General features: G+C 44.6%; 6 protein-coding genes across 7 annotated transcripts; 2 read left to right on the top strand and 4 right to left on the bottom strand.

Annotated features, from left to right (window-relative positions):
• The first annotated feature begins 22,154 nt into the window (after positions 1-22,154).
• On the top strand, positions 22,155-24,058 carry LOC117854760 (UDP-glycosyltransferase 75C1). Its single transcript, XM_034737001.2, has one exon. The coding sequence runs from the start codon at positions 22,303-22,305 to the stop codon at positions 23,770-23,772; it is 1,470 nt and encodes a 489-aa protein (XP_034592892.1). The 5' UTR covers positions 22,155-22,302; the 3' UTR covers positions 23,773-24,058.
• Positions 24,059-26,313: 2,255 nt separating this feature from the next.
• On the bottom strand, positions 26,314-34,364 carry LOC117854618 (uncharacterized). The gene is made up of 5 exons (XM_034736846.2): positions 33,964-34,364; positions 31,543-33,869; positions 28,454-30,145; positions 27,370-27,616; positions 26,314-27,291 (listed from the first exon to the last, which is right to left on the bottom strand). The coding sequence occupies exons 2-5, from the start codon at positions 33,700-33,702 to the stop codon at positions 26,738-26,740; spliced, it is 4,653 nt and encodes a 1,550-aa protein (XP_034592737.1). The 5' UTR covers positions 33,703-33,869; positions 33,964-34,364; the 3' UTR covers positions 26,314-26,737.
• Positions 34,365-37,601: 3,237 nt separating this feature from the next.
• LOC117854855 (protein SUBSTANDARD STARCH GRAIN 4, chloroplastic) lies at positions 37,602-51,307 on the bottom strand. Of its 2 annotated transcripts, none has more exons than XM_034737110.2 (23): positions 49,400-51,307; positions 48,716-48,914; positions 48,541-48,600; positions 48,220-48,324; positions 47,970-48,110; positions 47,741-47,875; positions 46,805-47,032; positions 46,631-46,714; positions 45,892-46,049; positions 45,278-45,803; positions 44,389-44,559; positions 44,209-44,268; positions 43,754-43,876; positions 42,989-43,264; positions 42,811-42,876; positions 42,552-42,683; positions 41,474-42,295; positions 40,945-41,225; positions 39,517-39,749; positions 39,081-39,319; positions 38,782-38,973; positions 38,252-38,524; positions 37,602-38,136 (listed from the first exon to the last, which is right to left on the bottom strand). In XM_034737110.2, the coding sequence occupies exons 1-23, from the start codon at positions 51,220-51,222 to the stop codon at positions 37,990-37,992; spliced, it is 6,474 nt and encodes a 2,157-aa protein (XP_034593001.1). In that variant the 5' UTR covers positions 51,223-51,307; the 3' UTR covers positions 37,602-37,989. The 2 variants fall into 2 exon arrangements, with proteins under 2 accessions (XP_034593001.1, XP_034593002.1); XM_034737111.2 differs by having other exon boundaries at positions 47,813-47,875; positions 49,400-51,304.
• Positions 51,308-52,528: 1,221 nt separating this feature from the next.
• Positions 52,529-55,260, bottom strand: LOC117856144 (uncharacterized). The gene is made up of 3 exons (XM_034738579.2): positions 54,569-55,260; positions 53,290-53,539; positions 52,529-53,114 (listed from the first exon to the last, which is right to left on the bottom strand). The coding sequence occupies exons 1-3, from the start codon at positions 54,941-54,943 to the stop codon at positions 52,753-52,755; spliced, it is 987 nt and encodes a 328-aa protein (XP_034594470.1). The 5' UTR covers positions 54,944-55,260; the 3' UTR covers positions 52,529-52,752.
• Positions 55,261-55,743: 483 nt separating this feature from the next.
• Positions 55,744-59,735, bottom strand: LOC117856143 (syntaxin-32). Its single transcript, XM_034738578.2, has 5 exons — positions 59,376-59,735; positions 57,976-58,226; positions 57,718-57,887; positions 56,676-56,873; positions 55,744-56,203 (listed from the first exon to the last, which is right to left on the bottom strand). The coding sequence occupies exons 1-5, from the start codon at positions 59,647-59,649 to the stop codon at positions 56,044-56,046; spliced, it is 1,053 nt and encodes a 350-aa protein (XP_034594469.1). The 5' UTR covers positions 59,650-59,735; the 3' UTR covers positions 55,744-56,043.
• A 7,043-nt stretch (positions 59,736-66,778) lies between these two features.
• On the top strand, positions 66,779-68,246 carry LOC117854703 (uncharacterized). The gene is made up of 5 exons (XM_034736928.2): positions 66,779-66,980; positions 67,053-67,152; positions 67,255-67,325; positions 67,436-67,556; positions 67,860-68,246. Exons 2-5 carry the CDS (start codon positions 67,122-67,124, stop codon positions 68,063-68,065), a joined length of 429 nt encoding a protein of 142 aa, XP_034592819.1. The 5' UTR covers positions 66,779-66,980; positions 67,053-67,121; the 3' UTR covers positions 68,066-68,246.
• Positions 68,247-70,266: the final 2,020 nt, after the last annotated feature.

The raw sequence follows: 70,266 nt of genomic DNA, 5'->3' as shown, positions 1-70,266 counted from the left end.
TACCTATTTCTGCCTAATTACAACTTGCCAAAGCAAGTTCACAGAGTTATTCAGCTCTCCGAGTCCTATCGCCCAACTCGTAGCTTGTAATCACAAGTCTGTACAAGGCTATTCAGCCTCTGGGACAAAATTGCCCACTTACGACTTGTAAAAAGAAGTTGGCAAAAGTATTTTGTGAGTTATTCAGCTCATTGAACAAGTCTGTTCTCTCAACGTCTTTCAGAAAAGAAGCCGTCAGCAAGTTTGGACTTATTTAGACTACCCAAGCTTTTCTTATCTAGACAAGTCTGTCTAGTTGTAGCTTGTAATAACAAGTCTGTAGTTGCAGGCTTTCATGAGCACAGCATCTGAACAACCCAGAGAGGTTGCAAAGATAGGTTCCAGTCAAAGAAATCATGAAGAGTCTACTTATCTAAGAAGTACCACTACCCAGATGCCCTGAGTACTTGCACTCCACAGAAAGGAGTCGCATGCTAAAGGTACCCTACACCGTCTATCTGAGGAGGCTCATAAGAGTAGCCTTGTGTGTAGACACTCACAACTACCGTACGAGCAGTTATCAGGGTAGTTCATGAGATGCACTAAAAAACAAGTCAACAGCAATAAAAAATTGCAACAAGACTTCAAATAATTTACATTTCATTCATATCACGTTTATATTACAATGAACTGATCCTTCCTTTTTACATAAGACTACTCAAGGTTTAATTGACTAGCTACCTCCTTTGCGATAGGAGCCACCTCTTGCAGGTACTGCTCAAACTGCTCATCAGAGCAGTCTTCTGTGATCCTTTCTGCAATGGGACCTAGGTCCGCCTGCGGGTAAAAGGATTTCACAAAAGCCAGCAACTACTTGGAGACTGACTTGACTATCTTCTAGGCGTAGCCGATAATCTTGGCAGGCACCTCCTTGAGTACCTTCGACAAAGGGCGGGGCTCCATGCCTTCGACTGTGGGCTCCAACATGTCTGCAATGGGTTGAGCTGCTTCAGTTAGCTCCTTTAGAGCAAGCTTTGTGGCCGTCAGCTCAGCCTCACTCTCCTGGAGGGTCTTTATGGCATTCACCAAGTCGATTTCTCCGTCTGTGTGCATCTTCCTCTCCTTCTCCAAGTGATGCTCCAAGTTCTCGTATAGAGTAGACAATTTGTCGTGCTGTTCCGTCACCCTGTAGTAGAAGTTTTGCCAATCAGTGGCTCAGCCTTGGAGAACTTCCTTTAACTTCTCTAGCACTACAAAGAACAACACGAAGGGAATTTAGCATTATCAAGCGGAATCAGTACTCAAAAACTAACGGGAGAAGACCAATTACCTTTGAGTTGATGCTTCAAAGCTTTGTTGCGCTTCTGGAGGCGATCCTTCCCCTCCTCTAACTGCTGGACAGTGTTGTGGTACTCGACGGCTTGGCCATCGTACTTCATTGGCAGTTGAGAAGAGTACTCCCGCTCCTTGGCGAGTTCTTGGGCAAGTGCCTAAGCTCGCATTATTGTGTCGCCAAAGCCCTGGAGCATCTCAGACTTCCATCAGGAGCATTTGATTATATCATGCAAAATAGAGCAAGTACTCGTGTCAAGATATGAGTACTAAATTCAAGTTGTGGACGAAGCAGGAGAATGCTTACTGCTGGATATTGGCCTACGCGGCGGTACAACTCCATCATCATGACTTCCCTCTCTATGGTGAGCAGCGAGTCAGCGATCAGTTGGATGTCTTCAAGGTTCACCCCCTCAACTATCCATGGCTCCTCTTGCGCTTTAGCGTTCACTGCACCAAGTAGGACCAACGCACGGCTGGTCGATGAACCCGCCTTGGAAGGCGGGATGGAGGCCAATACTTCCAGCACTCCAGCAGCTTCTACCTCTGGCTTGGGGGCTACAAGGGTAGCCACGACACCAGAGGTAGTTGCCACCATGGCTTCGGTCTCCACCTCTAGCTCAGGGGCTACAAGAGTAGCCACGACACCAGAGGTAGTCGCTGCCATCGCCTCGGCTACCGGGAGCTCAGGGGCTGGCAATAAAGCATCATTTAGCAAAGTAATTACATCATGCATTAGTGTAGCAACGAGTGATACGGCACCTGGATTTACTGCCGATGTAGGCTGATCTTCCGGCATCACGTCCTCGGTAGTGAGAGGCTTCTTCACCGCACGCTTCACAGCGACCGTGTGCTTCTTCTTCAACCATGCACTTTGAAGAACAAGATCTTCTAGTGGCATCCTAGATGGGTCATCCGGGCCCGAGTAGTCATAGCCCAATGTGCACCGGAGTTGTAGGGGTTGAATTCGCTTCTTCATGAAACTAAAGGCCACCCCAACTCCTATCAACCCTTGTTATTTGAGCTTGGCGATTCTTTCCAAGAGCTCGGGTAGCTGTAAATAGTCCCCATTTGAAGGCTCATCCAACCACCTATTATTCCAAGTTGGTCGGTGGCCTGTTAGCTTTGGGAGCTTGGGCTCATGGTTGCCGATGTAGCACCACTTTCCTTCAATCCAAAGTGGGAGTCAATCAACTCATAGTCCAAATACAGGCCCTTGACCTTCTCCCTCATTTGAATCCCAACCCCACCGACTACTTCTGTATGCTCCCACTTGGGCTGGGGCTTGACGTAGAAAAACTTGCGCAACAATTGGAAATGCAGCTGGATCCCTAGGAAGGCTTCGCACAGATGAACAAATATAGCAGCGTGCAAGATGCTGTTGGGGTTGAGGTGTACCAGCTCTATCTTATAGTAGTCGAGGAGGCCGCGGAAGAAATCAGATGTTGGCAAAGCTAATCCTCGCTCAATAAAGTGGGAGAAGATTACCATCTCATTGACGTACATCTCCAACGGCCAAGGCTTGTCGAATGCACTCCTTCAGTTGATCACATCCTTCTCCTAGAGGAGGTTGGCTACTACCAGTGCCTTGATGTCCTCTTCTTTTAGCATAGACTTCTTCCAGGCACACGCGAGCAATAACGGGGCCGTCTTGTCAATCTTGTCATATTTGGGAGTCGGCAGCTGTATCTCCTTCTTCTCTGCCTTCTTCTTCCCGCCTTCTGCTGCCTTTCTCGAGGACACCTTCTTCCCCATCCATATTGCCACGAGGGTCTTCTTTCGCATGCTCTCGGGGGCTAAGTCGTGGGAGACGGTGACGCTCGAGCTCAAGGATCGGGCAATGGTGGCGCTAGGGCTACAATGCGGAAGTTGAAATAGTAGATGGCACACGTGAAATGGAAAGGGATGTTTTCCTCCGTTATTTATAACCGCAGCGCAGTTAAACAGTAGTAAGATTAACAGGAATATTCCATTTTTAAAAGCTTGAAGATTTTGCAACTGGTTGACAGTTTTCAGTATTTTGGAAGAGATAAGGTTACTGTTGGTGAATGGTCACATTGACCAGTGGTTGACCCTTATACCAAAACTAGTCATGTAATGGCTCGGGGGCTGTGTGCCATGTGCCCATCGGCAAAACACTTTTTTATTTGGGTTTTAAGGAAAAAGATATGCAAATTACAGATTGACCCTCAGCCTAATTCATCGATTCAATCTAAGGCTCGAGGGCTACTCCATATGGAGTGCGACTTTCGTCGCACTTCCATATAAAATTCAAGATTGAAGATTCAAGACCAAGTTAAATGAGGATTGAGCACATTCTAGCCGCATGGCAGTACTCGAGTACGTTTGAAGACTCGACCTGATGGAGTACTCGAAGAACACCAAAACTAATCAGAGAGGTCTACAAAGTACTTGAAACTGCTGCATTTGACTAAAAAGTACTTGGGGGCTTGTCGTACATACATCTATGGGCCCACCAGAAGGTTTGGACAGTCCTAGATACAAGTGTGGCACAACCACCCAAATTAACCCAGCTAAAGTGTGCTAAACATTACCTCAAATGCGAATAAACACTTTAATCAGATCAAAATGGTAGTCTGTCAGGTTTCACCCGATACAACCACGTATTTCCGATCAAAACAAGCATACAACACTCGTACGAAGATGAGCCCAGAGATTACAACAATCCAGATGAATATTACAGAGGTCCCGAATTAATTTATTACAAACTGAGTTTCAAAACATAAAGTAGTTCAGAGTTCAAATGCAGTGGAAAATAAATGATAGTTCTAGCATCAATACATGATACCATGGTGAAGCCATCCATGATATCACTCACCATGGTCCTCGCGCAGCAAGGATGGGTCCCACTCAACCATCTATCCTGGAGGGATCTAGTACGGCCAAGTCACACTAGCAATCATGCCATCCACATCAACATTACCTGAAAATATAGCCACAAGTAAGACTGAGTATACTAATACTCCGCAAGACTTACCCGTCAGGTGGTATCTAAACCACTAACTCCTAAACATGCAAGGCTTTTTAGCTGAGGGGTTTCTTTTTGCCAAAAGCATCTAAAGTGGATCCTTACTTTCAAGTTTTAGCATCAAGTTCTAGTTGATTAACCATTCTAGGTAAGCACCTATTCTAAACAAGCATGGTAGAACAATAAATTTAATCAGGCATCAATATTAAGCATCATCTTTGTTCACCTTCTTACTCAATGCAGGAGAAGCGGTCAAGCAGTCCCAAACTGTGAGAAGCAGACAATTCGAATCGAATTTCTTAACCTTGCATGGTGGACCTAAATACACGACATATGCGTACCATGACGGGTTCACATATATCAGCGAATCTCGTCAATTCGGGGCGCTTGTCCAAAGCCCACTTCCCTTGGATACAATGCCCCAATGGTCCCGGAACGACGCCGTACTGTGGCTGCACTTGTACCCACATGAGGCCGCATGGGAACCCAATTCCAGAGAGAGTGGGGTAAAGGTCCACGCTGGTTCAATCAGGTACTAGGCTTACTGATTCCTCATTCTATCAGCATGTGTTTAGTACATTCAAACACTTGATCAAGACTCCCACACATTTCAACCTTAGTAGTTTTCCTCTATACAAACGGGGCATCAATAATTTCAAAACTTAGCACCAAGCCCCGCCCGACAGCCTTATGATTCCAACGTAAGTAAACAGGCAACTCCTATAGCTCGTGAGTGACAGGAAATCACTCGACTTTTACCGTGTCCCTATTTAGCATAGCAACTACTCGACTTATCATGTTAGTATCCAACACATGGGTACTAGGACATTCAACTAAGGTTTCAAGCAACTCCTATGAACTTAATGCACAAACATAAGTAACAAAAGTATTGCATAATTTTAGAAACTAAGGTTATGCTTTGGAGCTTGCCTTCTTGTACTACGCTAGCCTATGGCTCTTTCGAAGCTTGGCTCGGGTCTTGAGTGGTCTCGATCAGGTTCAACACAGCAGTAGAGTGTTCCTCTTCAGCTTCTAGAACCAACTCGTACGTGCTGTCAGCGAGGTTAGCTTCTACACGAGATGCATATGCATAAGATTTCATTTATAACCGTTCATGATGTAGGTTGCATTTCGTAAGCATTGTAAAAGCATAGGGTTCATTTTAGGTCACATTCACCTAGACAAGTTTGTACACCTTTCTTTCTTCTTGGCCACATTCACCTAAATAAGTTTGTAACAATTCTTTTCTTCGCAAAACAGGGTTGGTTGGAAAGAAACATAGCTTTTATTTTGATGGTGATGGTGTACACATATAAGATTCTTAGAAACGTAGTATTCATAAAACAAAAGGTGGTGTCATGTGGTACTGTTTAGCAACTCTTTAGGAAGGATCATGTTACTGATGAAAAGCATAAATAACCATTTGCTAGTCTACCATTCCTAGTAGCAATTGTTATTAATAATCAAACTAGCTCTTAAACATGAATAAATATTTCTGGAAGCATCTGTTAAGATATCAACATGAAATTTTTACAGAAGCTTTTCCTCTACACAAGTGATCTACTGTAAAAATTTGAGATACATTTGACATCTACAAAATCTACTAAAAAAATCAAACAGTGTTAAGTTGCAGATCATGAAGAATGATTTTTAACCTGAGCTCTAGCATCAGTTTGGTTCCACAAATTTTACAGAAGGGTTACCAACACTAACATATACTACTGTGAATTTTTTGGGGTTTTATGAGCTTGAAAACTATTTATTACATAATAAGGAGACTAAACAACATGTATTTTCTTAAGCAATGCAAAACACATACTTTATCGAAACAAGTATTTTTAATAGTTAGACAGGTACATCAGGAATCTAACAAAATTTATCTTGCATTTTCATCTATTTCCACTATTTATCATGCAAATAACAATATAAAGAGAGCAATTAAGCGTTTGGATTTAAAAACATATGAGCATCATGGATTCCATTAACACAAATTACAGATCCAGAACATGCATGTTAAAAGGAACTTAACAAAACTGGTTTCACAATTTTTAGAGCACTATATAATTTATAAAGTATTTTAATGGCTTTTACCCAAAATAAATTCTACTACTAGATACAGGATAGTAACATGCTCATGAATATTTTTAAATTAAACTAGACATCATTAGGAACCTAACAAAACAAATTTCATATTTTTCTACATTTTCCTAGATATTTTCCAAGTTTTAGCCGTTTAAATAGATTTTAAATCAAATCTAAGTTTCGTGTTTTATAGAACAACCCTTGAAGTTTTTAAACATTCGTAATGAGGCCCTTGCATCTTACACCAAAGACCCTAGGAATATATTTGGCTTTGCAATGTCATCCTTGAGGGCTTGGCCGGCGGCGAAATCTGGCGAGCTCCGACGAGGTGGGTGCGGGGTGAGGGCAGGGGACTGATGAGCGGCTCACCAGTGGTCGTCGGGCTGTGGGGGTCGAGGGTGGAGGAGGTCCGGCGGCGGTGCTCCGCGAGGCAGTGGCGGCACGGTCGCGGGAGCTTCGTCTCCGATGAACGTGATAGCGGAGGAGGCCGGGGGAGTGCTCGGGAAGGTGCTGCAAGGTGTGGGTGGTGCATTGGCGGGCTTAGACAGCTCTAGTGGGGCTCGGGAGGGTGAGCTAGATGGCGAGGTGGCAATGGCACTCGCGGCGGAGGGAAGAAGTGGAGGGAGTGGTGCGGGCAGCCAGGCTTGGCCCTTTTATAGCGGCAGGACGGCGTGGGCGAGAGCAGGATGCCAGGGAAAGCTCAGCGTGCGGTTGGGCAAGCGGGCGGCAGCTAGGCAGAGGCGGTAGGCGCAGGCGCGCTGGGACTGGCTGACGGTAGCGTGCGAAGCTCGCGCGCGCGTGGCCCGCGCCCCGGGGTTGGCCAGCGGGGATTCTGTGTGAGGGGGGAGATTGCGCGGGCGAGGAGTGGGTAGCGGCCATGCTCGACTTCTCTTTTCACTGGTGGTGGTTGGCCAACAGCGCTGCACCAGTTGGGCGGCGCGACGTGGTGCCGGCGCACACACCGTGCGTGATCACCATGATCCGGACGCACATGGGCTCGCACGTGGCGCGCGTAGGCAGTGCCTTTCAGGTGAATTTTCTATGAAATTTTAAACCAAACTTTGAAAAGTTCAAATATAGAAGTTGGAGGTTGAATTATAGACTACAACTTTTACAAAAGCTGACAATGAAAATCGTGCTAGATTTGGAGATAAACTTGGTTGAAAATTGGTAGAACACCGGGCAAAGTTGGTTTGAATTTGACTTGAAATTAACCAAACTTTGACGTAGTTTTTGAATGCCTTCCATTCAAAATTAGAGAAAATGCAAATTATTAAAGTTGTTTAGTTTGAATAGTTCTACAAATTTTATATTGGCCAAAAGTTGAGTTCCTATATAAAAATCTGTTTGTAAATCCTACCCAAATGAGTGCCTTTTAGGGGTGTTTTCAACACTTAGAAGGATTTGAAGTGTTTTTGAATTTGACACTTGGCAAATTTGGTTTGTTCCTAATCTCCTCCTTAATTTCTCTTGTTTTGTTCTTTTAAATACTAGGGATGTCACAATAGGGCTGGATACCAAGACATGTCAAGCATGGAGACTACGATGCAAGACGGCGTGATCTATGTGGAGGATAAGAACTAGTCGAGGATTAGGAAACTACTCGTAGTAATTAGAGTAGGATTCACTAGTCGAATCCGACTAGTATTCTTGTAAACAACTGACTTGTAACCCTACCCCCGGCAATACAAGGTGAGGCAGGCACCCCCTCCAAAGCAATTCAATACAACCAACACACAGGACGTAGGGTATTACGCAATCTATCAGCCCGAACCTATCTAAATCATGTGTTCGAGTTTACCTTTGAGTTCCTGATCTCGGCAAGCCCCACGCATTAAACACTACCTCGGGCATCCTCCTTGGTAGGTTGCCGGGTCTAAATACTGACAGCCGCGTGGTGCCGGCATAGCGCTCTGGCATCGGTGCAGAGGAGCAAGGGAGAGGCTCCGGGTGTGAATTGAGGGCACGTGTCGACGTGGCTGGATGAGGTGGGTACAGGGCGCTCCTTAGGGTGATGGGAGGTAGACGGGGTGAGGAGATCAAGGCGACGGCCGCCGGGGCAAGGCCGGGGCATCGCTTGTGCGGGTGCGGGCGGCCGGGGTCATGAGGAAGGGGGAGTGAATACTAATAGAGGAGTGGGCGAGGTGTGGCCGTGGCAGTATAGCGCGCTCGTCGTGGAACACGGAGGCGGATCCGAGCGGCGTCGCGCCGGCATGCAAGGGGGAGGAACGAGCGGGTGTGAGAGAGAGAGGAGGGGAAGGAGGAAGACGACACATGTCGTCGTGGGCTGGGCTGGCAGCGGGGCAAGCGGCCTGCTTAGGCCTTGCGGAGGAGGTGAGCAGGCCGAGCTGATTGGGTTGGAGAAGGAGAAAGGGAGGTTGGTAGTCCTCCGAAAGTTTTGGAAGGTTTGACATTTAATTGAGAAGCTTTTTAGTTTAAGTTGAATTCAAATTTGAACCTCAAATTTGAGAATTGTTCATGAGCTTTGGATTACTTCTAAATTCTAGAGCACTCAAATGCACAAACAAGTTATGTTTAACCTTAGATGGACACACTCTAAGTGATTTAATCATGAGGGGAGGAAAAGAGGATTAAAGTTAAGTGTGTTTTAGAAAATTTTAAAAAGTCCTTATTTTTATGGATTTGAATTTGGGGATGTTACAGTGCAAATCAAGATTCATTGTGAAAAAAAATCTATAGTCTAAAAATACAACCTTTAGATTTGTCGTGGATTTTCTTTTTGTTTTTTCTTCGCCACGTGCTCGGCCCACCTTCCCTCTTCTGCGATGTCTCCGTTAGCAGTCGCAGCTCTCCAGCTACCGTACGTGTTTGCCAGCTTCGGCTTGGTCTTCTTACGCATGTCGAAAACAAAGATCGATCCATGCATCCGTCTTCTAGATCAAATCAGAAAAGACAAAGTTGGGTTCACCTGAAACTGAAAGACATACTATGATGAGAGTATAGGCTATGTACCCGCTGGCTTTTCCAAGCTTCCATTATGGTTGGGACATTTGAAGGGATATGGTAGATGTTACTTCCTCCGTTCAGAGAAGAATGCAACTCTAATATTCTTCACACAAACTAATAAATAAGTAAAATGAAGCATGTACCCTTACTCCAACATTATTTTAAATGAAAGATAATTTTAAACACCAACTTCCTTCAAAAAGTTACTAGATATTTTTATACAACTCCCAACTTCAATTGCTATGTGCACCCACGCTGCTACTCCATGCTAGAGTTGCAATTTTTTTAACAATTTTTTAATCCTAGAATTCCAATTTTTTTTCTAGGAATACCTGCAACCACTTGCCGACTGATACTCTCAGATACGTACAGTACCATACATCAGTCCGTCCATGGAGGTTCTCCGACGACTCTTCTACTAAGGGGGTGTTTGGAAACACTGTGCTAAACTTTAGCACCTGTCACATTGGATGTTTGATATTAATTAGAAATATTAAATATAGTCTAATTACAAAACTAATTGCACAGATGGAGTCTAATTCGTGAGACGAATCTATTAAGCCTGATTAGTCCATGATCTGACAATGTGGTGCTACAGTAACCATTTGCTAATGATGGATTAATTAGCCTTAATAGATTCGTCTCGCGAATTAAACTCCATCTGTGCAATTAGTTTTGTAATTAGATCATGTTTAGTCCTTTTAATTAGCATCCGAACATTCGATGTGACCCTGTCAAAGTTTAGCACCTCGTATCAAACATCCCCTTCCTCTAAGAATTTGGAAGGAACGAGAATACGAGATGATCATTGGTAGAAGCTTCCAGTTCAGCCTTCATCTCCCTTTTTCTGCTGCTCGATGTTCCAGCCTTCTAGAAGCTCAAGAAAGAAGCCGACTTCGCCTGATCATCCTTCCTCGACTACCCTCACCTCCGTACCCCCAACCAATCATGCAGAATAAGATACGTACACGTACAAGAAATAGGGAAGATCGCCAAGCCATCCCTCATCAGAAACAGCTGGGACAAGAACATAATAATTGCTCCAATATACAACATATATAATCTGTGTCAGCATTCAGCAAGATCGAACAAAAACTTGCAGCTGAGAAGCTGCACAGGGAAGGACGCCGGTCATGTGGCCTTTGCCGGCGGGCGGCCGGCGACATGAGCAGGGCGACCATCGGAGATCAGATCCGACCTGACCGAAGGGAGACCGACACTGTCAGTGCTTCCGGCGCTCACGCGGATGCTCATCGGTCATCACGCACACTGCCTGGATCCGATCGAAATCAGTCGAATCTAACCTTGCCCGAATCATCGATCAGGTCCCCAAGCTTGCCCTCCTGCACGTACTAGGCACGTAGCGTCACGGTCTCCTATTGGGATCGGTCCAACAAGGCGTCAAGTTTCAGACTGCAGGTTGGCTGGCGGTTGCCAGATCGAGTTGGATCCGCGGCGCCGGGGACGTCATCGGACGGCGGCCGACCGCCCGGTACGGCGCGTCCCGCCGCACGTTGACACCCGCGGATCAGCCCGGAGATCACGCAAAAGGGTCACGTCGCCGCCGGCGCGCCGCACGGTCGCCGCCGCGCGCGGGCGGTGAAGCTGGGTGAGCCGTGCGTGCGTGTACGTGCTCCGTCTCCCTGTCGCTCTCGATCGGTTCGGCTTCGTCATGGCGCACGTCACCGGCGACGTGCCTCTGCCGGCCCACCTGCCTGCACCAATCAAACACCTCTAGGGGCCACGTGCGGGGTCCCTGTTGTCAGCGTGCAACCGGCAGTGCCGCCGTCGCATCCACTACATCCGTCGCCATCCATCATTGGTTGTCCTTGTTAGCTTGTTCTATGCCGGGCAGCGAGAGCTTCTTGTTTTTTTGCACTCGTCTTCTAGAACCTTGCCGTACGTAGCAGGGACAGCGGGCGGCACATCTTTGGGGGACCAAATATTCGAGCCCTTGTTTACTTCCCTCCAAACTCCCAACTTTGACACTATACAAAAAGAAGATTCCCCATCACATCAAACTTGCGGTACATGCATGGAGTACTAAATGTAGACGAAATCAAAAACTAATTGCACAGTTTTGTTGTACTTTGCGAGACGAATCTTTTGAGCCTAATTAGTCAATATTTGGACAATAATTCACAAATACAAACGAAACGCTACAGTGTCGCATTTATGGCAAAATGCTAATTTGGCACCTCCCAACTTGGGAAGTAAACAAGGGCCGAATTGGATCATCGGTGTGACTGTCCACCAGTCAGTCAACTGGCTTCCAATGCAATTTCTCTTTTTATTTCTAGGATCTCCTGATTTTTTAGTTTTTTACTCAGTGATGGGCAACGTATAGTATGTGGGTATAAGCCTATAAGGGTACGTTTGGCTAAGCATCAATCACGCCCGATCAAAAAATTGGTCACTGACCGCAACCTCACCGTTTGTTTGCTTTAACGTTAATGTTTGGCATGTCCAGAACTGACACTGCTAGGTATTTGTATTTTTCTACCGTGGGTGGAACCGTGGGCGGTGAAATTCTGTGCCACTTTTGACTGGATAACTTTTGGCGTGGTGGCCCCTAAATGCCATACCATTATTGACACCTGATGGATTTTTTCCAACTTCGGCTTGATATTAAAATAGACACTATCCCTTGACAGAATGCGAAAGGAAAATCGTCGTATTTATAGCCATACGATTATTTGCATGGCAAATAGAGTCATCCGCCATTGTTTCTGGCGAAGTTATATGGTTTAGGATAGAGGTCTTAGGCTAGTCCCAATGCAAGGTTTCATTGCACTGTTTCCAAGAATGTCACATCATCCCATGAGGTGTATTCTCATGAATGAAACAGGGAGTCCCAGTGCACAATTTCATTTCACGATTTCATAGGATGCCCATGAGATTTAATTGTGAGGCATGTGATTAGATATGGTTAGATGAAATGAAACTCTATAGCTCCCAATGCAAGTTTCAATAGGTTTCATAGTCTTGGAAACAGTGTATACACAGTTTCATCCTGATGAAACTCCTTCCCTCTCTCACTTCATAACTACCATGCCATGTCATCACATATGCTGATGTGTCACCGTATTTAATGTGCATGAAACCTCTATGAAACTCCCACTCGGATTAGCCTTAGTAGCAATGGTTGTAGATCGAGGGAGGGAGAGGGCATATGCCCACTACCGGAAACAGGAACGTTGCCGAGTGTAAAATCTTTGCCGAGTGCTTTCTGTCGGGCACTCAGTAAACACACTTTTTCCCGAGTGTATACTGGTAGACACTCGACATAAATAATACACTCGGCAAACAACAGCTTTGCCGAGTGTCGCAAATAAGACACTCGGCAAACATCCACACGACACTCGGCAACGATTTGACACTCGGTAAATCTCCAGCACGTGGCTCGCACATGCGCCGTCCGTTAGGGGAGTGTGCCGGCCGTTAGTACTTTGCCGAGTGTCCGACGCGGACACTCGGCAAAGAGTAGGTTGCCGAGTGCTCCGTCCAAACACTCGGCAAACTAAGAAGTTCGCCGAGCGTTTTCCATAGACACTCGGCAAAGTTTGCCGAGTGTTTGTGTAGGCACTCGACAAAGGCAAAGCTTTTTTTCCCACCTCTGCCCTCCACACTTTTTCTACTCCCCACATACAACATTTGGTAATCCATCTTAAAAGTTGGTCTATTTTTTGGTCTGTTTGCTATTTTTAATGAATTGATAGCATTAATAGAAATTTGTTTATTTAAGTCAAATTTTAACTGCAAGTGATTGAAATAATGGATTAAAATCAGTGAAAAAATCATATTCATCTTATTGAATCCGGATTGAGGTCTCAACCAGGAAATGAAAAGAAATTTTGAACATTTTTTTAGAAAACACGAACACGAACTTGTGGTTGAATGGTTGTCAAATTCTAAAAAAAAGCAAACGAAGTCTAAAAATCACAAGATTTGTCAAGATATCATGATATTATATGTCGAGGCTGTGGTAAAAAATTGAGAAGGTTTTGGCCAATTTCTGACATATGATGCTTACAAACCGACTCATCTCCCGAAACGATTCGTAGGAGTTAGAAAGGATCCGATAAGATTTGGAGTCCAAGTGACACTTGATTTGGGGTTTGACTTCAAAGTTTTTTGTATAGGCAACATACAACATATATTGGTTCATGTCAAATTTTGGAATTTTTTTGGATCCGTTTGATATTTTTTATTGATTACATGCAATTATAGATTTTTAATAGATATAAATTCAATTTGAGCTATAATTGCATGGAATAATGGGGTAATATCAGTAGAAAAATCATATAACCATTGTTGAGTGAATTTGACATGGTTTTTCCCAAGTATATTAGAAAAAGGTTAGTAAAACACGTTATTGAAGAAGTGTACAAGAAATATAAGTGTACTTTGCGAGTGTCTAGGGAAAACACTCGATAAAGGTAATATTTTGCCGAGTGTTTTCGCTACACACTCGGCAAAGTATGTACACGGGCCCGCTGGCAGGCACGTGTTCCGATTGAAATTTTTTTAAAAAAAAAATAAAACTTCGCTTTGCCGAGTGCCCGCAATCTGGCACTCGGCAAACCTTCTGACTTTGTTGAGTGCTAGATTGCGGGCACTCGTCAAACCACCTGACTTAACTCCCGCGGCCTTCTGACTCGAACACTCAGGCACCAAAACGAATCTCATCATTTCCGCTGCCGCCGACGCCCTCTGTCGCCTCCGCCGGCCACCCCCGCCTGCCTGGCGCCCCGCCCGCCGGCACCCCCGCCTGCCACCCGCCGCCCTCTTCCTCCGGTGGCCCACCGTGCCCGCCGCCCCCGGCGCCCCGCGCACCGCCCCGGTGGCCCTGCCACCGGCGCTCCCATCCCTGGCACCCCCGGCCCGGCGCCCCTGCACCCGGTGCGCCCGCCGCCGCCAACCGTCCCCTCGCCTCTCTAGGCTGGCATCCCTCACCCCTCCCGGTAATCAATCTTTATTCTTCAAGTTACAAAATTGGAATTAGAAATTAGAAAAGGGTACAAAGGTGGTAGGATGAAATAGAAATTAGAAATTACAAAATTAATTAGTAATTAGGGAAGGATAAGATAGAGAGGTGGTAGGGCTTTTGTTTTAGAAATTAGAAAATGATGTTTGACTTGGCAATCTAAGATATAAGAACTGTATGTGAAAGTCGGCCATCGTGCCATTCCGCTGCTATAGATGTGGTTGTCGGCCATCGTGCCGTTTTATTTGATGCAAGTTATGGAAACCTCCACGTGCAGGGGAGGTGCTGTCAAAAATTTAACTTGACAGTTGTATATTCTTTTTTTGCAAGAGAGGCTACGTTACCGTCCTCGAGTCGTCACTTTGTAGGATAGCAAGGTGAGGCATCCTACACCTCTCTTTCCGGATGATGTTCGTATATCACGTAACGTAGTTAGGCGTCTCCCGTTCGAAAGAGATACGGTTGGAAATATGTAGATGTTTGCATATTTATAACCGTATCTATTTCGAATTGTCCACGTTTTTTGGACAGCCCGAGGATGTGTAGGTGGGTTTAGTTCCCATGGTCTACTTCGACTTGAGATAGAGTTTCGGTAGCACCTCCCTATTGTTCTCCGGATACACAATCTCCATTCCAGGACGTGTATTTGGAGAACAGCGGGGAGGTGCTGTCGAAATTCTATCTCGGGTCGGAGTAGACCATGGAAACTAAACCCACCTACACATCCCCGGGTGGGATTAGGACCTATCTTCACCTAATAGACAGTATAGCAACGTGTAGATGCAACGTGATTTTTTATATTACTCGCTGATATGCTAGAGGATGGAGGATCGTCAGTGGATGTACACGGGCTGCTCTAGTGAGAATTCATTGACCGATGAATGGATTAACAAGACCGATGCTTTCTTGGAACGGGCATTTGCAAGGATCAAAGGAGCAAGAGATACTTGGTGTCCATGTAGCAAATGTGGAAACATGCATCGGCAAACCTTGCTAGACATGGGTAAACATCTTGTTAGGCACGGATTTACGTTAGACTATACCAGGTGGATCTAGCATGGTGAAGTCGATCGTGGGAGAGACGAGGTCGTCAGACAATGCATCGAGGAATATGATGATGATGCCAGGGTGGGAGACATGTTAGATGACTATCATGAAGCACGTAGGGAGGAGGAGCCAGAGGCTACTGCAAAGGCATATTACGACATGTTGTCTGCGGCACAGCAACCCCTTCACGGGCATACCAAGGTTTCTCAACTGGATGCCATTGCACATCTAATGGCCGTGAAGTCCCAGTTAGCTTGAGTCAAGACACCTTCGATATTATGTTGACAGTTTTTGGGAGCCTGCTCCCGGAGGGTCACATCTTGCCAAACACCATGTATGAGGCACAAAAACTCCTTCTGCACTTAAGATGCCATACGAGTAGATACATGCTTGCTCGAAGAGATGCATATTATTTAGGAAAGAGTATGCAGAAGCAAAGTACTGTGTGAAGTGCGAATCGTCTAGGTTCCTTGAGGTAGACTCTGATGACGGTCAGAGGAAGCAGCTTGCAATCCCTGTGAAGATCCTACAGTACCTTCCCTTCATACTGAGGATCCAACGGCTTTACATGAGTGAAGAATCCGCGAAACAGATGACATGGCACAAAAACGGACGTCGATACAATACTGAGAAGCTGGTACACCCATCCGATGGTGAAGCCTGGACAAAGTTTGATACGATTTATCATGAGAAAGCTCTAGAGGCTCGTAATGTACGTGTTGCGCTGGCAACAGATGGATTCAATCCTTATGGAATGGCGGCTGTCCCGTACACATGTTGGCCTATGTTCGTTATCCCCCTCAATCTCCCCCTTGGTGTCCTCTTTCAACGATAGACCATATTTTTATCGTTGATAATTCCAAAACACCCAGGGAATAATATGAGTGTGTACATGGAGCCTCTGATTGATGATTTGGTCTGTGCATGGGAGAAAGGGGTATGGACATACGACCGAGCTACAAGGACAAACTTCAAGATGCATGTTTGGTACCAGTACTTCCTGCATGACTTGCCGGCATATGGTATTTTCTGTGGCTGGTGTGTTCACGGGAAGTTCCTATGCCTAGTATGAGAGGCTTCTTTGAAGTTCATTTGGTTGACGAAGGGTGACAAGTATTCTTTGTTCGACAAACATCAACAATTACTCCCTCCTGACCATCCTTTCAGATGAGACATTAAAAACTTTACAAAAGATGTCATAATTAACAACCCTGCACCACAGATGATGACCTTAGCTGCAGTTCGTGCTCAGTTAGACGCTCTTGAGATCAATAATCATGAAGGTGGTTTTGTGGGATATGGCGAGCAACATGCTTGGACTCAGAAGTCGTGCTTGTGGAACCTCCCTATTTTGATGACCTTCTTCTCCCACATAACATTGATGTTACGCACACTGAAAAAGAATATCGCCAAGACAATTTTTGGTACAATCATGGACATTCCTGACAAGAGAAAAGATAACGTTAAGGCTAGAGTGGATCAAGCAAGGTTATGCAACAGACCAAAGCTAGACATGGCGCCTCCCAGAGCTGGCAAGTCGTGGAGAAAGCCTAAGGTTGATTTCATCCTGACGAGGGCCCAAAGGAGGGAGGTATTAGAATGGTTCCAAACGTTAATGTTCCCTGATGGGTATGCAGCGAATCTGAAGAGGGGAGTGAACTTAGCTACTATGCAAATCAACGGGCTCAAAAGTCATGATTACCCTCAGCATGTCTGGCAGGTGCTAGCGGAGTTGAGCAATTTCTTCTGCCAGCTTTGTGCCAAGGAGTTATCTCGGACCGTGGTTGCAGAAATGGAAAGAATGGCACATGTGTTGCTCTGTAAGTTGGAGAAGTTCTTTCCTCCTGGCTTTTTCAATACGATGCAGCATATAATTCTGCACCTCCCATATGAAGCACGAATGGTGGGGCCTGTGTAGGGCCGTTGGTGCTATTCAATTGAGAGATGTCAAAAGGTTCTTCGAACGAAATGTAAAAATAAATGCAAAATTGAAGCATCCATTGCAGAGGCATACATTCTGGAGGAGGTGTCAAACTTCACAACAAAATACTATGCTGACAACCTTCCTAGCGTGCATAATCCACCCCCTCATTACAATGACAGCGAAGCTGAATCGAGCCTTAGCCTTTCCCGAGGACAACTCGGAAGTGCAAGTGGTGCGGCACAAAAGAACTTGAAACATGAAGACTGGCGCACTATCATGCTGTATGTATTGACCAACCTATCTGAGGTGGAGCCGTACATACTGTAAGTTCTCAACAAACTTGTTTGTTCTCAATTAGTCACTATTCTACTTCCAACTCGCATGTTTCTCATTGGTACAGGGAATTCCATCGTCACTTCTGGCGTAATTCAAGGGAACCTACCCCGCACGAAGCAGAGACTCTTCTCAGAGAGGGTGCGGAAAATGGAATGCCCGATTTCATTTCTTGGTTCAAACATAACGTGCAGTCCAATTTAGCTCGTAGTTAGTTTGATATTACAAGTTGCTCGTACATGCGAATAATATAACGAACCACCCTACTTCAACTTGCAGGGCCAAACCGATGCGTCTATGAATGTCGAGTTGCAGGGCCAAACCCAAGATCTTACTAGTAAACGATCTTACAAGGAGACGATGTCTATATTGTGGCTCAACAGGCCACGCAAGTTTATTATTTGTCATACCCATACCAAACCGACGACCGTCTTAAGGGTTGGGATGTTGTGTACAAGGTATCGCCACACGGTAAACTACCTGTACCAAACATTGAAGATTACAACATTGACCCCAACACATATGATGGAGATTTTTTTCAAGAAGATGGGCTCGAAGGGATTTTTGAGATTGAATTAACTGAAGCTTTCGGAATGGAAGTAGACAATGAAAGGGTTGTTGATGATGACGCTGGAGATGAGGTTCATAATATGAAGGAGTTAGAATTACTTCAGCGATTACAGTTAGGGTAGGACATTGATGACGACATTCCTCCTTCAGAGCATGGGAATGATTTTATTGACACGCGTGACAGTGATGATGAGACTTATGATCCAGCTAATCCCGATCATGACGATTATTTCTAATACATGTATGGACCGTACTAATTTATTTATTATTTGTCATACCATGTTATTTTTTAAGTATGTTTAGTTTATTTTGCATATCTTCCTAAGTATGTTTTGTTTATCTGTGCTGATTGGTTTACTCTTTGTAATTGCAGGTGATTGAACAATGGTGGGTGGTACGAGGAAGATCGCAACGCTTTACGAAAAATTCAAAGCTGTAGCTTTAGGGTCAGGTACAAGGTTAGACGCATCGAGGGGTCGAGGGAAGTGTCGAGGCAGGGGTGTCGCACTAGTTGAGGAAATGGAGGAGGCACAGGTCCTGGGTAGAGGCTGGGGTCGAGGCAGGGGTCGAGGAAAGGGTAAAGGGGTGAGACCCCCGTCGCCTGTACCTTCGCCCCGGTCATCTGAGGAGGAGGAGATACCTTCCGCGCACGCCTCTAGTGATGAGGCGGAGGTACAGGAGGAGCATGAGCAGGAGTAGGAGCAGGAGTAGGAGAAGGAGCAGGAGAGGGAGGAAGGGGAGGAGGCAGGGGATTCGCAGTCCAAGATCTGGTTGCGAGGTCCCTTGTCCCTCCCAAGGCGACCGATCCCTCTTCATAGACACCCACTGATTCAACCCACTGGGGCAAAGTAAGTTCCTTTACATATTCTCAGTACTTTTGATATGTTGAAAATTACAATAGAAACTAATAATTTATATTAATCACTTGTGCAGGAGTTGGATTAAGCTCAATGGGGGTAGCCACAACCGCAAGGTCAACGGCATCCTTGGTCTTTTGTGTAGGCTAGACTTCCCTGGTCTAGTGGTCTTTGCCAGACAGGAGGAGCCGGCCTACACGTGGGACCACTACGTCGTCGCCGCCAACGTCGGTGATCGTGACCACAGGACATTCGCGAACAAGGCGGAGCGGGTGAAGGCCGAGCTGTGGGTAAGTATTCGCAGCACTACATTGGTTAATACATCAACTTCGCTGGACATTCTTGAAATAATAATTGTATGCAACGTGTCTATACGCAGAACTTTTATAGATGCCAGGAGGGATTCGAGGCTAGAGCGGCCTCCGTCGCTGAACAAGCCACCAAGAAGCTCGTAAGGGCATGCACTACGAGGCACGGGTTCAGGCCATCATTGACTTCTATGCTGAATTCAGAAGGATGAAGGTTAAAAAAGAAGAGGCAAGGACAATGAACCTGACCAAGGAAGAATTCATGGCGGTACGTACAGAAAGTTAATATTTACTATTTCTGAGATTAATTACGCTTAATTTCTTTTGTTATATGTCACACACTTGATGATGTAGGTGCCTCCGTGGTGGTGCCGAGCCTATACCCGGTGCTGCGAACAAATGGTGGAGGTGTGGTTGCAGCCCGGGTGGTTGGAGAACCACCTTGCTTGCCAAGAGCGGCGTCTGCAGATGCCATATGCATCACACTATCAAGGCAACCTGAGCCTTGATGAATACAAGGAAAAATAGGTACGCGAATTCATTTCTTTATTCTCACATTCAATATTGCATACTTTCTAATCCTTTTGCATTTTTGCCGCAAACGTCATCACATGATGGCCAGGAGTGCTCCCGGTTCAAGGCATGGGTTATGTCCAAAAAGGGCAAGGCGACCACCGACATTGACTTCAACCCGGAGGACCTGCCCGAGGCGTACAGCCATCCAAGCATCCACAGTCACATCACCGAGTACACATCAATGGCAAGGGAGGTTCATGGGCCAGAGTTTGATCCGAGCTCTCAGGATATTGATGCAGAAATTGTGATGAGGGTGGAAGGAGGCAAGAAGCATGGCTGGTATTGGATTGTAGATAGCATGATCGACACTGCCAGTACTCCCAATCTCTCCCAGATCCGAGCAAGGAGCACGGACTCTAGCCCCGCGATACGGGCACGGCCGACCACTGCACAGTTACAGATGCAGGCTTTGCAGGTTATTTCTGTTTGTTTCATCTTTCGTTGATTTTTACGTACCTTTTGCTTTGCAATAAGACATTGGGATGAAATATTGTAGGCCCAGGTGGAAGTAGAACGGAAGCAACGGGAGGACATAGAGGCGAGGATCGAGGCGGATCGGCAGATAGAAAGGTAGAGGACGGAGTCGATGTTGACATGCAGAGTGTTTTTCAGAGTTTAGGTCAAACTCCACCACCTATGCCACCGAACCTATTCCCGCTACCTCCACCTCCTGCAGCTACTCCTGTGAGTCGCTCTCAACCTCACAATCAATCTAGAATTAAACTAGAAACTACAGGCACTAGAAACTGACACTAGAAAAGTGACTAATGCAATCTCTTTAACTTTTGTGCAGAATCAATCAGCGGCATCCAATGCAGAATCATCTTGGGGGCAGTGGCTACCTACACATCCTCCTCAGTGACTTGTTTGAACGGCTATTGTGTTAAGCAAATTTGTGAATTACTTGTTTAGACTAGAACATATATATGTACTTCTGAATGTTATTTGTGTGCTTGTGATGCTTGTGATGCAATCTATATGCCTGTGATGCTTCTGTGGTTGTTTTTTGAGAGGGGTCCTTTATATGTAACGAATCTGTTTAACAGGAGGCGGGAGGACACTTTGCCGAGTGTTAAGGCCAGTTTCTGTTAATCTGTGACTACTTTGCTGAGTGTATCGACACAACACTCGGCAAAGGCGCCATAAAAAGCTGGCGGAAGCATCTTCTTTGCCAAGTGCAACGAAGTCGACACTCGGTAAACACTAAAAGTTCGCCGACTGTCATGGGCACGACACTCGGCAACATTTTGAATTTTCATGGAGTGTTTGTGAAACAGCACTCGGCAACATTTAGACTCTTCGCCGAGTGTCGGGACGGAGGCACTCGGCAAAACGTCAACCTTTGCCGAGTGTTCTTCCGTCTGGCACTCGGCAAAAGCATCGTTACCGTGACAGTCCGTCAACGCATTTTTGCCGAGTGTTTTGTTTTGCCGAGTGTTTTTTGACACTCGGCAAAGCGTTTGCCGAGTGCCCGATGTTTGACACTCGACAAATCCACTGTTTGCCGAGGGAAAGTTCGCTGAGTCCAGTTCGTCGAGTGTTACACTCGGCAAACTCTTTCCCGAGTGTTTTTGGCCTTCACCGAGTGCCTGGGGCACTCAGCAAACTTCCTGTTTCCGGTAGTGGCGTCTCCAAAAGTAACCTTTGTAATGGCAAATATGCTAAATTTGGACATACGTATCAGTAATGGTACTCGTATCCTCCATTCATCTACGAAAGAATTTGATGTGTTTAATACAACACAAGAACAGTTAGAGTCTCAGAACCCTCAGCTGCATGCATGCATCTAAGACAAAACAGAAAGGCAAAGGCCAACACAAACACTTTCCCCCGGTGCCCCGTAACCAGCTCTCTCTCAGGGCCAGGACGTTACGCTACTGCAGGTCTGCAGGCTTCATCGCCACAGGGCTATCGTCTATCGACAGCTCAGCCCTCCCGAGACGGCGCGTACTTTGCAGGTGGTCCGTGGCCGGCTCCGGGATCCAACCCAACCGTTTGCGCTTGGTCTGGCGCTGTAGCAACGGATGTCTCGGCATCTTGCGCCAGGCAGGCGGGCGCCACACATGCCACTATGCCAGCAAGGCTGTGCCGACGACGGCCGGCCGCGTTTACTGCTGACCACACGGCCCTGCGGTGGGTCCGGCGCTGCTCCCCTCACCGCTTGCGTCACCGGCGTCCCCTCCCCACGTATAAATGGACCACTTCTCTCCACGAACACAACACTCATAGGCCATAGCTCTCGTTCACTCTCGTTTGCCACAGCCAGCAGCCTATCAGCATCGCTCGCTAGCTTCCAGCTCCAGCAACAGCTTGTCGTGTGCGTTCCTTGACTCGCATCTGCGCTGCGAACAATGCCGGCCATGGTGGAGGAGCTCCGGGCTGCGGCGGAGGCGGAGCCGCACTTCCTGGTGGTGACCTACCCGGCGCAGGGTCACATCAACCCGGTGCGCCACCTCGCGCGCCGCCTGCTGCGCGCCACGGGGGCGCGGGTCACCGTTTCCACGGCCGTGTCCGCGTTCCGCAAGATGTTCCCGGGCGAGGACGACGACGCGGCGGCGGAGGGCCACCGCGACGCCGCGGGGGTGTGGCACGTGCCCTACTCCGACGGCTACGACGCCGGCTTCGACCGCGCCGTGCACGACCACACGCACTACCTGTCCCAGGTCAAGCTCGTGGGCTCCCGCACGCTCTCCGCCGTCATCGCCCGCCTCCGCGATGCGGGCCGCCCCGTCACGCTCGTCGTCTACACGCTCCTCCTGTCGTGGGTCGCCAACGTCGCGCGCGGCCACGGCGTCCCCGCCGCGCTCTACTGGATCCAGCCGGCCACCGTGCTCGCCGCCTACCTCCACTTCTTCCGCGGCACCGACGGCGTCGACAAGGCCATCGCCGCCGCGGGCGGCGACCCCTCGGCCGCCGTCAGCCTCCCGGGCCTCCCGCCGCTCCGCATCCGCGACCTGCCGTCGTTCATCACCGCCACCTCCGAGAACGACCCGTACGCGTTCGTCGCCGACATGTTCCGCGAGCTCGTCGACATGCTCGGCCGCGAGGACAGCCCCAGCGTGCTCGCCAACACGTTCGACGCCATGGAGCCCGAGGCGGTGGCGTCGCTGCGGGAGCACGGCGTCGACATCGTCCCCGTCGGCCCCGTGCTCTGCTTCCTCGACGGCGCGACGGCGGCGGCCGGTGCCAAGAGCGGCGGCGGCAACGACCTGTTCAAGCAGGACGAGGGCTACCTCGAGTGGCTGGACGCGCAGGCTCCAGGCTCGGTGGTGTACATCTCCTTCGGGAGCCTGTCGATGATGAGCACGCGGCAGATCGAGGAGGTGGCGCGCGGCATGTGGGAGAGCGGCCGGCCGTTCCTGTGGGTGCTGCGGGCGGACAACCGCGGCGGCGCCGCCGATGTGGACGCCGCGTCGCTCGGCGGCGAGCGCGGCATGGTGGTGGAGTGGTGCGACCAGGTGCGGGTGCTCTTGCACCCGGCGGTGGGGTGCTTCGTCACGCACTGCGGCTGGAACTCGACGCTGGAGAGCGTGGCGTGCGGAGTGCCCGCCGTCGGGGTGCCCCAGTGGACGGACCAGGGCACCAACGCGTGGCTGCTGGAGAGGCTGGGCACCGGGGTCAGGGCCGCCGTCAGCGACAAGGACGGCGTGCTGGAGGCCGGCGAGCTGCGGAGGTGCCTCGACTTCGCGGCGTCCGAGATGGTGCAAGCCAAGGCCGTCTTGTGGAGGGAGAAGGCGCGCGCCGCGGCGGCGGAGGGCGGCTCGTCGGAGAGGAACCTCAGGGAGTTCGTCGGGAAGCAACTCACCGCCGGCGGCAACTAGGCTGATGTCTCGCTCTCGATCGCGTCGATGCATTGCTCTATGTCGATACTAGGATGAACTCAACAAGAACATAGTACACGGCACTTAATACTTGCATTATTGTTGTTTGGATCTGGTTCCGATTAAAGTAAGCTAGGCTTGTTACTGCTACTTGGGAAACATCAAAATCGGCACGGTGTGCTCTTCATGGATTTTACGGACACACGTAAAATGACATTTGAAGTTGGTGTCATATTTCCTCCCCCAAGCATTGCAATTTTGCACTAAATAAATCAAATTTTGACTAGATTTTGAAATTTTTAATACTATTGGCTCCCCTAAGAAGTCAAACCGCCATTGTATATGTTCGTTGAAGTAAGTGATTGACTGATGTTTCACTGGTCAGCCATGTACCCTATATATGCATGCCGGTGACATTATGCAGTTGATGTCACACAGCAAAGAGCATCCCACAACTTTGGGCTGAAATGTGGTATACCAACAAGTCATGTGGCACTCGCAGAGTAAACCATTAAGATCCCATTTGGTACGCAGAGATCTTATCTCACCTTACTATGGAAATTGGTTCTCATCCTTTGAAATTTTCTACAAAATTTCCGTAGAAGTTTTCTGCAAAGTCTACTAACGTTGCAGGAAGGTTTAGCTGTCGCAGCAAAGAACACGCCAGCACCAGAGTGGCCAGTTCAATTGTATCGCACTCACCTCAGTAGCCCCTAGGTCAAGTCCTACAAACAAACTACACATCTTATAGGTTTGTTGTGTACTACAGACATCTGTCTCAAAAATACTAATTGACAACTTTGATTTTTTTTTATTTGTCAGGTTTTGACTAGCAATATTTGTCCAAATATTTAGTTAAGTAAAGCAAAGAAAAGTGTTACTAGTAGATCTATAATTGAAAGTACTTGTTGAAGCATGTAATATGTTTCAAGATATTTATATATATATATATAACAATTTGCATAAAATATGAATGGTCAAACATTGAATAAAGAACTCAAAGTTTGCCAACTATTCTAAAACGGAAGTTAGTATATCTTGTCTCAGCTACTCATTCTTAAAAATGAATGAATAATCAGCTGCACGGTTTTATTTATTTATTTATTTTTTAAAAAAGGATATCAGAACTTAGAAGAAAATGACCTGAGTGATGTTCCGCCCAAGATTCGGTATCCGCAATATTCGCTTTTTCAAGGTGAATTGTCTGCTTATCTGAATAATGGAGCACTATAGTAGTCTAAGTCTCACTTGATAAGAACATTTTTGTTTGAGATAAACCAGCTGCTGTAACTGTAATAGACTAGTAGACTGTACTCAGGTCACTCGAGAGTCAAGACTATTGCCTATTATGCTGTCATTTTCTTGGCTCGTTCTAGGCGAGGCTAGAGACCAAACGAATGAGACACATTTTTGCGGATTGCTCTGGCCCAGAGAGATCTACCAAGCTTGAATTTGACACTCGGCTTATCGCTAAACCGGAACTATTCTATGCTCTAGTAATCAGCAATTCACTACTTTTTCTTCGGTAGAGACTAGAGAGATATAACTATCTGGTCTGTGTTGCTCGACACACTTCCGTTTCGGAAAAAAAAGGTCTTATATGGCAAGTAACGGATAAGAAACTATCGTAAGTTCTTATCGTACTTCAAAAGCATGTCCTAATGCAAGCTTGCACGGTAGGTCCTGTCAAAAAAAAAATTTGCACGGTAGGGTTATGAAAACCGACAGGCAACTGGACGAACTCAAGCTCGCGAAGTTGTGATAATAAGTTCATGGTAATGGGGGAAAAAGGAGGGTGAATGTGGGAATAATTTCTTGTTTTGGTTGAGGGGTTGTTGAATTAGCAAGTATTGAGCTCCTTTTGTTTATCAAATGAATGAAAATTACTTAGCTAAACCTTTTTTTTTCACGAAACGCCGTACATGCATTCCTATGAATTGATGCATGCAAAACCTATCTCTACGAAGTACCACGAACTTTTTGAACCCTAACCTCACCTTTTCCCTCCATGCCCTCACATTTTTCACCACATGCCATCATTAAAGCTTACAATATGTGTATTATCTATTAGTTTTAAAATATAACATTTAGAACATGCTAATTATTTCAAGATGAACTATTTTATCTCAAATATCATATATTTAAAGACGGAAAACCGACTGTCCCTCCCCCTTCCCCAACAAACAACGTCCTCGTTCCTCTTAGGTTAAGGATCACAAGTAGACCCGAGCCCATGGCCTTTGTGTGGCGTGCAGTATCACTTCTTCACAAGCCACGCACTCACGGACATAGTAGACAAGGTTAGAATCCGTTTTGAAGCCACACATGGACGTGGCTTTTCCTTAAATTCATTGGTGCCGTACGTAGATTGGGCACAGTATTACCTTATTCTGTATTGAGATAGCAAAAAGGCAACATGTGGTATGATTTTCGTGTTCGTGTCCTCGTTCACATCACTATTAAGTGAATTCTAGCTTGGAGCATCCATGAAAGAAAGAAACAGAAAGGCAGAACATGTACACACGCCAGATGGACCACATGTCAGTTTCAGAGGCACTACACCCTGTACTGTGCCTTTCATTCATCTTTCCATTGTTTTTGTATGATAGCGGCTAGAAGCCCCAAAATACCCAAACAGTCACATTCTACGGAGTGACTCAACCATGAGACAACATAGCCACTATGCGGACAACATGCCAGATTGTACCAACAGATAGCTGACCTACCATTCTGGCCCATTCTTCACCGGGCAACATGTTAACCGGAAGGTCTAAATAAGGAGGAGAAAAGGAACAATAAAAACTTATGTACAGGAGATGCAATGGAGGAAAAAGAGAGGAGGGGGATGCTATCTACTGACTAGATCGACTGGAGCAAACAAGCTCCTTTCGTCAGCGAAAGATCCAGCGAGCTCAAGTTGCATGTATGCACCAGGGGCTCGTGGCAAAAAGGAGAAGAAAAGATGTCAGCGTTCCTCATCCCTCAAATCCCTTCTACCATCCCGGAAGGTATCCCTGCTGGAGGATTTAATCGCATCAGCAATCATGAGTGCCACCGTGGCCTTATGGAGGGCAAGATCAGCCTTGCGCATCAGGCAATGAGCCTTTTCCCTCTTGAGCTTCGCCATGGCAGCTGCATGCTGCGCTGCACCCGCGGCATCACGCAGCTTGAGCTCCTCAATATCAACACGGGATGAGCCTGGGAAGAGGTGCTTCGAGTTCTGCCATTCATGAATGACAGTGTTCCAGTGGTCAGCCACACCTCGCTTTACTTTCTGATGGCGGAAGGAAGGTGATGGCTGGTGATCATCAGAGAATGCAAAGCTTGCACTCCTTTTCACACTATTAGTCCTGAAAAATCTTGGTGTAGAGCTTCTTTCCGAGGCATCGAACGCCCGAGGGGAATCTGTTCTTGTAGAGAACCTGGGAGAATACCCTGTTGGGGAATAAAGAGAACCACTGTCGTATGGTTCACATATCCTCCCATCCCCAATGTATTCATTGTATTTCCTGCCTGATACTGGACAAAAGGAATACACATTAGCAAACAGGAAAATGCAAAACAATCATTAGATTGGTAGCCATTAAGGAAGAGTACCTTGTCGGTAAAAGCCCTCGTGCTCTCTCGAAAAGCTATGGCAGCCTGTGGACATAAGCTTCTTATGAGAACGCTGCTTCGGCCCCTTGTATGGTACATGGAGTCCGCGAGGCTTCAAACAGAAGGCAAACAATGCTGGTTTGGGAGGCAATTTCTTTTCTTGGTACCCATTTGATGAACCCTGCATTCTGTATACAGTCGATTCCCATTCATGTAGCTGCTGCTCGTAGATCTTCCACATAGCAGACTGAAAAATGAAAATGATGTAAAAGTTAGAATAAGTATGTACCCATTTCTCAGCCATTATTTTGGTGGACCATAGTGATCTGTTTGGTATGAAAGATGTCGTGACCATAGATAAATAAGAAGAAAACTAACAATTACCAAACAATTTGCTTTAATGCCACTATTTACAACTGCATTCGAAAAGAAGGATTTCATATCTAGCTATACAACGAATAAGCAACTAAAAGATCCCAGGAGGATCCAGTTCTAAAACTGATCAGAACAATACTCAGGAGCACAATGGATTTGCAACCAAATGTAAATAGCTTCAAAACCGTTTCCACTCACAGTATGGTGCTTTACTTCACTTGATTGAAAGTATCAAAGCTGAGAACAAAGAAAGTAAAAAATTGTTTGCAAAATAATGTCAATTCTACCGGCTCAAAAGATCTCAAAGCTGCTACCAACTCTTTGCCAGTGGACGCGGGTCAATGCTTGCTGTAAAAGTGACCGAGATGCAAGGGAAAAACTTTTGCACACTTCAGTACAACATTACATGAAACATAATAAAGGAGCTAGATAACCATTACCCAATGTTCACCTGCTTTCTAGTATATAAATAAATATGTCCAGACCGCTTGTAAGTGTAATGCAGCTACCTATATCTAGTTGAAGCTAGGACCATGAAGAAGCCCAGACCGTTTACTAAACATTACATGAGACATAATAACAGAGCAAGGTAACAAATATCTAATGTTCACCTGGTTTCTGTATTACACAAATCAAAGAATCACTAAAAACAACAACAATCTCAAGACAACATGCCAAAAATAAATAAAAAGCTAAAATATATGCTCACCTGAAAATGTCGAATAAGCGGCATTCCTTTTTTCTGCCTCTTATCTTGCCAATATGCATGTATCACTTCAATAATGTCCAGTGGTACATTATCAATATCCATTTCCTTCATCTGATCAGTGCTGAGCTCATTGCAGTTGTGGCTATATGCAAACTTCTCTAATTTGTCCATAACCCTCTCAAACAAATCTTCTGCCAATTCATGTGCAGTGATGTCATCTCCAACTAAGAATTTCCTCCAACTTGATATCCACTCTTCATCATCACTGTCCATGTCATACACCACACGGGATTCATCAAGAGCAATTTCAACATCTGTTCCAATGTGGCCAAGATAATCTTCAGATCGCACAAAGGATACAACATCATTATCATCAGGGACTTCAACCAAGCAGACACCAGGGATTGGAATGTTTCTCACAGACGCAGCTCTGATGTTATGGCTATAACATTCGTCATGCATTTGCTTGAAAACCAACCACTGGCTTCTGTCAGGAAATTCTAGGCACCATTCAGCCCCACCTTTCCACATCATAGCATGTGTATAACGGTTTGTGGCCCCAGGCTGCAAAACTTGACAGACCTTGTGAGCATACTTCTTTCCTTCTGCAAGCTTCACACATATCCTCCGTTCACTCTGACCATCGGAGTCCATTGTGATCTGGGTATCATACTCCCTCCAACCCCTATCACCCACTGTAACCAGAACATTTGCAACGCAAGTCAATGACTCCGGACTGCTATGCCCACTTCTAGAACTATCAGGAAGTTTCTTTGCATCATTTATCTTAGCACTGCTATGAGACTGTATCTTGCGAAAATGGCCTTTGTTTTTTATGCCAAATTCCTCACTTCTAGGAGAAATTGAGTATGAAACCTGACTTCGTGGCTTCTTAGAACCACCAGCAAAGCCAGTCACCATGAGGTCTTCTGGCAGTAATTTTGAACCATCTCCAAAAGTGCGTGATATAGATGTAAACCGGTTCCGATGATAGGTAGTCCTGGGGGCAGTTGGTGTAGCACGACCAATTGGATGTTCATTCAATTCCTGGACCAAGTTAGATACTGGTTGCTTGTCTTTTTCATCTTTGTTAAGAGGTTTGTCATTCGGTGCATCAATCACCTTATCTTGAGGAATATTGATGGAAAGATGCCTCTCTGAAGACTTCTGTGGAGAGCAAATAACATTAAGATTGTAGGAACATGGTTTATCAGCATCAAGATAAGGCCCATTTTGATCTAGAAACTTTCTGCGCATTATGTTTGCATCACCAGTATTGCCACCATTACATTCTGGGCTTACAGTGCTTTCAGCAGTCTTGAATTCCCTACTAGTTGAGCGAGTTTGGTCTGTACAACTAGCAGAAGCCATATCCAATGGACTATCAGGTGATGAACTGAGATTAAGTGAACAAACTCTAGGAGGCACAGGACGAACTGTACCAGATGAACGTTCCGTTACCAAAAGCTGCTGATTCTCATCCAAAGCAAATGAAATGGATTGTTGCGAACCATTAATCGAATTGATTTCAGTTAACGATTTCAAGTGGTGGCAAAGCAGTAGTGAAGGTGCAGTTGTCACGTCCAGAACATTGCGAGCAAATTTACACTGCTCGTCAAGACAATAAATGACAGGTTCAGTATCTGAATAATTTGATTCTGGAAGAAAGTCAGCCTCCTGAACATCAAAATCCTGTTTAACAGAAAAGATTGAACAATGCTCAGTTGATTTTCTACAAATATAGAACTTTAGCACAATGTTTTTAGCAATGAATTAGATAATGTTAAAAACTAGGTGTAGAAGATCAATGACAAAATAATGGATTGCTCAGAAAGGAGTAGATCACTAAATAAACAGCAGTTAAATGTGTATTTCCATTGAGTAACAGCAATTCACATTCATATATGAATCACAGGAGGCGTAGGCACCAGCACAACATAAGGTGTTGAAGAATTACTGAGGCATGAATAACTTCACAAGAAATAACAAGATGGAGGCTATAATTAGGGGGTGTTTGGTTCCAAGGACTAAAGTTTAGTCCCTGTCACATCGAATGTTTAGATACTAATTAGGAGTATTAAATATAGGTTAATTACAAAACCAATTGCATAAATGAAGGCTAATTCGCGAGAGGAATCTATTAAGCCTAATTAGTCCATGATTTGACCATGTGATGCTACAGTAAATATGTACTAATCATGGATTAATAGGCTTATCGTCTGGCGAATTAGCCTTCATTTATGCAATTGGTTTTATAATTAACCTATATTTAATACTCCTAATTAGTATATAAACATTCGATGTGACAGGGACTAAACTTTAGTCCCTGAAACCAAACACCCCTTTAATACAGAAGGATAATATTAGAGGGTAAATCTTATCTCTTGGGCTAACCCTAGTGGGTAGCTATATAGCAGTCATACATGGGCCTTATTGGGCCATAATACACACATACTCCAACAGATAATATAGAGGGACCCACATAACAAACTAACAACAATACTAAATCAATAAATCATTGACATGAGTAGGAAACAAAAAACACACATGTTTCAATTATGGTGACTAAACAGAACCAATGCACATTATGCAATTCCAGTGCCCTGGAGTATTAATGTAAATTACATGGGCAATTATACAGATTCAATTGAATCGTAACATAACAGATCGACAAAGCTACATTTTTGCAGAATCTAAACAATGTTAGCAGCCTAGCTATTCAAGGAAAAAGAGTTGAACAAGTATATAGCATAGTCATATACAAAGTAAGAGAAAGGATGACAGTCCATCACTTGGCCAGGTAGCAGTTCAACTTCCTCGGATAACCAGAAACTGATTATGGATAACCTCACATAAATTCTAGGAGTGCATCCAAAAAGATGAAGCCATTTTAATGCTATTCTAAAAGAAAACATCAGAACAAGTTTTGCAACCAGAACTAAGCCTCAACGTCCCCCGGGGGGGAAGGGGGGTGTTGGGTTCCTGCTGCACACCAAGCATGCAAGGCTGTTTACATTCTTTTGGGAATGCAATTAAGATAGTCAGTGCAAACATCACTCAAAATTTAACCGGAAAAGCAGGAATGGTACCTTCGAGAAAGGATCAATTGAAGAAAGGCCTCTATGAACAACGTCATTTGTGCAACCTTTAGAGAACTCCCTTTTTGAACACTGGTATTGCAGCTTTCCTTGCAGGTGTTCCCATTTTGATTTCTCTACCCCAACGAAGCTGAATAGCATAAACACTACTTGGCGTCTACCATGCACACCAGATATCTGAAATTTGATCGAGGTGCATGGCATTGTCGATGCCTTGGTAGTTCTCTGCCTAGGACACCGCTTGAAGCTTCCAACAAGTAAACAAAAAAGAGATACTGCTGATCTCAAGCATGTCTCAAGAAGGATATGCCTCAAGCCTAAAACATTATCGACAAGAAGTATGTCCAGCTGAACAACAGGCCACAAGGCAACCAGTGTACCATGCTGAAGGAGAAAGAGGGCATTGGAAACCCAAACACAACAGGCTTCACGAATCAATTTATAAACAGGTTTCAATGGGAGGCTCAATAACAGTATGACATATGTCACTGAAGCACCAGTTTCACTACCAGATTGCACACAAGGAAGTGTAGCAAGAACCATAGCAGGACTTGCACTTCTTTGGGAATTAGAATTCTGTTCTGAAGTGTTGAGAAATCCATTCTTTTTTCTGCAAAATCGCCTCCTAGAATAAACAAAGCGAAATCTCCTGTCCACAGGTGTGATCCTATCATTGAGAACTTCTGCACCACCATTTGCAGGTGCTCTACCTGGTATAGGATCATTAGGCAACAGCCCATCATGCTTGGCACCAGAACTGTGGCACTGCTTTTGGTCAAATAAAATTGGAATATCAGAATGAGCGTGATCTTGCTTGCTGATGTTACTGAGTGTAGCAGATTTTGCTTCGTTTGGTTGTGCCAACCATGAGCTGATGGGACCAGACTCAGAACTCTCTGTATTGCTTCCATCCATGTCTTCTCGGTCACCCTGTTCATACTTCGGTTTAAACGCTGACCTTGAATTGTTGCATTTAGATCTATTACGAGCTTCAGCAGGCAAAAAAAGAAGCTTAATCCTCTCGTTTTGAAGATTGATCCATTCTTCATCCTTATCATCATACCTTACATGATGTAACTTTCTAACCGGATCATATTCCTTGACCAGGCCAAAGTACCAAGTCTCATCAAGAGGCCAAAAAACCCTGATCCTCTCTTTTACAATGCAAAATGGATCCACATCGCGAGGGCTGACTTCATAAAAATGCCGCCGTGGACGGCGCTTCCTGAATGGAACTTTATCATCACGCTTCCTCAGCAACCTAGCTGGACCAGGTACATCCTTGATCTTTTTGTATGAATTCTTGAAATGATTTGAATTCTGAGGAAAATGTCTCTTTGATGACCCATCCGGTGATTTCATTTTCTTCCTTGGTGATCCTGCACATCTGTTATCTGATAGGGAACAGAGCATCCTGGCAGCATCTTCTTCCAAATTAACACCATCATCATCTTTTACATGGCCACAGCTATCCTTGTCAACATGAACAGCTTTAGGGGGTTCACCTGAAAGATGAGACTGCTTTTCAACTGAGAATTCAGTTTCAGAACAGAACTTTGCGCCAGTATCATGATCACAAGTACCATTCTCAGTTCTCAAGCAACTGACAGGGTCATCACCACCAACTCTGTTCCCCTTGGGCACAATTGATTCCCCTCTCTTGTTCCTACTCGAGAGTTGGGTGGAACTAGGAACTCCATTGGCTTGTGGAATACTATGACCACCAGTCCAACTCTCAGTACTGACATTCTGGGGCAGCTTCCTTAACCTCAAGACACCACGAGGCTGCCTGATCACTGTAACTCCAGCAGAAGTAACTGAATGCTCAGAGTAGTTATTCTTATTTCTCGACAATGAGGGTTGGTGACGGTCATCCAAACTATCTATACTCCATGTGGAATCACCTGAACTGGAACTCGGCGTTCCTGGCTCATTGAGTTCAATTTGATTAGAACCCAAGTTGTTCCGCTTCCTCTTACTCCCCGCAGATGAACTGCTTGAAGGAGCCTCCTTTCCACCCCCATTAGGCAAGACAGGGCCTTGCCGTGCACCAACAGATTCCCTCTCAGACAGAGTCTCCTCACCATCTAAACCCAGCACCGACTCAGTAGCATCTGTTGCGGTGGGCTTATCACCGCCACTGGATTCCATTCACGAGCCCACGGATGAAAAGAGCAGATTTTCCCAGAATTTCTCCTCCCATCATACGTAAAGTTCCGCTCCCAGATCAGGGGCGGACTTGGCGAGGAGCATGGGGGTTCAGTTGAATCCAAAGCAAGTTCACAGAAAAAGTATCAATCATCCTTTCATCTGCAATCCTACAGAACCAGTGTACCCACAATCACCTCATCAACCCGTTTTGCCATCCAAACAATAAAAGCAAATCGCAGATCTGTGGACGGAAAAAAGTACCTTAGAGGCCTTCGTCAGCGTCAGGCGTCGGCGGCGGACCGGCACGGACAGCTTGCCTCCGGGTCCCGGAGGCGTCGGCTGGGGCGGCGGAGGGTAGATGAGCGGCGGAGTGCTTTGTGTATCGCAGACGGATCGAGAGAAAGGGGGCGAGAGAGGCGGCGGGCGGTGAGAAGATCCAGCCACGGATCGCCGACAAATTGAGCTGCCGAATCGAATCCGAGGACGGGGGAGCGCCGATCTGTGGCAAAAGCCCCTTGCCTGGTCCGATCCAACTCGGCGAATTAGGATTTCGTCCGCGCCACAGGAGCCTAGGGTTTGCTCTTCTCGAGCTTTTTTTCCTCCTCTCGGGGTTTGTTTTTTTCTCTTGCCGATTGAAAGCGGGGAATGGTGGGGTACAGCTAACTGGCGAGTGAGAGAAGGGGAGGGGTGCGGGAGGGAGTTGCGGGAACATGTGCCGTCCGATCTATATTGGACGGAGATGACGAGGGGTCGCCGCTTCCGGGGTTTGGGCGGGCTTCGAGGCGCGCATCAGTGAGCGAAGCAAACTTTGCAAAGGAGATTTGCCCAAAAAAAAAAGGAGATTTGTAATTAGCCAGGCTTGTTGGTTCTTTTCCTACAATTTCTTCTATGAGAAGAGAACCCTCATTTTTCTTTATATTTTTTTTCCTCAGGGAGAAAGCTATGGCCTGAAATTATAGGTACCTCCCACCTCTAAGGATTTACGATGCACGTATCCAGTGGATTTTCTTCTCTCTATTAATTTAGAGAGGGAAATCAGGCATTTTTATTTTTTGCCGGGATTTATAGAATTTGGGGTAGAATAAGCCCTTGTGTCACAGTGATCGTGCATTAACAATCACAAGAATAGAGTTTGCAGGTGCACTTAAAGTTTTATTCATGGTATCTAAAACTACAAATAGGCATCGTTCGGTCGCCGCCTTGAATGGTAATACACATTTAAAACTTTCTAATAAAAGGTAACATCACCCTTGACTATATGCACGCTTCTTGTACTTTGAATGCTTAATTTTGTGTTTTTCCTATTTTGTGGGTGGAAGTTGGGTGGGTGGGTGGGTGCGGTGAGGGGGGTTATGTTCGTTGGATTCTGAGAGAGGCATTAATATGTAGATCTGTCTAGTAAAAGTTTTCTTTTAAGTTTGTATGTTAAAGTGTTTGCTAGAACACAACTTCTCCCCACAACTAACTGCTCAAAGTGTAGCATGATGATTAGGGTCAGAACATCTATGGTATGTTCTCACTCTATATCAATTTCTCTCGTTTCACGTCTCATTTTTTAATGTCTCATTTTTTAATGTCATCACCCGGCATCTCTATCCTCTTTGTTTCTCTATTTTTATTGTTTATAAAAAACAATTTTCTTTATACAAGTTGATTTGTTCACCTTTATACAATTATTTTGTAGATGGAATATTTTAGTCAAAATTTCTATGAATCTAATCTTTATACAAGTTGATTTGTTCACCTTTATACAATTATTTTCTAGATGGAATATTTTAGTCAAAGTTTCTATGAATCTAATCTTTACTAATCTATGAAACTTTGAAAAAATAGTTTTTTAAAAAATCCAAACAATTTCTAAAATCGTTTACAATGTTCCCCAAGCTTTGTTTTCTCCATAGAAAAAGGTTCCCATTTTGGAAAGTAGAGCACATTCCTCATCCGAAAGCGAAACAAAGGAACTGGTTTGGAGAATTTGTCTGTTTGATGTCTATGCCCATGTGTAACTAGTCTGATGCATTAGTGATGTCTTCTGCTCGAGTTACCATACTATGGAGCTCAACGAGATTACGATCTTGTTTGGATAAACGCATTTCCTCCTCATACATGTAAATTAGAGAGGAAAATAAACTTATTTTCACCTCAGTTCCTCACAATACGCATGGATCAAAGAGAATTATCATGTTTCCAAATGAGGCCTTAAGTGGATTTGCGATTACGAAAGTAATTGTATATACTACACGGTAGCCTAAAAATAAACTAATGTCACAATGTCTAAAACTAAACTAATGTTACAATCTCAAAACCAAGTTTCAAGTTTATATTACCGTTTCTAATTTTAATATTTCATCATTTAACCCACCGAAAGCACCAGTAACCAGTACAAAAGGCATATTTAATTTCCGTTTGACAGTTTGAACTTTGATGGATAGTCCGGGAGAAAAGAATGCATCGAGTACCCTTGTAACATGGGCATTCAGGTAGCAAAAGAAAAATGTCACTAAGCTAGCCTCAATCTCAGAAGCTGACAACGATATATCGCTAAACGTAGTGCCATCAAAGATAGAGAGTAGAAAGAATTGATTGATGTCGACCCATCATTGTTGGAACTTGAAGTTGTGAGTAGATATGACTATGGGAAGGGTATTAATGGATTTGTATTATACAAAACTACACCAAACTGATACAAACCACCACACGTCAAACCATAGGCACACAAGCACATTTTCTAACTAGTCCGCAACAAAAGCCAATTCCACATATGGACGGCGATGCAGCAGAGATGCAGCAGAGATCGGGCGAGGTCCTTCATTTATTTATTGGAGCTAGTAGCGTCCGGACATCGGACGCTGCTACAACCGTTGGATTAAAATTAGAAAAATTTCCCACCGAAACATCAACTCGTGTTGCATGCAACATTCGATCGGTTACTTTCCTTTTCCACATCTCCTTTGTTTGACCGCTCGAATCCCATTAAATATGTCTCTCATCACCACAAAATCGTTAATATTCTAGTTCTCCTCGGAGCACCTTCCCAAATTAACTTCAAAAGGGGCAGCATCCAAAATCAACCATTGCAACATCCTAACTCACCTACCGCAATAGCCCAAACAAAAAATATTGGAACATCCAAAATCATCTATTTCAAGTTGCAACATCACAAATCCCCTATTGTAACATCTCAAATTAACTAATGCAACATCCACCACCATGAAAATTTCTATTACAATGTTACAAACATATTACAAGCATAATTTATATTGCGACATTAAAATATAATGCCCGCAACATCTTGGAACACATAGATGGAATTGGGAACAAATCCCCAACAAAAGAAGAATAGAGCAAGAATAAACTAAACAAATAATGCAACATCTTAAATAGGTTGTTGTAACATCCAATTTTACTTGCCTGAAACGCATCCGAGCTTGTGGGTCTAGGTGCTCAAATCGACCTCTCCACCTTCATGCTCGAACTAGATGCCCAAAATGGTGTCCTTTGATTGAGTTGCTACTCAACCGTGGTGGAGCTTCCGTGCTCCATTTATGGCAGATCAAGATTCAATGGTCACTCATGGAGAGAGAGATAGAGTGGTCTGGTTCTACCTGGGGTGGAGGAGGAGCCTACAGGAGTGCGGGAAGAGATAGGGAGGGAGCGAGCTTGGTGGAGAGGAACAACATGTAGCAACACGTCAGTTCGGTTCAGATTTTCACGGCTGTGCTGCAGCTGCGGCAGCCAACCACAGCCACAGCCAAACAGCAGCATCGGCAGCCAAATTGGATGAAAACAGAGTATTCATACGTGTTTTGGGCCAGCAGCTGATCGGCTGTCACGCATCTGCAGCCATTGTAAGAAGCTCAAGCGAGCAAGGTTAGTCGGACATGAAAAGCAGCTGTTAATTAGAATGGAATAAAACTTCAGGTCCGGTGATCTGTTAATTAGAATGGAATAAAACTTCAGGTCCGGTGATTTGTTATCATCAATGCCCTTGCCTAGCCAGTGTGCTACATGCGTCCGATGTGCATAGCTCGCATCGGACGCCCGGTACATAGCATTTCTGTTTATACATGTGTTTCTTTACAACCGACGCTAAGATCGCTACCTATTATTTACAGCCTCAGAAACTTTGTTTCCGAGAAAGAATGTAACTACCACAGAGCAAATGTACACGTACAGCTCCTTGTCAAAACTTGCATATCTACAAAAACAATTAATCAGGGGACCTAATCTTTGTGTAGCACAGCTGCTACGCCCGGTGTTCTTGCTGCATGCAATGGCAAAAATGAATCAATCCTGCGATGTGGCTGAGTACTCGAAGAGAAGCCTATTGGATGGGGTAGACTGGAAGAGAACACGGAGCCTACTAGTTAGCTGATATATCAGCGTCCACTGCATCGCCATTTCTGAATCTTTCATTTGCCTGACGACAGAGGCCTGCACATCGAGCACAGCAATTAGGTCAGTTTCTATTCGGACCAGTGTTACAACACATTGCACCTTATCTGGCTGAAAAATCTAACTATTTCCTTTTTAAGAACAATATTTATACCTGAAGGCGTTTTCCAAGCTGCACTTCCACCTCCGTGGCAAAAGAGATATTGTTTGCCAGTGATTTTAGTGGATCAACTGTTGGGTCCACAGATAGTAAACTTGGGATCTGCGGAGCATAAACAAGCCGCCACCGTGCCTGTCCAAACTCACCCTTGCCCTCAATCCTTGGCATCAAAGTTTCAAGCGTTGCAGTTGCAAGCTTCTTGAATGCAAGCTGTCCGTCACCTTCTAATAACGATTCTGCAAGCTGTGACTCAAAAACCTTTGCAGCCTAAAAGACAAAGAAAGCAGGTTTACGAGCTCCATATTAACACATGATGGGGAAATAGTGCAGCAAGCCAATTCTTTAATGACTCTAATCTTCCTGCAGTCGTCTCAAATGGAATGAGCAGACACTCAGCAAGAGGTACATAAACATATGCAGTGTCACCTTATTGTGCAATAGTTGAAAATTTGAAACCAAAGCAAGGTATTATCAGTCCTACAGTAAAGTCACTCAGTTATTATTACTCATTGTAGCAGACTCACCTCACTAGGTGACAGAACATCCTGATCCACGGAACGTGTTGATGTTACCACCAGATTGTCTTGCCACATGCTTGCTCGACTTTGGATTTTGAATTGCCATTCAGATCCAACAAGAACGAGATCGAGAACAGGATCCAAACCAAGATCAGGCTCAAATTTTGCTACATTTAAATGATCGTTTTTTAATCTAACCTGCAATTGAGTACAGAGTGTAAAACCATTATAACAATATTGAATCGAATGTATACTTCGATAAAATGAAGATATGCTAAACAAGGTCTTAGGGCAGTTAGGCTTACTTGAGTAGCTACCAGGTTGACCTCACCATTTTCAAATGTTAAGATACCCTTAGGTCTTATGTACTTTGGATGAACCATCCCACTAAGCTCTAGGTCACCGCTGACAGCAAAATTCAAAATTAGAGGATAAACAATCCTTAATTCTGGTCCCAAGGTAAGCTTCAGGTCATTTAGCCGGGCATCAATGTTTGGCTTAAAGCTTCCATGCTCAAGAGTCCTTTCTGTGTCCGATTGTTCCCCTAGACATATTAAGATAAGATGCACAGCTTCAGTTGGCTCGTGAAGGAAACAACAAAAGTAATGGAGAAAAATGGGATAAAGGTAAAATTATGCCATTTGTTAATGCCAGAACTGGATTGCACTGTTTGTGGTGTACTTACATGCAAGAGTCTTTGGTTGCAAAATTAGTGAAGCTCAAATTTAGCGGAATACTTACTGTCTGGTGATGTTGACAGTGACCCCAGAATGCGTGAGACATCCTGCGAAGTGGTTGATTGTTCAAAACCAGAAACAAGATAGCTTGACTTGTTTGACGCCAACCTAGTGGCAGCAGCACCGTTGCCTTTATCATGAGGCAAATATGCTTCACCGTGACTCAACCGGATCATCCCAGAGACATCTGGTCGCAAAATTGAGCCTGTGACTTGCAGCTGGCTGTCTACTTGGCCACTGCATAAGTCAAAACAAAAGCAAATGTTAAGGCACCATAACTCCACAATGAAAGGTCCTACACATTACTCCCTCTAGTGAAAAAAAGTGACGTCTTGTGGTTGTCTTAAGTAAACCATTTCAAACTTTGGTTACGAAATATTTTTTTATTTGTTAGTTTGAATATTTGAAAATGATACAAGTATATTTGATTCGAAATGTACTATTGCTATGTTTATAAATATGTACTCCCTCCGTCCCAAATTGTAGGTCGTTTTGGCTTCTCTAGGTGCATATGTTTTACTAAGCACCTAGATATAGTGTATGTCTAGATGCATAATTATATATATGGATCTAGACAAGCCAAAACGACCTACAATTTGAAACGTAGGGAGTAACAAAAAGTATTAGTCAAAGTTATGTATCACAGACCATGTCGATGCCAAACCATCACTTATTTGTGACAAGAGGAAGTATTCTACAGCCAGCATCGATTTACCCAACCCATTTATGAGATGCATGTAAGGTCAACATATTATTGCAAATGCATTAAACTGATCTTGAAAGATAGTACCGATTACACTATTATCATGCCCAGCCCAGGATTCCTAAAACTACCAAGACTAAGAAGCTCGAATCTCAACTTACGTAACTACTGAATGTATAACCCCCCCCCCTCCTTTAATGCCAGTGCCACTAAGCAACGGTTAGGAACACCTGAGCATTTAGTGGAAAAAAGTAGCCTGCGCACGCACGCGCGCACACACATGTTGTGTCAAATTTTATATATATATATATATATATATATATATATATATATATATATATATATATATGTCTAACAAAAATTGATGTCACAAATGGTACTCTGTCCAATTGCAAAAGTAGGTTGTACTAACCTTCTCAACTATTCTCTAAATTCAAGTTATCCTATAACTCATAGGTAATTTTTTTTCTATTTTCTTCCTCCATTGCCCTTGCTTAATAAATGCTACCACTCTCCTAAACAAATCAGCCATCTCTCCCAATGCAGCATAAATGGAGGGCAATAAGATCATTTGTCCTACCTTTTTAATTCTTGTGCATGAGTCTAAAATGACCTACATTTGCAATCAGAGGGAGTGTGTATTTTAGACTGAAGCATATACCCTATAACTTGAAGCATTTACTAGTATGCAATCCTGTATAAATAAAAGGATAAAGAAACCACAATGACCTCAAAATATTTTTTGCTCGTATGTCCAGAACTTCACATTTCAAATCAATCTTGTCGTTGGCAGATGGCTCGCTATTTTTCAGAGGTAAGGTCCCTTTCATCGACAATCTCCCTTTCCTCCCAACCCTGCTTTCCATGGAACTGATGCATAGTCTGTTGGATATGACATGAATGGTACCAGCAAAATTTGTCAATGGTGTCCGAAGGAAAGGAGAATCCACAATCGCTCGGTTAAATGTTGCAGACCCATCAACAACAGGCTGATCAACTGTGCCTTTAACCTTGATAAAGAAAACACATGGGAAAATATCAACAACACAGTTTCACGTTAGATCCATAGGAAAAAAAAAGATATTCTAAAGGTTTCAAGTACAACAAAAGAACCAGTATATAAAGTATAAGCACAATACTTATGCTTGAATAGCAAATTGCATGCTGTAGCTGAGCAAAAGTGAAAAAACTAAAGATCGACCAACTAGTCATAGATTGCCACTAATTGAATAATAGGAATTAAAAAATAATGAAATACCTGGAGGAGAACATCAGCATAGCCTTGAAGCCAGTTTGCATAAGGACTCAAAGCAGTTATCAACATCATACCCCCATCCTTTATATCTGCATTTACCCTCACTTCACCTGGTTCTAGCATGTTCCAACTTAAACCTTTCAGGCTTTCAGCTAATTGAAATTCCCAGCCCTCCTCCGTCTTGTCTCTCACAATTCTTGTTTCACTGATCTCATTCGGTGTTCCTCTGTCTTTTGCCCAAACAGGGATTCTTATGATACCTTGTTTCCCATCTTCCTCCTCCAGACTTTCCTCTGTCGAGCTGCTGTCTACATAAGTGACTGGGATACTACCTTGAATGTTTACATGTCCATTTTGTATGGTTGGTTCGAAATTTGCATCAAATACGAAACGGCTTGTAGGGGTAACAGAAGCTAATACTTCTGCTCTTCCAAGATCGATGCCTCCAATAGTGCCATCAAGCAGCCTTATTCGAACATCACATTCTGGTTTTGCAAGAGTACCTTTCAAATCTCCCTCCATGTGCAAAATACCTTTAATGGGTGTCAACCATTGCCTCAGAAAATGAATGGAGTCTGTGGTTGATGATTCTATAGCCTGAACTAAAGCTGGTATAAGACCAACTGGGAAGTTAAGCACAGCAAAGTGAAGATTTGTTAGTGGCCCAAGAATCGACCCATCAGCATGAAGGGTGGCATTATCTTTCTGAATAAACAATTTATCAAGACGCAGGCCATCATTATTGCTGAATGAACCAGATGCGAGAACACGCTGGGTCTTGTAAGTTCCCCATTCCCAATCTTCACCACTGAAATCAAAATCTGCCTGCAGTACATAAACGTGTTATGAATCTACATGTACATGCAGCACATATTAAACCATAATAATTCTAGGAAAAAATATCCTGTTGAAGTAAGGGATACAAAAGAATATAAAGGAAGCAAGCCAGTAAGCCATTAACACATATACAAAACAAATGCTTGGAAGGAAACAAATGGAAAACAATAATGCCTCTTCTCATTTGTTATAGGAATCCTAACAGAAAGACTACTACAAGGAGTCAATTTCTGAACATGCTCACCATAGTATCCCCATTACCACCCCCACTGGCATCAAGAGAGCCACGCCAATAGCCTGTCAGTTCAGCTAAGCCAGGAAGTGTTATATCTTCCATTGTGTCGTCGTCCAACCAATCATGATACATTTCTAATGCCTGGAACAAGTAACGTGAAAAAGTTTACTATAAAGAATCAATGTCATCATGAGACAGCATTGGACAAGGCATCAACCCCTAAGCCTGTGAATCTACTCGGCTAAAATCACTATTTTCAGTACAATACCTTTAGCTGATCACGAAGACTTTCAGCATTGAACCCAACAGATTGCAGACATTGCATAAAAAGTTCCTGAAAACAAATGGAGAGTTATATGGCCCAGGGCCATCTAATCAACCATAAACACCAACAAGTATTTTGTCCAACCAAAGAAAAGAGGGGAATTCAAGGACCAAATGTGTACCTTTGATCTAGAACGAATAACTGGGTCTGTACTTCGTGAAAGAAGCCTTGCTAAAGGAAGCATTTCAGCTACTTCAGCACCAGGAACCTCTAGTCTCATCCTCCACCTACCCATCGAAGACATTATGCTACCAAGATGGCCTCCCATTGCTTTCTCTATAAACCCATTACTCTGACTTTCCACAGGAAATCTATCACGTGTTCCGGGGAAAACATACTCCCCTTGAAGCTCATACTTGCTATTAGCTTGCTCCAAGATAGATTTTTCCATAGTAATCTGTGTATTAAAAATACAAAAAAAAAGGTTAGTGAGACGGTTCCAAAATAGTGATTAAAATCAAATACAAACCTCACTAGAAATGGATAAATGGTGTCAAGAAAAACCTATGGATGCAGAATAGATCTGCACTATACAGTAATTAGTCTGTGCTAACTACTGCAAATTACCATGACTGAGAGATCAAAAGCAGAGTACAACTAACGATAATTGCTGCAAGTAATACAGGTCCAAAGAAGAGTATGTTTCAGAGATTTAAAGCATAAAGTGAGTTGTTTCTTAGGGGTGCATATCCAGTATACACTCCACCAAGGATGAGTTTATGAGTGAAGTTTCCTCACAAACACTTTTCAACAGTCAACAAGTGGCAATACAATGTAAAATACTGGACACCAATACATCAAACATTTTCTAGAGGGACAATACACAACATATGGTAGTAACATACAAGGCTCAAAATACAAAGAAAAATTGGAAAGAAATACTCACAACATCACCACTCCATCTAGCAGCTATATCAAGTGCTTCACCAAGCATGCCACTAAATTTGGGACGAATTACTGATAACAAACCATGACCTCTTCTTTTCTGGAAATTAAGCTGAAGTTCTGCCTGCAATTAAAAAAATGTCACGTCAGACATTAATAGTGGATTGCCCCACGGTAACAAAGGTTAATAATTTTGAAGCTTTCGGATTCAGCCTATATGTCTACAATATCCTATTCAAAGTACATGCGGAAAAACTTACTAGAACTGGATGGTATTAACAGATAAGATGTATCCAAACTTGGATATGCCAGTAATTTAGTTATAGGTACATGATACAGAGCAGAACCAACCAAAGCGATCAAGACATGCGTAACACAAAGATCATAGTACAAAACCTGCCATTGCACTACACAAAAAGAAAAAAAACATAATAAGTATAATTAAAGCAACAGTACCTTCTGAACAAATCCACGCAATGAAGCAAATTCCAACTCATCAAGTGGCAAATTCCGAACCTTAAAACCAGGAAACAAGGCTCAATAAAATCTGATTTTTAAAGTTTGAATAGCCTCCTAAGATCTATGGTGCTCCAAACACTCCATTGGAAAGCAAAATATAAACATGTCAAATTGTACCTCTAGACTGGACAAATTCTCAGGATGATAACAGATATTAGATCTCAGCTGCCCCTTTTGGAGGAAAACTGACAGAAGCCTCACATCTTGAATAGCCTCGTTTGTAGTGGAAAACAATGGTCCATTCACTTCTATGGAAAAATTTTCATCAGGCCTGCCAGTAGCATTCAACTGCTTGACCAGGGAATAGAGATTGTAAGGGGGAAAATGGACAGGAACCACAGTGAAGTCCATACAGATACAATACTGAAATCGATATATAACAAACATGATTGCATGCTCTGTCCAATTTTTAGAGCAAAACTTCATGTGGAAAACTATCAAACTCATGCATCCAAGAAGACAAGATTCGTTTTGTGTAAAATCGGTTGAGTGTACATGGAACTAAAGATTCTTAAGTCTCAAAATTATGATATGCTGTTATTTCAATAAAAACCGTTTCACAAAGTTTCTGAGTACCATGTCAAGAATGGCATTGCTGAAATGTAATCTGAAGTACCATAAATACAGTAACTATCAGAAAGGAAATGGAGGATATGGATTATTCAGAACTTCTATCCTTGCTGTATTTAAAACTTTCCTGTTGAATTTTGTAGCAAAGCAAATAGGGGATATCTATTATTTGAAAAGGTCAAATATAGATATAGCAAGTATAAATAAACTTTCTTTAAAGGCTATGGTTCATCTATTTGTGCACATAGTACCATCATTGCTTCCAATCTTGCCTTCAACTACGCAAAACCAATATGCATGCGGGGGGGGGGGGGGGGGGGGGGGGGGGGGGGGCGCGGGGGGCGGCTCTGAATTTGATTACAGTATAATCTAGAGGCAAAAGAAGTTGAATGTGGAAGATGATAACAAGAAAACAAACAGTTTGATAAGTAATTACCATCACAGAATCCCGTGATACGGAAAGGAAGCCAGTAGATTGTGGCGCTAGCATCAGTTGGTTGAGTTTTATTCCTGATAGAGATATGTTGCCAACAAGCTTTGACACATCAGTCTCAACCTTATTTTGATCAATGTTACTTTCCAGAACACCCTTGATTTTGTCATCAGCTATATTGCTAGATTTCATGACCTTTCCTTGAAATTTGACCCTTCCAGATGCTTTCAAATGCAATGGTCGTGGTGAATCAAAAGGTATTGAGGAGGCTATATGAGCAAACTCAAAGCCTCGCATACGCAAATCCAAATCAACACCCTCCACAATTAGTGGCATAATTTTGTTCATTTGATAAGTACCCTTGTTCAGTAAGTAATCATCAATATATGATGTCTGAACTCGAGTATTTAAATCGAAGGCAACTGATGATGAAGTGACCATAATATAATCATGTGCAATAACAATATTGCCACGTGCATCTGAAAAGGAGTCTTCTGCATTTGGTGCAGCCCACTTGATGTCAAACTTCCTGTAATAGATTTATTGTTGTTAGAAGATAAAAGAAATATTAAGCCTCCTTGTTCATAGACAGAAGACGCTACATTTAAGATACTCACGGTCTAATAAGGGAGCCAGAAAGTCTAGTCTCTCCATTGAGCTCTCCAATTTTGAGTGGAAGCAGCTGGATTCCTCCAGGAATGTAACGATGCAAAACTTTATCAAGTAAAATGGTCCCGGACAAATTAATATCCATAGCAGAATCATCACCTTCCCCCTGTAAAGATTGAAATCTATAATTATATTTTACATAATGTGATTACTTGCATTGCTGAGAAATGCTAGGTTATCTATAATGGATTAAAGTAGCAGTATTGCAAATTTATGCCTGCCTTCATAGGAGCACATTGCTATTGTTCTATTTGTTAGGAACTTTAACAGAAAGAAGGAAAGGATGTAGCTTGTTGTTGTTTGCTAGGTTCTTAACAATGAGCATTCACTGCAACCCCAGGGAAACGATCAATAGAATGACTTTGCTGGGTGCCAACCACATTTGTAGAATGTCAAAAGTTGTGAACATCATATGGACCTAATGAACACCCTTTGCGGATATACTTAATTATATTATTTCATACACATTTTCATCTTTTGAATAGTTATTATATCATCATCTATACATCATAATCCAAAACCGTTCACTTTGTTCTCAGTGTAGAGTGTGCAATGAACAATGATCAGACGATTTAGCACAAACTGAAGCCACCGTGGTAGAAGTAGAAAGAGGTTGGTCTGACTCAAAACACAGAAAAATGACAGACTAGAAGAGTAAGAGTGTAAGACACTGTGTAACAATAATACCTCTGGGCAAATCCATGCATTACCAGCCCCTCGAATTTCTCCACCATCCAATAGGCATGCTCTAATGCCATATAAATCAGCAACCTGCATCCAGGGGTGATAACTAAGAGAGAGAAAATAGTCGCTAAATCGTAGACTTCCAAAAGCAAGAATTATGGCTATATTTGTACTCACACAGTTGTCAAGGTTGAATGTGAAATTGGCAGATACATGAGAGAATGGAATATGGTCAAATGCAGCAACTGCACCAGCCTCTTTGTTTTGCATCACAGCTTCAGAAGCTGCAGATGGCGGCATACCAGATATTGAAAGAGACTTCCTTGAGACAATCCCACTTCCAACAAAAACAGGAGCATCAAGGGGTCCTTGACAGTTAAATACAGCAGTAACAGCACCAGCCAACTGAAAAGATTAGGTTATTGTATCAGAAGTCAAGTCTTAAAAAGGTCAAACAGAAACATGAGGCGCAAATGTGCTTAAACACATTACACCATAACTAGGGACTATTCCAAAGTATTGCTTACAAAAAAAGGGTCAAATCCATAGCCTGTAATGTTAATTTAAACTAATCATTTTGCTTCATCCAGAAGATATTTCTTTTTATCCTAAGAACCAAAGTAATTTGATGTTGTGTATTTTTTCCTTTTTGAGATGGAGAATAACAACTGTGCCCAGACAAATAAATGAATTTAGTCGCCAATAGCAACTGAAATGGGTTAGCCAGTTTATTATTTGTCCAGACAATGAGGACCGTACAAACAGAGAATATATATCAAAATCTAGTTATTACAAATAGAGAATATATCAAAATCTAGTTATCTATTCTACAAGACATGTTTAGTTAAATTTAGCAAATTCCATATATGACCTTTAGTAGTTAAATTCTCACATTGAATAAGGCAGCGCAAAACTAATTTGCAATTTGATATTCTTCTTTTTACAAAACTAATCAATAATATCATTGCCTTATTTGTCTTAGTTGACACTAGTATATTTAAATTTTATTTCTAGCATACTAAAGTTGAACCATCTACGACATTTCCATATATTACCAGGCAGCTGAGTGAAAAGAGATCAACCCAGCTGCATGCTGAACTGAAATAATCATACCAAAAAAATCTTGCAGCACCAGAGAGGGAGAGGGACAGGGACAGGGAGGGACGGAGAGAGGGTATGTTGTACCGGGAACATAAGAGGTTTCATTTTCATTGTCCTCATAAGTGCATTAACTTCAACAGATGGAACCTGATAAGAGAATCAAAATTATCAAAAACGGTTTAAGCATTATTTTAGAAACTCTGTGTATAACATAAGCCTCAGCTAGGACATTTTACAGTACCTGGCACATTAGATGGAACTCTCCGTCCTCAGGATTTAGTCCAAAATCTCCAGAAGCTTCAACTGGAGCATCACCAAACCATCCACTTGCATTGTGCAAAAATACTCTTTGACCACGAAATGATAGTTTTGCCACTATATCCTGAATGTATTCAGGCTTACTATTAAAAAGTGGTAAATGCACTTTGCAATGTTGCCAGCACTAACATTTCTATATTCTATAGACCAAATGGGGTTAAACGTAAACATACTGAAAATGATGATGGGGCATCCAATATCTGGAAAGCTAGGCCTTTGACATCAATCTGACCGTGAATGCTTGGGAAACTATCACCTTTTGACATACAGATATGCACCTGTAAGAGGAAAAGTCAAAATGTTCTCATAAGCACATTAAAGGTCAAGCATGACATAAGAAAGCTTCCATGAGACATGGATGTCTTGACGTAGCTAACAGTAAACCCTATTAAGTTCAGCCACTCTCCCAGCGCATGCCAAAGTCACATATCAAAACTTGTCTTCAAAAATATGAAGGTATAAATCAATGCAAGCAGTAGGAAAAGGGGAAGTACCTCACCAGTAGCTCTTCCTTTGTGCCAAACAACAGGTATTTCTAAAATCCTTTCAAACAGCTGCACATGAAAACTCCCTTTCAACAAAGAAACTAAACTTCCAACATCTTTTGTTTGGCTGGCAGAGAATTAATAAATTACGATCAACCAGAAATCATAGAAGTAGTTGCATTACCGGAGCAAATGCATCGACTACATTGAGATTAGCATGCCATGTTTCCTCAGCTATGTCAACGAAAACATCTGTAGAAAGATAACCCCCTCCTTGAGAAGTCCGGTCTTGCCTCCACTCCATGCAGTTCCCAGTTACATGCACGTGTACACGATTATAACTGTTTTTAAACTTAACGTGTCCGCTAGCATGCTTCATTTCTCTACAGTACAACACAGGCCATCAGTCCAAACTAATTAGTGGGATCACTTCAAAATGTTAATACTGGATAAGATCAAAGTCGTAGCACTTTAAGCTGAAATTAGTTTCAAAGGATCAAAACCTACATCCACCTACAAAATTGTGTTAACAGACTAAGGTATGATAAATTACAGCGCATTCTGCATACTCTACCCTGACTCTGTGAGTGCTATGCTTTAGTAATTTTATTGTGGAGTGGTAATAGTATCACCAGGTTATAAGATATATTAATATGAATATGAAAGCCTAAGTTGAGAATGGTATATTAATATGAATATGAAAGCCTAAGTTCAGAATGATATATTAATATGCATATGAAAGCCTAAGTTGAGAATATTTATTGTTCAGTGTTGTAAGTTGATTGGAAACAATGTGCTAGGAGGGGGGGTTAAGGGAACTACACAAGAGCACATATTTGAAATGAGATGGAAAATAAAGAGGTCATACCTGGGTTCCTGATCACCATATCCCAGAAGCATCAAGTTCCCTCCATTGAAATAAACTGAATCAAGGGTAATGGGAAGTGCATGCTGAACACCACCAGAAGGGATCTGGCTAACCCCTTCTGTAAGTTCAGCAGAGATATCTCCAGGACCAATAGCAAATTGTGACTTCAATTTCTGAATTTGAACATCCAGAGATGCACACGGTGCATTAAAACGGACAAGGAACCCCTTTAATTGGAAAGGCCAAAATGGCACCCAGTTGTGAGCATGCGTGCATGAACCAAAATTCCCAAAAATAGTTTCTCGGTGAGGAACAAATTTATTTTCAAAAGGATTCTCAAATCTCTCCAGTACAGGGCCTTGGGGGAAGTTGGCCTGAGTCACCTGACCTATCTGCAGACCTTCCGAATGGTGGCATAGTAACACATTGTTATCCAAATTACATGATCTACACTGACTAGATTGTTGATTATCCAAAGGTGATTCAGCCAAACTAGTTGATGCAATCTCAGAGCTGCCAACAGTTTTATCATTTGAAGTGAATTCACTTCCACCAACATTGGCACGACCTCCATCCGATGAGCTTTTTCCTGGGCCAGGGGATGAATCATCAATATTACTGTGACCTGTGCTCTGAAAATATGCTACAGCAGCATCCGCACTGCGTCTAAGAATCCTTTGCTGAGAAGAATTGTCAGCATCTGGCACCACCTTACTGTGAGCCTTTCTCCTGTACCTGAGCCTACTGGGGCCTGATATCATCCTAGACCAGAGGTTGATCCCTGGAATGCGTGATTTGACACCAAAAGATTTCTCCAAATCTGCATGCTTCGAACCAGAGTCAATGCCTGTCGCCAAGTGATGATCCTTCTTGTGCATTTCATCAGCGCAAAGGGGTGGACTAGACTTCCCAATTTCTGTTGGCCCATCAACCTCCATCATCTCATCAGTGGACTGAGAAACAGATTGGCCACTCGGAATGGTGTACCCCTTCTCAGCAGCTTCTCTTGCAGCCTTATCCCTCTCCTCGTTCCATTGCTCCGCGGCCTTCTCCCTCGCGAGCCTCCTCGTCTTGGTGCGGATGTCTATGCCCTCCTCCCCCGAATGCCTCTTGACGGTGCCCTCGGACGGCGCCGGAAGGCCGAGCCACGAGAAATCCTTCTTCTGCGCCACCAGCGCGGAGGGCTCGGACAGCACGGCGTCGACGACGACCCTCCCCCTCCTGAGGCTGGCGAAGGGGCGTACCCTAATCTTCATGACGGGCACCTCGGCGCAGGAGAACTCCTCGGCGTGCGGGCCGATGGAGCAGGTCTGCAGCGTGATCCCGAGCGGCGAGACGCTGCGCACCTTGCCGAGCCGGACCTCCCGCTGGAGGTACTCGCCGAGCGCGGCGCAGGCCGCGGGCAGGAGGCGCGCCTCGACGAAGGAGCGGGCCCGGAGCTGGGCGACCCATGAGAGCGCGGCGGCGACGGAGACCACGGCGGCGAAGACGGAGCAGCGCACGAGGAAGAGCCCCTCCCGCCACACTGGCGCGAGCGAGCCGATCAGGGCCCGCGGCCCCGGGAGCAGCGGCGGCGCGGGGGTGTGGTGGGCGTGGTTGCTGTGGTGATGCGCGTGCGCGTGGGGGGCGTCGGCGGGGGAGTCGCTGGAGTCGGAGACCTTGAGGCGGAGCAGCGGCGGCGGGTCGAAGCGCGCGAGGGTGAGGAGGGGCCGCGAGGTCGGGTGGAAGCGGGGGCGCCGGCGCCGGCGGGGGAATGAGAGGCGCGGGAAGAGGAGCGGCGGCGGCGGCGCGAGGAAGGCCGAGGCGCGGGGGCAGTGCGACATTGCGGCGCGGCGGCCTCGCGCGCCTAGGTGACCATTTGCGTGCGGCGAGAGGAAGAGGGAGGAGGGGAAGGGAGAGGTGGGTGCCCACAGACAGTAGCAGTAGCCCAGGCGCGGGGCGAGACGCCAGAGAGATGCTTGTCTTTCGCTGGGGCCGTTTCGCCGCCGGGCCGCCTTCCTCTTTACCTCAAGGCAGAATTTCTTCTCACGTCTCTGGCGAACTTTCGCCTCCAGTCTCTCTCTATTTTCTATTTTTTGTCTAGGGTGTTTGATCCCGGGTTAAACTTTAGTCCCCATCACATAGAATGTTTGATACTAATTAGGAGTATTAAACATAGGTTAATTACAAAACTAATTTCACAACCTCTATGTTAAATCGCGAGACGAATCTATTAAGTCTAATTAATCCACCATTAGCGAATGTTTACTGTAGCACCATATTGTCAAATCATGGACTAATTAGGCTTAATAGATTCGTCTCGCGATTTAGCCTAGGGATTCTGCAATTAGTTTTGTAATTAGCTCATGTTTAGTCCTCCTAATTAGCATCCGAATATCTGATGTGACACGGACTAAACTTTAGCTTCAGAATCCAAACACCCTCTTAATCTCTGATTTCTGAATTCGTAAGATCGCCTTGTAATAAATTCGAATTTGCACTGTCTTTTTAGTCAGTTTGGCCATTCCATTGCTTCATGAATTGCTTGCATCCAGGCAACCCAGCTACAGTACGCAACGCGCGTGATCGTTTGTCCAATACGCAACAGGTTGCACCAGCTTGCACAAGGCAAGAAAACGCTGTTGTCATCTGTCAATTTGTCAAAGAAAACGCTCTTGTCGTCTGTCAATTTGTCTAAGTGTTCGGTCGGCTCACGAGAATTCCAACAAATTTGACAGCAACTTTTTCAGTATAAAAGGAAAAGATAAAGCACAGCATCAACACAATTATCCTCTGACAGAAACGTCCTTCGAACAAGACTAGCAAATACCTGAATACCAGATGCCTCCCCGAGCATCTGCTGCAACTGGTATAGTGATGCAGCTCCATGATCCATTATCCATGACCCATTGACCAATTGTGAGATCAAACGCTACTGTTATAAGTAGCAAAAATGGATTACAAAATCTCTTACATTCAGTGAGCCGCAAAACAGAACACGCGCTACCATCCCACGGATGATTACAGAGTGTTTATATGTTTATAAAAACAGAAAATGTATATGGTAAAAGAAAGCAAGCTGAGGATAATTTCGACAAGCCTAGCCCAATGCAAGAGTAGGGTTACAGGACTACAGGACGCAGCACGATATACCCCTGACTGGCCATGTTGTCCATGAAGTTCCATTGGATGAACAATTCAAAGCACAATTACATGACTGTTTTGTGACCACAAAGGCCTTTCATGAATTCTGAAATGAAACTCAGAAAGGCGCTTCGCAGTCATAAAGATGACAACTCAAAAAAGTTTTATTGTGAGTCCAAAACGAACAAGGGGATATCAAACTCAGAAGCATTTCAAAACTTTTTGCCCATTTACCGCACGGGCTGCTGGTTGTAATGACTCTTCTCTTTCTTCTTAGCTGCTGCGAGCCTTGCACTCCTTGCTGCGGCCTCAGAAGCAGCAATTTTCGCAGCGGTGTCCATCTCTTTGCTCGATTTCTTCTTCTTCATAGAAGCCATCTTCTTTAGGCGCTCCTTCACGTCTACAGCTGTGTCTTCATCAGGTTCTGCACTTGCAGTCTCCTCTGACCCATCAGCTGCTTCTTGTGTTTCTTTTGCCTCCTTGGAACTCTTGTCTTTCTTTTTCTTCTTCTTGGAGGTCTTGCTCTCAGAAGGGGCAGGAGCATCTTCCTTTTTCTCTCCATCACCAGTTTGGTTTGCGCCTTTCTTCTCAGCTGCAAGAAAATATAGCATGAGAAAACAAAATTCATACAAACAACCCAACCACATAGAGATACTGGTATCATGCATTTTATGTTCCCTTCAACCCAGGGTGATCATCAAAGCATCATTCAAGCACCATAGAACACCAGGGGGAAACATAATGTACTGCAGCATTTACTATCTTACCATCCTGTGCAGCATTGCTTGAATTCCCAGAGAGTCCCAGCTCAGCCAATACTGCATCAAGTTCTGCTAATTCCTTCTTTTTCAACTCCTTTTTAGATAGCTGCCTTTCTGTATCTTTGGGGGGTGCAGTTGGGGGTGCAACTGTCTTCATAGGAGGTTCGACTGCGGCTTCTTCCGCTTCATGCTCAGGTTCATCCTCAGCACCATCATCAACCTCATCATCAAGGTCCTCATCATCACTCTCAATGTCCTGCAGCATGAAGAAGCAAATACATCTAAGAATACCATCACTGAGGCTCATCATGAAAACAATAATCAAATATGTTATATGCTAAAGCTGTAAGACGAAATAACTTTGCTTGCCGTAGGATTATATGCTTATTTAGACTGCTGATAAACAGAACTAGGCATGCCATAGAACTAAAACTGTAAGAGGGAGAATAAATCTGCACGCACTATGTGCCTGAGCACCTCTGCAACTGTTTACTGCTAATATGCTGCATATACCCTTAACAGGACGCGTAACACTCATGCTCATTGCTGAAAAACATCATTAATTGCCAAAAATAAAGATACAGGCATTAGGACACTAATTTGCCGATTCCATATATACAGTTACGTCATCTCAATTTGTCAGCTAAGCATATCCTGTACAACAAGACAATAAATAGACAGAAAGGATAAAAGCATCACACCGGCATACTTGTAACTATGGCATTGTCCCGTGGCAAATTACCGTTTCCACTACAATAGAAACTGATTACTTCAGTGAATACTTGCATCCGTTACCAACATCAAGCAAACGGCATAATAATCGAAGCCTGTAGGACGTTCCATGCCTCACTCTAACAATTCCGCTTATGCAGCTGAGCCATGTCATTTTGCCAGGTGGCAGCTAAGCATGTGCTGTACAACAAGACAATCGTTCAATCAAAGGACAAACATGTGGCCATGTTACACACCTACAACATTTTGCAGTGGAAATTTAGCATTTCTGTACCTACACTGGAAACTGACTACCATATTGATCATGCATTGCACAAATAAATGGGATACATGCATTCGTTACCAGTAGCAATTAAATCGGCATAACACACGCACACGTAAGCCTACAGAACTTTCCATGCCTCACTCCAACAATTTCGCGCCAATACTTGACTAGCCAACTAATCGGTGAGCAGAGATTAAACAGCAACAACATTTCTAAGGTATCAACACATCCCGAAGCACATTTCATCAACCAGAAGAGGCGTATAGAGGAGTAGCAGGAGAAATAGACCTCCTGAAGGGCGGCGCGAACAGCATCCTCGACGTCCTCCTCGTCCTTCCCCGCCTCGTCGCGGTGTCCAGCGGTGCCCCAGACGGGGCGCGGGGGCGCGGTGGTGGCGAAGTAGTCGTCGTCGTCGTCGTCCTCGACATCGGCCCAGGACTTGGTGGTGAGCGGCGCGGGCGCCCAGAAGACCTCCTTCTGCGGCGGCTCCTGCTGCTGCGCCGCCCCGTCGCCGTGCTTCTTCCTGGAGGAGGACGACGACCCGGCCGCCTTGCCCTTGTCGCCCTTCTTCTTCTTCTTGAGGGACTCGAGCGCCGCGAACACGTTGCCGGTGTTGAGCTTCACCTCGTCCGCCGCTCCACCCCGCCTCCCCCCGCCCACCATGCTCCCCTACCGCACGCGGTGTTGGGACCCCAACGAGGCGCGCCCGGCCCGAACCCGAATCTGAATCCGGCCCGGCCGCCGATCTGCGGGGACGAATCGGCGCGGGGGGTTCCTCGCCGCCGGGGATCGGGTCGGGGATTGGGATTTGGGTAGGGATGGAGGCGCGGGTGCTCTAGGGTTTTGAGATGGGGTGGAGGTAGAGTGGAGGAGACGCGTGCGCCGCAGCTTTGCCTGGCGTTTGTTGTTTAAGGGTAGCAGCGGCGCAAGGCGAGAGAGAAGGGGGGATGGTTTGCTCGGTTTATCGCTAGCTACAACTCTATCCACCCGTCCCGCATTACGCATTGCCAGATTGCACACGCCACGCGCTGGTGGTGCCGTGCCACGGCCGCCTCGTCTAGACGTCCACGGCCGCGCGCTAGAGGCGTGACGTCGCAAGAACACGACTGCACCGTACCTGGGCTATGTTTTTTCTGCAGAATTGAGCTAGAGCTCCAACCACGCACGGACCTAGCAGAAATGTGTCACTGTGACAGTGATACGTCGCCTGAGAGTTTTTTTTTCTTTTGTTCCAAAAGATCATGAAAATTTATAAGCATGGTTACGAGTCTAATTCAAGATTCAGGATGCCAGTGTTCATCCATGTTTATCGTAAGATTGATACCCGACCTGAACATGCCTCAGCCATGAAGGTAGGCTGCAATCAGCGGATCGTAATAAATACTAATAATTGGGAGAATACATCAGAGACCGCAGGAACAATCAGAAAGTAGATAGCATAGCACAGACCCACAGTAGCGATCTAACAAATAACAATTGTGAGCTGCGATTCTGAAACATTGATATCACCTAGGAGTATTACTGTTTGGTTTGGTCCCGAGATAATACTTCAAACATACTGTGGAAATATCACCACTCAAGAGTAACAGGTCAGTGCAGGAGCTTGTCCCAATTTACATGACCACAAAAGGGTGAACGGTTGCTTATCATCCGGGGGTGAAAATTGTGTACACGGTGTAGTAGTAGTATGAGTAAAAATTAAAGAATACTACGCATAGCAGCAACCTATGCAGAGCATGTGGGGTGAGATGGTACAGAAGGAATCATGCGACGAAGAATATGAAGATCATGAGGAACACCATCAGCACAAAGAATATCTTCATCATCAGCCACCTGTTCGATGAGATGCTGTTGAGGTACTTCAGGAGCTGCCCCTGCGCTCCCTCGACGTTAGTCAGTGTTTCATCCATGTTCTCATCAATTCTGTCATGGAAAACGCAACATTAAGATAAGACTATAACCAATAGCCCAATAGGAACTATGAATGAAACATAAATGTAACACAAATATTCGAAGTTGAATTGAGAGTGTAAAGTAGTGATATATTAGAAACTTGTTTTATGTCTTCCTGGATCACAATGGGATAATTATTGGAAAGACTTCTTGCCCGTGCTACAGCACAACAGTGCTGTTCACGGGCGCAAATACTAGCTTGGCCATTCATAAAATATCCGCAATCCTATTAAACCATCTTTTTCTTCCTAACTATAAATATATAACCTACCAAACTAAGAGGGTTAGCAATTAACTTATCATATTATCATAAGGATTTAGTCAATTTGTGGCCACCACTCATATGCTGATACCAGGTAACCCAACTACCATAACTAGGCACACGACCAATGCTCAGCTCATGATTGATAAGGTATGTAAACTTTGGGTGAGGAAGGTTCACCTGATTGCTAGCTCTCCCTGTTGAGAAACCATGGTTGCCAACTGTGTAAAGATGTTGCTCAGCTCATGGATGGTCGATTCCACATTTTGTAGAGCTTCAGCTCTGCTCTGCATGTAACTGTCCTGCTGTACAGCCAATTGCTGCTGCTGGAAAGGCTGGGATGACGATGATGCTCCATGGTCTCCATTAGTTTTCTTCCTGATCATCAGGAGCACAAATTTGTGAGTAGAGCTCTTAAAGCACACTGAAATATTTTACATGGTTGGAAAATGGAAACAGATATATTATGCAAAAAGTGTTAGTCTAGCATAGAGAACAAACTGAAAAGGATAGCTTGTTTCAACATATGTGTCCGCATTTATGTGCCAAAACAGCAATACATACAGTAAGACGAACACCCACTGAATTAGCCCATGTACACTCTAAAAAAAATGACCGGAACATATTAATTAACTTTTTTTGAGCAAGCAATGATGCTGTTCCATCAGACTGGCAACATAGAAAATACTCATATCCAGCAGATACATCTGATAACATTTAATTGTAGTAAACAAGGTTAACGGAAAGGCTGCTACATCTCTGCTACTGCCTACTGATGGGTAAGGATGCGCATGGACTAGATTGGAGGTGCGGATCTGGTTGTTGGTTGTATACAACTTTACATTTGCTGGCACAAAATAATTTTACAAGCCCGGATTGGTTTTCTAAAGCTTCCTGACCAGTAGCTACTGGTGCTATGTACTCCGACAGATGTGAGCAATTTTATAGAGAAGTCATTTTTTGTACCATATGACCTACAAGATAGCAGACACTAGACAACCAAGTGAATAGAGGGAAACTAAGGTGATTGTGAATGGACTCAAGTGTGATATTAGAAGCCTTATGCCCAACCTACAGCTAGAACAGCTTATGAATGGACTAAAATGAGGTGGTTTCGAATGACTTCTGAAAGGTGAAAGTACAAAATCATCAAGTTTTGTTTACAATGGCTTCTGAAAGGTGAAAAATACAAAAACATCAAGTTTTCTATGTGCAACAGTACCTCTGGAATAATGGTGTAGATGCAGAGTCGCTGGCCCATGGTGCTGGGGGGACAGAGGACTCGGATGGATCCCTAGCAACAAGGGGACGTTGACGAATGAATGGATTTGATGCATCCTTTGCAGCTGACGAGGAGAACATTTGCCTTCTATTTTCATGAACCTTCAAATTCTGCACATCAAGGGAAGAAAGGCTTTAAGCAACCATCTATATTGAAGACTTTAAGAAGGGGGGAAAGGAGCATATAATTTCATCTGACCTCTGTTCGCATGGTAAGAACTTCTTTAAATTCTTTTGTCGCACTCATCAGGCGGTTTTTTAGGTTGTCCACAACTGTAGTGGAATGATTAGTCGTGTCCTTGGATAGATTCCCACTCTCATTTTGTGAATTGCAGAGAGCTTGTAGGTCTACAACAGCACTATTCAAAGCAGTGATATCCTTCTTGATAACTGCAGTCAGCTCTTGAATCTCCACAGTAGGGTCATCAAAAACAGATGTCCTCTTTGCCACTGCAAAGATTCATTTCATAATATAATTATCATAGAAATAGCACAATCTTTATAAATGCATACATCATGATAAGAGGTTCATAATGACAGGTCACTGATGACGTTTTGTGGTAATAATCACATGTAATGCCACTAGAACTAATGCACATAACTAGATTTAATGGTAGCACCATAGCATAACAGAATACTGTAGAATATTTGATTAAAGACTTAGTAAAATATTAATATATAATGCCAGATTCAACTGATGTAACTAGAAAATAAGTCCATAACCGAGAAGAGGCAACAACCAGGCAGAAATTTTGTCCAGAAAAATATTGAAGTTGAAGATTTTGCTAACTATTTTCTTAGCATCACAAATGAATGGCCACAGCAGCTAAATCATCAAGAACAGACTTCCATTAAGACATTACATGAACAAGTAGGAAGTCAGGCCATGCACGCAGTATTGCACAAAAAGTAAAATTCGCCATCAACTTGGATCTTACAAAAAGCTGGCAGCCTGGTACTAATCTATCCACACTTCCTCAGAGTGTTCTTTGTCACGATTAAGCACAAGGTTCCATCTAGAAAGCACGAAAACAAATTGTATAGGCAGCCGCATTCACTCTAACAGTGGCAAAAATAGTACTGGAAAGGGTATCAAAACTGATCTGAAACCATCAGAGCAGCTCCAACCAACCACTAGCAACACAGAGGGTGTAAAAAGTGTATGCATAAGTTCATGTTCAATACACTTGGACCCACAGAACAAAGACACATCACGGCAGCATGTACGAATGGTCATCTTGGCTTGCTTCACTGCAACGTGATGCTAATGGCATCACTGCGAGTAACATCGGCACACCCATCATGATACCCGCATAGAAAATAGCACAAGTAGGTACCGATAAGCAAATGAGTACCCCGAGGATCAACCAGGTTACAGCAGACATCTACGCCAAACAATGAAACATCAGGGAAATACTGAGAACTCAAGCAAAGACACACATATCAACCATCTGTCGCTACAAAGTAAATCACTACTAACTAACTATCGCATCTCGAGATCTCACTGACGCTAGCGCTCACGGAAGATTACCAATTCAACTTACCGGCAACGAGGACAGAATCAAGAGGGTACGGGAGGGAACAGGAGGCGGAGCATACATTTGGCGAGGCGGGCTAGCTTCTGGGAGGTCTGGTGGATCCCGAGCCCGATCTTGGACGCGCGGTTGTTGAACTCCGAGCGCGCCGAAGTGGCCGCGATCGAGCCATCGAGGGGCCCGGCGCCGCCGCTCCCGCTGCTGCTCGCCGCGGCGGCTGCGACAGCGGAGGAGGAGGAGGAGGAAGGGGCGGCGTGGCGGCGCGCGCTCTCGACGGCAGAGCGGAACTCGTTGGTGCGGTCGCGGAACGACGCCTGCGCGGGCCGCGTCGGGTTCATGGCGGGCGGGCGGCGGTGGATCTGCGGGCCGGATCTGGATCTCGCCCTCGCCCTCCGCCTCGGTGGGTGGGAGGGGGGGTCCGGGAGGAGCACGCGGAGGAGGGAGACGCGGTGAGAGGGAGGGAGGGAGGGAGGGGAAGCGCACGGTCGGTCGGTAGGGTGGGCGGCGGTGGGGAATCGAGCTGGAAATTGGGGGAGATTCTTGTCAGATCACAAGAGTTTTTGCTTCGCGGAGAGGGTTGGAGAGTGCGGTTACGCGCGGAGAGGGGCGTCCACGCTGCTGTGCTGTCTGGGGACGTCTTCACCGTCTGACCGCGGCTTCGATAAAGAGTTCCTTTCGTTGCGGCAAAAAAATTTGAGAATTCTTTCGTAATGGGCCAAAGTTCCCTAGGTCCCGGGCCCACGAAATGGGCTTTTGGACTATCGACATGACATGCATAGCCCGGCCTGTAGGTAGAAGAAGGCCCAGGACGCATCAATTAGCACAGTAGTACGTAGCCCACCCCCACAAACTACTGACATTCGTAACGAAGGCCCAAAACTGAAAAGAATTGCACGTCTTTCGACCCTTCTTTCTCCTTCCTACAGCAGCAAGCAGCGACTCCAGGGCGATTCCGCGTCTCCTCCGCGACGTCGTCCTCACCTCTGGCACCCTCACCGGCATCGGAGAGGAAGGGGGATCGAACGAATCGGCGGTGGATCTGTAGTTCCCTGCATCTAGTATAGTTAGATAGTAGGGTAGGTGTTCTGATGGCGTTGTATAGTTGGCCGCTAGTTCCTTTGTTCCTTTGGAGAGTTGTCGGAGGGTGGAGCCGGCACCTGCGTCAGCAAGCTTGCTGTTGCCTTCTTCAATGAGAATCCATGGAGGATAGCCTGTCCTTGGGCGGCGACGCGTTGCTGCTCAGGTTACTGTCCCTCCTTCGTCTCCGTCGGCGGTGTGGCAGATCTTTCCGGCAGAAGTCTTGGAAGGTATGTCTACCAACATGTCGAGAAATCGGGTTGGATTTTGTCTCCTGCATGTTTTGGTGGTTTACCTCCCCTTCGGGTTGTGTTGGAGCCAGGGCTGCTGGTAGTTCTTGAGGTGCCAAATCACTTGACTACCGGCAATGCGATGGCGGGTGGTCATCTTCTTCTGCCAGGGTGTTTAGCGGTTATAGAGCATGTCAATGTGTTCGACGTGCTGTTCTTAGTGGCAATAAAAAATTATGAAGTTCCTTCGTCGGGAAGGAGGTCGGCTTCAAGCTGCAAGCTCGGTGTGTCTCCTCTCCAACCTTTGGTGCGACGGGAGTGCGTCGTGTGGCGCTCCGATCGCCGGCGACGAGGACAACCGGGAGGATCTTGCAAGGACTAGGATGTAATTTTTCTTTTCTTCAAGGTGTCTTTGTAAGAACTGGAATGTAAACATTATATGAAATATAAACCCAGTTTAAAAAAAGCTGAAGGCCCTTGGGAATGCAGCCAGTCACACGGTCTTCTTTTTCATCCATTCCAAATGTAGCATTGTTAGTCAACCTAAGCCTAACTACCTAACCATGCCAGTCTTCTCTTTGCTTCGCTATGAAGATTTTGTCTTCTTCGTCTTTAATTTTTTCACTCGAATTTCATAGCCATGTACTGAAACTACAAAGTCAGTTGTAAATCTGTAATTGCATATGACATATAAACTTACGTTTTTGTCTGTTAAACTTACAGAGACATAAGTAAGTTTGAAAGAAACTACGCAAGCTTTACATATACTCTTTCTTCCTCACAAAAAGAAATATAAAGTACATCTTTATTAGTCCAACTTCGCAGAGATGGCATTTTGGTAAATGCTTCCAAAACCTAGCCATTTCAGTCTTTCGTTAGCCCTTGTTTACTTCCCTCCAAACTCCCAACTTTGACACTATGCAAAAAGAAGATTCTCCATCACATCAAACTTGCGGTACATGCATGGAGTACTGAATGTAGACGAAATCAAAAACTAATTGCACAGTTTTGTTGTACTTTGTGAGACGAATCTTTTGAGCCTAATTAGTCAATATTTGGATAATAATTCACAAATACAAACGAAACGCTACAGTGTCGCATTTATGGTAAAATGCCAATTTTGCAACTCCCAACTTAGAAAGTAAACAAGGCCGATCCTTTAGGAGTGCAACTCTGCTCTCTTGACTTCCATGCAGCAAACTGGTGTGCAGTCACTGTCTGATAATAGTCTACCAGTACCTGAAGGCTGAAGCTATTCAGAGTTTCGGACTAGCAGTAGCAATGGAGGTCTGGGTGCGTTGCCCTGTACGTGTGTAAAAAAGGAGATTTTTTTATTTTTAACCCTTTTAAAACTAAAATTTTATAAATAACCCCTTCGGATCTATATTTCCAAGAAGTAGCCATTTTAGTCACACCGAGAGCTCCATGGCGCGACTAATAGTTGAGTTGCACGCGCATGCAATGGCGTGACTAATATGACACGGTGGCACAAATAAATATTAATGGCTGCGTGGTGATGATGTGGTGGAGCAAGTCATGCCAAGCCATATGGAGTGACTCAGTCACGCCAGAGAGAGTGGCGTGACCAGCTCCCGTTGGTTACTGCCTGCACTCAAAGTGCACAAAAATGCAGCCCATTTAGCCATATTTCATCTTCCATTCTAATCAAATAATGAGCTCTTAAATTTGTCAAACTCTACAATTATAAATCTATGAAGTGTATACGTTCCATATTAAGTTCTTGTACTTCAAAACATAGTGTGGAAAGCGAGAAATTCAATTTGGAAATATGCTAAGTGTTATTGGTTGTATACTTGTATCTAAAGAGATCAAACCAAATGATGATAACATTGATTCAGTTATCCATTTTGTGACATCCTGATTTGATTGCATAAGCAAACTTCAATATTGTTCTTTGAATTTGAGCTATGAATATTGGCCCAAAACAATTAATCACGTAAATTATGATGCATGGCCCATGAGTTGCTACAGATGAGGGACTTATATGGATATTAACGATTCTGGTTGCAATATGAGACTAAGCCTGAAGAACAATAGAACGACCTCATTAGCACAACAGTATGTGTCCATGTGTTGCACCAGATAGTCAGGATACTCTTTCTTTACTGGCTCCGACAAGATCAGCTAGCATGAGGGGCACATGTAATCTGTAACAGGTTGTTAAGCTGTGAGAAACATTCAGAGTGTAGCAGAAGGCAATAAACATAACAAACTTCAACTTCAAATAGCTGCAGAACCTCAAATGTCTGCTTCAGCAGGAACACGCCATCCTAAAAAGCAACGATACGAGAATTAGGGGTTAACTAATGTTGAAAACCAACGTATCCTTTTCCTGACGACTAACCTAAGACGCTTGAAGTTTACTATCAAGTTTCAAGCATGAATCGCGGGGCTTAGGACTGAATTATATGAATACTAATCAGCTTTTTTCCCAATCTAATCAATCACTTGATAGTCAGCTCTTTTGTATTGCTCTATCTTGTTACTTGTCGTATGAGAACAGATATTTCTAATACACAGATTGTAAGTGTGCATTTGAACCTTTTTCACTGCACACAAATGTAAATGTTCTAGACAATAAATTTAGTACCTCAGTAATTAACCTACTAAGGCATAAATATTTTCAGAGTATAGAATTCAACATGAGCAAATCACAGAGTAACTATGGCTGCATACATATACATATACAATGATTATTCGTAGAATCGTAGTCTGCATGCAGATTACGTTCTGTTTAGCTTTTTCTCTGATTTTTTTTAACTATTACGTGCATAAGCTAAATTTGATATCAGGAGTTTATTTACATTGGTATGCTGTTGGTACATGCATCTCAATTTATTTTATTTCTTCTTCTTCTTTTGACCACCCTCCTTCCTTCTTCTGTACCAGCAATCCGCTACACTTCTCTGCAACCAATAACACTTAGCTTTTTTAGAAATTGGATTTCTCGTTTTGCAAACCATATTTTGGATCGCAAACACTATAAATAGAATATATATACTCTATAGATTATGCTTGTCATGTTTGACAAATTTAAGAGCTCATTAACTAATTAAAATAGAGGACAAAACAGGGCTAAATCAGCTGCATTTTTATGCACTTCGAGTGCAGCCAGCAACCAACGGGCTGGTCGCGCCATTGTCCCAGGCGTGACTTAGTCACGCCAGATGGTTTGGCGTGACTCGCCCGTATCATGTCATTGTCACGCGTCGCTCATTTTTTGTCCACGCCACTGTGTCATATTAGTCGCGCTATTGTATGTGGCGTGACTCAACTATTAGTCATGCCATGCAGCTCGGCGTGACTAAAAGGGTTACTTCTTAGAAATATAGGGTTAGTTTGGCAGGGCTTCGGCTCCTCTAAAAATGGCTCCGGCTCTAGCTCCTCTGGTAAAGTGACTTCTCTGGTGGAGCTGAAGCCCTTTTGGAAAACCGTTTGGCAAAATGACTCTTCCGTGTAGTTTAAAATGGCTAGATAAGATGAAATACCCATAATACCCTTTCCTTTTCCTTTTCTTTTTTTCCTTTCTTCCTATTTATTTTCCTTCTTTTCTCTTCCTATTTCCTTTTTCTTTTCTTTTCTCTTCCTTCAGCCTCCCACCGCCAGCCTCCCATTTTTCTCTCTCTTCCCTATCCATTCTCCCCCACCGCCCAGCTCCTGGTCCCCCGGCCGCCTCAGCCCCCGCCTCCTGGCCATCTTCGCCGTTGCCGTCATTCGCCTCCCGTGGTCGCCGTCGTCCACCTCCCGCCCGTCTCCGCCCCTGCTGTCGCTGTCGGCCGCCACCCGCCCGGAGGTGCCTCCGCTTGCCTGTAGGCCCTCCCCCGAGGGCAAGGGTGGGAAATGAGGAGGAGGAGCCGTGGGAGCCCGTTTTTTTCTCTGCCTCCCCGCAACGGCTCCTGAGAGCGGGATTCGCAGGGCTCCGCCACCGGAGCCGGAGCCCTTTTGGGCGTCCCGCGTCCTTTGGCAGGGCTTCGGGAAAAGCCGCTCTCGAAGCCCCGCCAAACGGGGCTATAGATCGAGAGGGGTTATTTTAAAATTTTAGGTTTCAAAGGGTTAAAATTAAAAAAATCAAAAAATGAATGTCACGACAATACACTCGCAAGTGTATAACGCAACAGCGACGAGACACTCAAATTAACGCTGAAACTTTTGACCGCTTGCGCAGTTGTTCGCGTTCGTGCCACACTGGCAGAGTTCTTTTAGAGCAAGTATACACATTGGTATCAGCTAGCCGACAGCACTGCAGAAGGATGGAGGCATCAGTTGGGTAGGCAGAAACCCATCCAAGTTTAAGCACGACGACGACGAGACGGCCGGACTTCAGTTGGCAGAAGCAACCGGCATTCTCAGCAGGCTGCAGAGGAAGCCGGCGGCTGCTGAGTGCTGAAGACTGGTGCATGTGCATGCATTCTTAACGTTATCTCTCATGTTCTCCGTCTCTACATGGATGAACGCATTTGCAGCCGTGGGGGGCCGTCTTGTAGTTGTAGCAGCCACAGGCACATTGTTCAGAGCAAGGAACACATGGCTGAATGCACCAGATGCATGAACTGGGAGCCAGTAACTTTTCAACATTTTGCTGAAAGCTAGATGCACGAGTCGAATCTGTGATCATTGTTTTGCTCCACTTGGGCAGATTTTTTTGTGTAGATGTGTGCCAAGTGGTAGGTCCATTAGTACCCCTCTTCACCCGCGGATGAGTTTAACTGAAGAAAATGATTAGGTAGTGGGGTGAGCCGCAAGGCTGTAATTGAGAGAGGCCGGCTAGCTAACAACCTTTTTCGAGTGGGAGCTAGATTGATTGACAGTTACTTCTCTGTGCATAATACAAACTGATTGCTAGATTGCCTGTCTAAATCACACATTTCCCTCGAGGTCGTTTCAGGCAGTTAACTATGACAAAGAATTCCAAAAGGTATTCAGAGTAGGAATAATCCAGCATGATGTTTGTTTTTCAACTGTTCTGCCAAACCATAATCGTTTCAGGTTTCACAAACACAGGTGCGCCAAATAAATAATACTACATTAGAGAAACAAAAAAAAGGGTCACGTTCATATAAAAAAAAAACTGCCAGCGTCAGCTAAGTATAACCCTAGCTAGCAGCCCACTGACCAACTAATCGGCCATGTTGATGGACGGATTAGATTGATTGTATTTCATTGATCAGATGGATGCGCCATTACAGGGAAAGCATACAATACAATACATCGGCATGATGCTTGCCATTTCACCAACCACTTTTTCCGTATTCGGTTTCATGTGTTAAGTATGAACGAATGAATATGATATCGGCATCTCTGACTCTTGTAGCTTAGCCAGCTAGCTAGCTTATAATGGAGCAGCCATTGAGGAAGCTGCGTGCACTTTTGGTTGTTTGCGTTGACATCATCGTCATCATTGCTGAAAGTTAGTTGCTCGTGCTTATATGTATCAATAGGAACAGCTTAGAATTTAAATTTTGCCTTTGCATTTATAATACATATTCCTTTCGACTCAAAAGAAAGCATATGTTCCTATGAAACTGGTAATCATTAATTGTAGAACTCACAATTTAGTCTCAAAACAAACCGTAAAAAATGTTGATTTATTTTTTGGAAGCTCTTTTACGGTACACAATACCACTACTTAGTGGTATATCTATATCTATACCTAAGCAACGCTTCTGCCAATTTTTTTCGTCCGTCATGATTATTTTGTAAAAAAAACCCAACGTTTTAGTAATCAATCCGCAGTCCAAATGCGTCCAAATGCTGAAGAGATGAGGGTTCGGGTGGAAAAATGAGGGAAGGGAGGGGTTAAACCGAAACAATTGTGGCCGGCCGGCACGCGCCCCCCTCCCTCGGAGCCGCGCCCCACGCCGGATCCAGATCCGGTGGGAGTGGGCGGCGGCGGCGGCGAGCAGGGAGGAGCGGCGGAAAGTAGGGAGGGGCGGAGCGGCCTCACGGCGGTTGGCGGAGCGGACGGCCGGCGGGGAGCGAGGGCGGGCGGCAGGGAGCCTGGTGTGCGGGCGGTGGGAGTGGATGCGAGGTGGCGCTAGCGAGGCAGCGGCGGCCGCGGTTCCTGTGCCTGCACGGGTTCCAAACCAGCGCCGAGATAATGCGGCGGCAGGTGGTGGGGAGGTGGCCCACCGAGGTGACGTCCACCTCGTCTTCGCGGACGGGCCGTTCCCGGCCGAGGGCGCGTCCCCCGTGGCCGGCGTCTTCGACCTGCCCTACTACGAGTGGTACCAGTTCGCCGGCGAGGTCCGTTCCCCATCGCATTGACCAGCAAGAACGGCCCGTCCCCCGTGGCCGGCGTCTTCGACCCGCCCTACTACGAGTGGTTCCAATTCGCCGGCGAGGTCCGTTCCCCATCGCATTGACCAGCAAGTAGCAACGCTGGCTGCTGACAAGTTTCCTCTCCGCTGCTTCAGATCTCGGGGGGACATGATCCCGTCGAGTGCAAGAACTTTGACAGGTGCTTCTCCTACCTCGAGGAGCTGATGATCAGACGGGCTGCTAGGATTCTCCCAGGTGTTTGATTACCTTCCCGTTACTAATTCCCTGTGCATGGTGCATGATCACTCCTCCGCCATTGATGGGTAAATGCCGTGGTGGATGCCAAATTCTTACCAGGGCGCCGTCGTATCTGCAGTGCTTGCAGGGCTCCAGGAATAGGTAAAATGAGCTGTGGCGTTTGGTGCCAGGTGTGGTAAAATGAGCAAAATGTTCAGCGGGTTGTGCGATGTCTGTTGCTTGTCACGGTTGCTACGGTCGTAGCTTGATTTTGCAAACTCATCTCTGCATTTTCCGGCAGGTGTTGACCTTCACTGGGGTTGCTAAGGTGAAGTGCGTGATAGTTATATCCGGGGGGGAGATCCAAGCCACCGCAAGGGCGTTCAACAGCAAGATCATGTGCCCGTCGCTTCACTTCATTGGTAAATCCTTCATACTTCTTCACACTCTCTCTGTCTGTAGAAGACCACAGATTTAATGATTCTTGGTTGTCTCTTGTCTGTACAATTTTTGTCGGTCGACTTCAGTGTGTGGTGAGTGTCCATTTTCCTGCTAGCGTTGTTTATTAAATCAATGGCGATAGGGGAAACAAAAAATAGTTTCGAACGCCTGAACTTCTTCAGTCGTCATTACTTTCTGCTGGGGTTTCAACTCCTTTCATGTAAAAGTCGTACTCCCATGTTCCAAACGTGCTCTCTTTTGACATACGGAATACTATTGTGCAGGTGACCATGACTTTGCGAAGGTTCACAATGAAGAGCTTGTAGAAGCATTTGTGGATCCACTTGTTATACGTCATCCCTGCGGCCATACTATACCTAATCTCGGTGAGAGTATTTCAGCTTGGCGCGTATTTCATGAAGAGAAAACAGAAGTTCTGAGCACACACTTGACAATCTCAGCAGTAAAGAGTAAATACGTCGGTGAATGAGTAGACTCGATGTATGAAGCGATTTTTCTCAAGCAAATGATGCAACCAAGCGAATCATTTTTGTTGTACACAACTACCAGCTAGCAATTAACAAGACATGCAACTTACAAAAGAGTGTTTGATTTGTTACAATCTATATTATTTTACTTTTTAATAAATCTCTATGTGCTTGTAACTCTCAGATGAGAAGGGCCTCCAAACTATGCTCACCTTCCTTGACAAGATTGAGAGGGGAATATGGGAACATTCATCGAACGATACTAAGATCATGGTCTCAAATCCGAGGCTCAAATATCTGAAGTTTAGAAAATGCATAGAATTGACATGTTCTAAAGAAATTCAAATCCAGAGTGTTTGGTAAGACGTTGAGTGTCATATCTAGGAACTTTCCCTTACTTAACTCCTTCGTATCAAGAACCATCCATCTTGTTTCATTGATCATCTAAAATGAACCAAAATCATTGACACTTTGGCAGGATACCCATATATTTACACAAGCGCGCGCACAAGAACGAGTGTGTTCATCGGTGTTGAAAACGTGTGCTGCACATGCTACATGACTTGCTAGATGTGATGAACACGTCTCATGTACCTATTTTTGCTAGAATGGTTGCATGGTACGGTATATTATGCTTGTACCTATTTTTTTTGTTAGGAATCACTTGCTTAAATAAAAAGTGTAATAAGTATGAGTAGAAAAAGTATGTTAAGTTAAAATTCTATTGATTTTGTAGCAAATGTATAGAGATCCGTTATAATAAAATATAGTAGTAGAAATATAAAAATACACGAGATTTACAAAATATAACTACATTTCACCATAGTAACTTACGAGCATCTTGCTAGTAGTATATATATGATCTAGCCGTTCGCTACTTTGGATAATTTAGTAATTATTACATTGTAAAATGTGATATTTCAAATGGAAGTCTTTTAGACTTTACGCTAGTTTCAAAAATAATATTATAGTGATGCTATTTGTATTTTTTCTACCATGATACCCTTATAATACTTATACTACTCATCTATACTATACAGAGGTGAAGTTTCAGTAGTATACAATTAATCTAGATCGTAGGATGTTTTTATACTAATTATTTTCGAACACTAACTTAGTATTATGTATTGTAAAAAAACTCATCTTCTGATCATTATATTAATGATAGGGTTTGTTCCGTTCGGGTGAGGGGTAATCCTCAAGAGAGTCGACGACATGGGTCGCTCGTGACTACGCGTGTGGGTTCCGCCGAAACGAGTGCGAAGTGCAGGGCAAACTAACACACAATTCTTTTGGTTTCTTTAGCTTCATCTTTTCTAGCTTTCTCCCACGCATTCTGCATGCTTGTACTAAGTTGCAACTAGTTGTGTAGCGCTTACTTTCAAATTAAGCTACCATTTGTTCTTTGCGATTATCTTTTTTTTTTAAACTAATAAAAAAGAAGTCAGGAGAGCTGCCGATTATATTAAAAAGAATAATAAGCTCAGATTGGGCAAAACAACAAATAACAACACCGGTCGGTTGGATTAAGACATCAACCCACGCCGTACAACGCCAACGCACTACTCAACCACACACCATCGGTCGGTTGGATTGGGACTTCAACCGAGTCTCTCTCAACCCTGCCCGGTCGGATTGGGATATCGACACGAGCCTCACGAAACTCCGCCCGGTCGGATTGGGATATCGACACGAGCCTCCACGAATTCGGTCCGGTCAGATTGGGATGTCAACACGAGCCACCACACAACCAACACCACGGACCGGATCTTTTTTTCTAAAGAAAAGGAAAGTAGAAAGAAAGGAAAAGAAAGAAAAGCACCTTTTAGGTGCCACCGCCGAAGCAAGTCTCCTTGCTGGAATTGCCTGACATCGCTTTCAAGAAGGTCACGACACCGAGGACGTCGTCGATGCCAGCCTAAACTGGGTTGGGTTCTCACCCGCCTCATCTGACAAGGAAGACCAACATCCATGTCGTTGGCCCTAAACAGGAGCCAAGGTTTGCGCCAAAGATGCCCAACGTCGCTTTCAGGAAGGACATGACGCCAATAGCGTCGTGGACGCCATCCCAAAGGAGGGATGAGTTTTCACCCGCATCGACACCGTGGTGTAAAGAGACGGTCGGCACCTCCAGCCCCACCACCATGACGCTGCTGGTGAGCCCTTGCATGGTCGCAGCCAACGACACCACCATGGGGACGCT

This window comes from Setaria viridis, chromosome 5 (assembly GCF_005286985.2).
Source record: "Setaria viridis chromosome 5, Setaria_viridis_v4.0, whole genome shotgun sequence".
Lineage (NCBI taxonomy): Eukaryota > Viridiplantae > Streptophyta > Magnoliopsida > Poales > Poaceae > Setaria > Setaria viridis.
Note: the sequence above shows the minus strand (reverse complement) of the source record. Positions and strands in the feature narration are given on the sequence as shown.

Bases quoted from the DNA above. Each gene is read 5' to 3' on its own strand.
- LOC117856143 (XM_034738578.2), bottom strand. From the start codon at position 59,649: ATGAACCCGACGCGGCCCGCGCAGGCGTCGTTCCGCGACCGCACCAAC. The intron at 58,227-59,375 runs GTATGCTCCGCC...GAATCTTTGCAG, and splicing joins GCTAGCCCGCCTCGCCAAAT to TGGCAAAGAGGACATCTGTT. The intron at 56,204-56,675 runs GTGAACCTTCCT...TTTCCATGACAG, and splicing joins CAGGGAGAGCTAGCAATCAG to AATTGATGAGAACATGGATG.
- LOC117854703 (XM_034736928.2), top strand. From the start codon at position 67,122: ATGATCAGACGGGCTGCTAGGATTCTCCCAG. The intron at 67,153-67,254 runs GTGTTTGATTAC...AATTCTTACCAG, and splicing joins GGCTGCTAGGATTCTCCCAG to GGCGCCGTCGTATCTGCAGT. The intron at 67,557-67,859 runs GTAAATCCTTCA...ACTATTGTGCAG, and splicing joins CCCGTCGCTTCACTTCATTG to GTGACCATGACTTTGCGAAG.
- LOC117856144 (XM_034738579.2), bottom strand. From the start codon at position 54,943: ATGGTGGGCGGGGGGAGGCGGGGTGGAGCGGCGGACGAGGTGAAGCTC. The intron at 53,540-54,568 runs GTCTATTTCTCC...TTCATGCTGCAG, and splicing joins TTCGCGCCGCCCTTCAGGAG to GACATTGAGAGTGATGATGA. The intron at 53,115-53,289 runs GTAAGATAGTAA...ATTTTCTTGCAG, and splicing joins AAGCAATGCTGCACAGGATG to CTGAGAAGAAAGGCGCAAAC.
- LOC117854760 (XM_034737001.2), top strand. From the start codon at position 22,303: ATGCCGGCCATGGTGGAGGAGCTCCGGGCTGCGGCGGAGGCGGAGCCG.
- LOC117854618 (XM_034736846.2), bottom strand. From the start codon at position 33,702: ATGGAATCCAGTGGCGGTGATAAGCCCACCGCAACAGATGCTACTGAG. The intron at 27,617-28,453 runs GTGAGCATATAT...TTCATTTTTCAG, and splicing joins CGCTTATTCGACATTTTCAG to TCTGCTATGTGGAAGATCTA. The intron at 27,292-27,369 runs GTACTCTTCCTT...CCTTTTGTCCAG, and splicing joins CGAGGGCTTTTACCGACAAG to TATCAGGCAGGAAATACAAT.
- LOC117854855 (XM_034737110.2), bottom strand. From the start codon at position 51,222: ATGTCGCACTGCCCCCGCGCCTCGGCCTTCCTCGCGCCGCCGCCGCCG. The intron at 47,876-47,969 runs GTACTGTAAAAT...TTCTCTTATCAG, and splicing joins AGTTCCATCTAATGTGCCAG to GTTCCATCTGTTGAAGTTAA. The intron at 38,525-38,781 runs GTGAGTCTGCTA...TTTGTCTTTTAG, and splicing joins ATGTTCTGTCACCTAGTGAG to GCTGCAAAGGTTTTTGAGTC.